This window comes from Panicum virgatum, chromosome 6N (genome assembly GCF_016808335.1).
Source record: "Panicum virgatum strain AP13 chromosome 6N, P.virgatum_v5, whole genome shotgun sequence".
In the NCBI taxonomy this organism is placed as follows: Eukaryota; Viridiplantae; Streptophyta; class Magnoliopsida; order Poales; family Poaceae; genus Panicum; species Panicum virgatum.
In genome coordinates this window covers 7,229,122-7,299,590 of record NC_053150.1, presented here as the reverse complement: position 1 = coordinate 7,299,590, position 70,469 = coordinate 7,229,122, and the positions used below count along the sequence as shown (strand labels likewise).

At 45.9% G+C, this 70,469-nt stretch overlaps 4 protein-coding genes, 1 long non-coding RNA gene and 2 pseudogenes across 16 annotated transcripts; 4 read left to right on the top strand and 3 right to left on the bottom strand.

The window, feature by feature from the left end:
* Positions 1–9,924: 9,924 nt before the first annotated feature.
* Positions 9,925–14,020, bottom strand: LOC120679913 (probable transcription factor KAN2). 2 transcript variants are annotated; one of them, XM_039961570.1, is made up of 6 exons: positions 13,262–14,020; positions 12,987–13,063; positions 12,076–12,121; positions 11,620–11,812; positions 10,756–10,813; positions 9,925–10,629 (listed from the first exon to the last, which is right to left on the bottom strand). In XM_039961570.1, exons 1-6 carry the CDS (start codon positions 13,815–13,817, stop codon positions 10,501–10,503), a joined length of 1,059 nt encoding a protein of 352 aa, XP_039817504.1. In that variant the 5' UTR covers positions 13,818–14,020; the 3' UTR covers positions 9,925–10,500. The 2 variants fall into 2 exon arrangements, with proteins under 2 accessions (XP_039817504.1, XP_039817505.1); XM_039961571.1 differs by having other exon boundaries at positions 11,689–11,812; positions 13,262–14,019.
* An 11,379-nt stretch (positions 14,021–25,399) lies between these two features.
* On the top strand, positions 25,400–30,558 carry LOC120680229 (DEAD-box ATP-dependent RNA helicase 42-like). 11 transcript variants are annotated; one of them, XR_005677554.1, is made up of 6 exons: positions 25,400–28,745; positions 28,976–29,078; positions 29,164–29,232; positions 29,375–29,429; positions 29,527–29,614; positions 30,311–30,538. XR_005677554.1 is itself a non-coding variant. In XM_039961840.1 (2 exons), exon 1 carries the CDS (start codon positions 25,500–25,502, stop codon positions 28,695–28,697), a length of 3,198 nt encoding a protein of 1,065 aa, XP_039817774.1. In that variant the 5' UTR covers positions 25,400–25,499; the 3' UTR covers positions 28,698–28,745; positions 28,976–30,554. The 11 variants fall into 11 exon arrangements, 1 of the variants encoding a protein (XP_039817774.1); XR_005677551.1 differs by having other exon boundaries at positions 28,976–29,232; XR_005677550.1 differs by having other exon boundaries at positions 28,976–29,252.
* A 3,046-nt stretch (positions 30,559–33,604) lies between these two features.
* LOC120679222 lies at positions 33,605–34,280 on the top strand. The gene is made up of 2 exons (XR_005677051.1): positions 33,605–33,913; positions 33,971–34,280. It is a non-coding gene; the product is annotated as an uncharacterized LOC120679222 (long non-coding RNA).
* A 1,772-nt stretch (positions 34,281–36,052) lies between these two features.
* Positions 36,053–39,133, bottom strand: LOC120679220 (annotated as a pseudogene).
* Positions 39,134–41,853: 2,720 nt separating this feature from the next.
* Positions 41,854–43,374, bottom strand: LOC120677866 (annotated as a pseudogene).
* Positions 43,375–43,935: 561 nt separating this feature from the next.
* LOC120679221 (protein mago nashi homolog 2-like) lies at positions 43,936–46,957 on the top strand. The gene is made up of 3 exons (XM_039960761.1): positions 43,936–44,260; positions 44,376–44,552; positions 46,675–46,957. Exons 1-3 carry the CDS (start codon positions 44,030–44,032, stop codon positions 46,738–46,740), a joined length of 474 nt encoding a protein of 157 aa, XP_039816695.1. The 5' UTR covers positions 43,936–44,029; the 3' UTR covers positions 46,741–46,957.
* Positions 46,958–53,141: 6,184 nt separating this feature from the next.
* On the top strand, positions 53,142–56,687 carry LOC120679226 (zinc finger CCCH domain-containing protein 56-like). The gene is made up of 3 exons (XM_039960765.1): positions 53,142–53,347; positions 53,617–54,573; positions 55,849–56,687. Exons 2-3 carry the CDS (start codon positions 53,763–53,765, stop codon positions 56,130–56,132), a joined length of 1,095 nt encoding a protein of 364 aa, XP_039816699.1. The 5' UTR covers positions 53,142–53,347; positions 53,617–53,762; the 3' UTR covers positions 56,133–56,687.
* The last annotated feature ends 13,782 nt before the right edge of the window (positions 56,688–70,469 follow it).

Genomic DNA, 70,469 nt, shown 5'->3' with positions numbered 1-70,469 from the left:
AAGCTCATGGGGGAGAAATTGATATGAAAAAGAAAAGTGTGGCATTCAAAGCTCAAGATAGCAAAAATGAAGAAGAAAGTGGGTGCCAAGAAGAAGAATCGGATGAGGAGATGGCTCTCTTTGTCAAGAGATTCAATAGAATGATGAGCAAGAAGAACTTTGGCAAGAGAGGTCAATCATCAAAAAAAATCCTTTTGTGGACAAGACTTGCTTCCAATGTGGTGAAGTAGGTCATATCATTGTCAATTGTCCAAACAAGAATAAGAAGGACAAGAAAAATGATGAAAAGAAGAAGAAGTTCATCAAGAAGAAGAAGAATGGCCAAGCTTATTTTGTTGAATGGGATTCCGATGCAAGCTCCGATGATGATGATGATGATGATGATGACAAGCCATCCAAAGGAGTTGCCGGAATCGCCATCAAGGAGGCTCCATCACTCTTCTCTACACCACATTGTCTTATGGCAAAGGGTGGTGCAAAGGTACAACAAGATGGTGAACTTGATGAACTTTCATATGATGATCTTGTTGAAATGCTAAATGATGCCGATGAATTCATGACAAAGGAAAATGCTAAGTTAAAGGACTTGAAGTTGAAGTTTACTTCTCTTCAAGATACCTATGAGGAGCTAAAGACTTCTCATGAGAATCTCAAAGAAACTCATGAGAAGCTTGAGGAAGCTCACAATACCTTGCTTAATCATGAAAGAAAAGCAACATTGAGCATTGGTGTTAGTTGTGATTTAATTGATGATAAACCTTGTAGCTCTAGCTCTACTAGTTCTTTTTGCACCAAAATTGATAACCCATCTTGCAATGAATCTCTCATTATGGAAAATGATTTATTAAAGAAAGAGATTACTTGCTTGACTAATGATTTGGGAAAGTGCTATGATAGTAGAGCCAGGTTTAATCATTGTTGGGCAAGCCAAAAGTTCACCTTGAACAAGCAAGGGTTTGGATACATTCCTAAGAAAGGGAAGAAGGCTTTTGTGCAAACCAAAACTACTTTTGTGAAGAGTAGTGGTAAGCCATATTGTAAAAAATGCAAGAAGGTTGGTCATGTTGAGAAGAATTGCACCAACAAGAAAGTCATATCCTTTGATTCAAGTTACATTCTTATGAAAAATTCAAATGGCAATGTTAGTGCAAAATTTGTTGGGATACCTATAAATGGTGCTAAAAAGAATGCCATTTGGGTGCCAAAAGTCTTGGTCACTAACGTGGTCACTAACGTTCAAGGACCCAAGAAAGTTTGGGTACCTAAAAGAGTTACTTCCTCTTTGTAGGTGAATTACAAGTCCGGAGGAAGACATTGGGTGCTTGATAGTGGATGCACTCAACACATGACCGGAGATCCAATGATGTTTTCCTCTCTAGATGAGAATGTGGGTGGCTATAGTGACATCATCTTTGGTGACAATAGCCGGGGCAAAGTCAAAGGAGTTGGTACAATTCCTATCTCAAGTGATCATTCTCTTTCAAAAGTATTGTTGGTTGATTCTCTCAAGTTTAATCTCTTAGCGGTCACTCAACTTTGTGATTTTGGATATAAGTGCAGTTTCACTAAAGATAATGTTGTAGTGAATAGCTTGGTTGGAAAAGATCACATCTTTACGGGATTTAGACATGAGGATGTATATCTTGTGGATTTTGCTACTAAAGAGGCAAACTTGTCCACTTGCTTATTCACTCAATCATCCTTGGGTTGGTTATGGCATAGAAGGCTTGGTCATGTTGGCATGAAGCAACTCAACCGACTTTTGAAGCATGACTTAGTAGTTGGGTTGAAGAATGTGAAGTTTAAAAAAGATAAGTTATGTAGTGCATGTCAAGCCGGAAAGCAAGTTGCAAATACTCATCCCACTAAGAGTGTCATGTCAACCGAGAGACCATTGGAATTATTGCATATGGATTTATTTGGTCCTACAATATATAGAAGTATTGGTGGAAATTGCTATTGTCTTATGGTAGTGGATGATTACTCAAGATATACATGGGTTTTCTTTCTTCATGACAAGGCCGATACATATGACACATTCAAGAAATTCTTTACAAGGGCCGAAAATGAATTTGAGCTCAAGGTGAAGAAAGTGAGGAGTGACAATGGAAGTGAGTTTAGAAACACAAGAGTTGAGGAATGGTGTGATGAGAAAGGAATCAAGCATAAATTCTCAACCAAGTACACTCCGGAACAAAATGGTCTTGTTGAGAGAAAAAATAGAACCTTAATTGATATGGCAAGATCAATGCTCTCCGAATACAATGTTTCGGATAGCTTTTGGGCAGAAGCAATCAACACGGCTTGTCATGCCTCTAATAGATTGTATTGCCATAGATTTCATAACAAGACTCCATATGAGTTGCTCATTGGAAGGAAGCCAAATATCTCATATTTTAGAGTGTTTGGTTGCAAATGCTACATTCTCAAGAAGGGAACTCGGTTATCAAGGTTTCAAAGCAAATGTGATGAGGATTTTCTTCTTGCATATTCATCTTGTAGCAAGGCTTATCGGGTCTACAACAAAACACATGGCATTGTTGAAGAAGCATATGATGTTGAGTTTGATGAATCCAATGGGTCTCATAATGAACAAGAAAATCTTGATGATGTGAGAAGTGATGGTTTCAGAAATTCAATGAAAAATATGTCAATTGGTGATGTTAGACCAAGAGAAGAAGATGAAGATGAAGATGGTCCTTCTATCTCTATTAGAGTTAATCCTTCAACTTCTATCTCAAATGATCAAGCACAACAAATTGTACAAGATTCAAGTAATGATGATTCTCAAGTACAAGATCAAGTTGGTTCATCTAGTGCACCTTCTCCATCAACTCAAGAACCCATTGTTCCTCAAAGAATTCATCATACTCTTGCAAAGGATCATCCGGTGGATCAAATCATGGGTGATATTAGTAAAGGTGTTCAAACTCGATCTCGCATTGCTTCATTTTGTGAACATTATTCTTTTGTATCTTTTCTTGAACCTAACCGTGTACATGAAGCATTGAGAGATCCGGATTGGGTGAATGCTATGCATGAAGAATTAAATAATTTCGCCCGGAATCAAGTTTGGGATCTAGTTGAGAGGCCCAAGAATTATAATGTTATTGGCACTAAATGAGTCTTTAGAAACAAGCAAAATGAAAATAGAATTGTTGTGAGAAACAAGGCAAGATTGGTAGCTCAAGACTTCACTCAAGTCGAAGGTTTGGATTTCGGTGAAACTTTCGCTCCCGTTGCTAGATTAGAAGCTATTAGAATTTTATTAGCTTATGCTTGCTCTCACAACATAAAACTTTTTCAAATGGATGTGAAAAGTGCTTTCTTGAATGGGAAGATTAGTGAACTTGTTTTTGTTGAGCGACCTCCCGGTTTTGAAGATCCCAAGAAGCCAAATCATGTATACAAGCTCTCTAAAGCTCTTTATGGTCTTAAACAAGCTCCACGAGCTTGGTATGAAAGATTGAGGGACTTTCTTATCTCTAAGGGCTTCAAAATTGGTAAGGTTGACACTACCTTGTCCACTAAAGAAATTGGTAAGGATTTGTTTGTTTGTCAAATTTATGTTGATGATATTATCTTTGGTTCAACTAACCCAAGTTTTTGTGAGGAATTTGGTGAAATGATGTCTAGGGAATTTGAGATGTCCATGATTGGTAAATTGAGTTTCTTTCTTGGACTTCAAATCAAGCCACTCAAAGAAGGCACCTTTGTGTGTCAATCAAAATATGTGAAGAATATCTTGAAGAAATTTGGTATGGAAGATGCAAAACCAATCAAGACTCCTATGGCCACCAATGGGCATCTCGACCTAGATGAGGGAGGTAACCCAGTTGACCAAAAGCTTTATCGTTCTATGATTGGTAGTTTGCTTTATTTGACCGCATCTAGGCCCGACATCATGTTTAGTGTTTGCATGTGTGCACGATTTCAAGCCGCACCTAGAGAATGTCATTTGACCGCCATCAAAAGGATCTTGAGATACTTGAAATATTCTCCTAATATTGGTTTATGGTATCACAAGGGTGCTCATTTTGATTTGGTTGGATTCTCGGATTCGGATTATGCGGGGTGCAAGGTTGATAGGAAAAGCACCTCCGGTGGTTGTCAATTTCTTGGAAGATCTCTTGTATCTTGGTCATCAAAGAAGCAAAATTCCGTGGCTCTTTCAACCGTCGAAGCGGAATATATTTCGGCCGGAAGTTGTTGTGCACAATTGTTATGGATGAAGCAAACTCTTCTTGACTATGGTGTGAAATTTGATGAAATTCTCTTGTTGTGTGATAATGAAAGTGCCGTGAAGATTGCTTCTAATCCGGTTCAACTTTCAAGAACCAAGCATATTGATATCCGCCATCATTTTCTTAGAGATCATGTGAACAAGGGTGATATCAAGATTGATGGTATTGGCACGGATGATCAATTAGCCGATATATTTACCAAGCCTTTGGATGAATCTTGGTTTTGCAAGTTAAGAAATGAGTTAAATATCATTGACTTCTCAAATGTGGCTTGAAAACTAGCACATGTAGCATATGGTTCTTCCATGCACTCTTTATTTCGTTTTTCTGAATTTTTGAGGTATTTTTGAGCCATTTATGGGTTTTCAAGATTTTACTCGATTTATTTTTGAATTCTTGTTGTAACTTGCTCATATGAGTCTTTTGAAGATTTTCATGCAAGATTTGAGATTTTTGGATTTTTATATGAGCAATGATCCCAAATTGAAGTTGAAATTGAGAAAATTGGCAGAATTCAAACTTGTCAGATTTTTGGTAGCGCGGACGGTCCGCGGGTAAGAGGCGGACGGTCCGCCGTTCATGAGACTCGTCCACCATAGGCTCTGCAGAGAAGTTTTCAACAAAAAATATATACTGCGGACGGTCCGCCAAAGGACCGCGGACAGTCCGCGACTGGACAGAAAGGTGGGGTCGGCCAGACTTGACTTTATAAGGGGTGTCCCTCTCACAACCCCCCACCAAACCACACACATCATCCAAAAAGGCTCTCTCTCTTTCTCTCTCAAGCACGTGGGGGAGACGACAAGGTCAAGGCTTTTTGGCGTGGTTCCCGGACGGTCCGAGAACATCCCCGGACTCTTCTCAAGTTTGTGCATCATGACCTCCCGGTATTTTGACGAATCCCTAACTCTTGTTCTTGGATTTCTTTATTGGAAAGAGTTAGAGTTAGATGCTCCGATCTGTTTTTGGACCATGGTTTCTTGAAAATACTTGGGGAATCTTGTTCCTAGTGATGAGGAGATGCTATGGTTAAAATTTGGTTGGTGGATTTGAATCGAAACTCAAAATATGGATGAATCAAAGTTAAGGGTGATTTTGTGTTCCTGCGCAGAACAGATGGGTCACGGACAGTCCACCTGCTGGACACGGACGGTCCGTCGTGGTAGTTCATGAACCGCGGACGGCCCGCATTCAGAAGTGCGGACGGTCCGCCAGTATCAGATTTTTCAGATGAATGCTGAATTGACTTATATCATTATGGATTGATCCTATTACTTTAGTAATTGTTCTTATGGTTAAATCTTGATCTCAGGCCACCCCAGAAGATCATCAAGGTCACTGCTTCTAAAATAAAGAAGGCTATGATTTCCAAAAGGCAAAGAGATAGTGATGACTCCGGTGATGTGGACTATGCTCCAAATCTTAGTGAAATGGCTGCAGCATCTTCAGTAGGAGATGTAGGTGATGAATCTTCAGAGGAAGAGACTGAGGGGGTTGAGGATGATGTTACAGATTTGATGGGGCTAGATCTACCTAGCCGACAGTGGACTGCAGAGAGCTATGCCAATGCAAGAGCAGTGGATCAGTTCAGCTTGCCTTGTGACACCAACATTCTCTTCTTCAAAACTGAGGTACAAAAAGATGCTTACTTTGGTCATCAAGTTAGGAAGAATGTATTCAAACATCAGACCATTGACCTAGGCTATATGAGACAACGACAAGTCATGTCTAATCTAGTAGATAGATTTCAGCAAATAGGGTTAGCAAATTTTCTGCAACATAGGTGTGATTGGAATGAAACTGTGATATGTCAGTTCTATGCCACTCTAGAGATCAACATGGTTGAGAAAACATTTAGGTGGACAACTGGCAAAAGAACCTATTATGCTACATTTGCACAGTTTGCTGAGGCAAATCAATTGGATTATAATTTCATCACTAGTGAGCAAAGTATGAATGTTGTGTTAGAAAACCCTCTATATGAGGATGCCTATCCCATGTTCTATGAGTCTGCACATCTTGAAATTGCTAGAACTTTTGGGGGCACTCAGGGTCTGAAGCATCATCCCGCTTTCCGTTCATGTCTAAGAGTGGCAACAAGGACAAGATTAGAGGGCACTATTGGAATGTGATATCTCATGTCATGAACGGAAATAGAGTAAATGTCATTGCTCTTATCATGGATCAGCTTGCAGATTTGAGGCTTAACATGGAGATGAACTTATATTTTGCTCCATACATTATGTCCATCATCAAGGTTAAGTCTAGCTTCAGAGGGATATTTGAAAGCAAGCACACACCATTCAGGCCATTCAAGAATGACAATGCTTTTCTTTTGAGGCCTCTGACTCCTTTCCTTGGAGATGATATGGATGCTGAAGCACAGGGGCAAGATGATAGTGATGATGATGCTCACATGGGAGCAGCTGCAGCTCACATGCCATGCCACCACCGCATCCTCCAGTATAGCAGCAGTGGGCTCCTCCAGCTGGCTACTTTGACCCTTACTTTGCGTCCATGCAGGAGAGCATGTCTTCTCAAATTGCGGGGTTGGCTAGTCAGATGCAGAATCAGATGAACCTCAACTTCCAGAACATGCAGCAGCAGATGTTCCAGCCCATGATGGCTCAGATGCAGGGGGTTCAGGAGAGCTTACACTCAGACATAGCAGCTCTTGACTTACGCTTTGAGGATTTGCCCTCTTCTGAGCAGGTTGAGCAGCTTGAGCAGAGGCAGGAGCAGCTAGAGCAGCGCTTTGATACTTTTAGCACAGCCTTCACCGGGTTTTCTGACCACTTCTACTCAGTATTTCCGGCTCCAGTGCCGCCTCCAGAGTTCTACCCGCACCAGCCGTTCTACCCACCACCACCTCCTCCACCGCCGATGGATTGACTTTCTTGGCAATTGATGCCAAAGGGGGGAGAAGGAGCTTTGGAGTGCTTGGATCTAGGGGGAGCTCAGTGCAGGAGAGAATAGAGAGATCAGAACACCCTGATGAAGCATCGGACAACCACAAATTCGAGTGAGAAAAGAGCCACGATTCACGCGACTAAGGTATAGCTTTTCCTTAAGCAATGCAAGGAAGACACTACCATAGAAGGTACGTACTTAAGAAGCTTGTTGTCGCACATTTTTAGCCGTCAATACAAACATTTGTGTGTAAAACCATGGTCAAATATTAAATAATGAAATCAAATAATCAATCGTTCTGAAACGGATTTTGCCACAATCTGAAGACTATTGTTTAGAGATAGATCGTACCTCATTTTTTATCCCCTCGAACAAATCGAAATGATTGAAGTTTTTCTATTTGGAATCGTCTTAGGCCCAATTCCTATTACTTTAGCGGGATTATTCGTGACTGCGTATTTGCAATACAGGCGTGGGAATCAGTTGGATCTTTGATTGAGTAATATTTCTTTTTTGATTGACCTCCTCTCTTCTCTGGTCTGGAGGAGATCAAATTGGAGTTGCAATAATACAGGCGTATGTGATTCCGACCATCATCGTTTAAAGTTACCACTCCTGAACATTAGCCATGTCTAAAAGTAACCGTCCTTTGTTTTCTAGACATAATGAAGTATACAACTTTGCGCCCCTACACAACTTAATTAGGGGACATATGCATTAAACCAAGGGCGGAGCTGGAGAAGAATAGAGCGGTGTGCGCCACTTCATAACATATCTATAATATTCAATGAAATATGGTGAAAATTCAAAGATGATAAGGGATTATTGATTTTTTCTAGGTGTCGCTGCACCCAGAACTCACAACCTGGCTCTGCCCCTGCATTAAACTAACAAGTTTACAAATAGGTGCGTATCAGGATTTGAACACGTTATGTACCTGTGAGTCCAAAACTAACACTCCTTTTTTCTGACTTGGTAGATCACGTGACTTCTGTTTTTCTAATAAGTCAAAGCTATATTCTCTATAATTAAACTAACCTATCAACCCATGCTCCCGCATAGTCTAATTAGAATTAATATAAAATAAGACTTATAGATAATAATTATAATTATTTATCTCATGCCCTCATTCATCTATTACATATTCTAACACATACTCTAAAATGCATACTCCATGTGTGTTTGATATATTTAATTAAACTATTAGTTTGTGAATTGGTATTTTATATGGTGACACGTCGTGGATAGTATTTTTATATAAATAATAATATAAATAACATACTAATAATGATAGAAATAGTATTTAAATTTTTATATTGGTGTATTTTAATATTTTGTTACAATTATATAATTTACTTCCAGATTTAGGGATTACTTTTGCTTTTTATAATAACATAATTAGATAATTTATATGCAAATTTAGTGGATTATTTATATTATTTTTATAATAACATAGGTGAGTAATTTATTTGAAGATTAGATGGTTACTTTAGTGTATTTTCATAATGACATAAGTGAATAATTAATTAGGAAAGGTAATAGGTCCAATAACTATTGTAATTAAAGTTGTCGAATTGATAGCCGGACGTTTCTAACTTTTGTAGATTAAAGTTGTACGATACAATGCAAGTTGTTGCAATGTATTTGCAGTTTACTTGGTTTTTTCTATGGTTATTACTGGACCAACCTAGCTAAAACTTTTCAAATAAAGTAATCTAAATTTCAAAAATAAAAAATTACAAACAAAATAAACTAAGGCCTTGTTTAGATCCCAAAACACAAAATGCAAATTTTTTGTAAATTGCTTGCATGGTGTACTAAATGTAGTCAACAAATAAATCGCATTACACAAATGAACTGTAAATCACGAGACGAATCTAATGAGCCTAAATATGACGTGATTAGACACTAAATTACTACATTAATACTACAGTAAACACGCTCTAATGATGAATTAATTAGGCTCATTAGATTCTTCTCGTAGTTTACAGACGAGATCTGTAATTAATTTTGTAATTAGTCTACATTTAATACTTCAAATATTAAAGATTCTCTTTCAAATACGTAAAAATGTAAAATACAAAGTGATCTAAACACACGCGAGTGATCCAGAACCACGTGACACATACCGGAGCAGCAGGATCATGCTGTGTTAATGCATGCATAGCTGGATCAACGCCTTCGCGGTTCCCGAAACCAGACCGGCCGGCCGCTTCGATTACGGAGACGAGAATTAAATGAGAATTGAAGGAAAAGGGTGAGGAATTGAATGAAGCATGCACGTTCCTAGCTAGTTTTTCTCTGCAGCGATGGGATAGACTCATAGACGTCTGAACTCTGAAGAGACGACTCACTTTGCTCCCTTGATGATCTTGCTGACAAGAGGAAATGAAATGTAACTCAAGCGCATACCAGCACTTCAAATCGGTTCTAGTGTTAACAGATACTAGTATACGTTTGATGAAAGGAAGAAGATTGAAAATCATCTATTTTCATATAAAAAAGCTCATCTGTTTTTGCATCTGAACTTCTTTTTGGTCAACGCACGTAGCTTAACCGAATCTATATGAAGCACCTGCTTTTTGTGACAATTTCTGGAGCAGTAAGCAAACATTGCAACGGTTATCGGCCGGTGATCATCTTATCTCATCAAACTAAGGCCTTGTTTAGTTCCCAAAAATTTTCAAAATTCCCCGTCACATCAAATTTCTGGACATATGCATGGAATATTAAATATAGTTTAAAAAATAATCAATTGTACAGTTTAGCGGAAAATGATGAAATAAATCTATTGAGCCTAATTAGTCCAAGATTGGACACTAATTACTAAATAAAAACGAAAATGCTACAGTATCCAAACCTAAAAAATTTCACCAACTGAACACACCCTAAAGCCAAGCTCGTCGCAAATTGAGCAAACAGAGCTCATTCATACATTGGCATGTGACTGATGCAGGAGAAAGCAACAGCACAGGTCGGAGGTCGCCCTCTTTTCTCCTTTGGGCTCCCCGGCCCCTAGCGAGAGCTCATGCACGAATTGCTGCTCCAAAAAAGCTACCCCTTTAACAGATTAGATCGTCCTAAACGCTAACAACAACTCCATTACACACAATGCAGAGTGCTAGCTGCTGCTTTCGATCGCGATCAATCTCTACCACCCTAGCTGCTGCTGCTGCTGCTACCTTTAGTTCCCTACTCTTTTTGCTGCTCCCTGTCCAGGGCCTCCTTTTAACAGTGAAAGATGATGCCCCCTCTTTGGGACCATGCATCCATCTTAACATGATCCATGAACAAGCAAAGTGTGCCCCTAGCTAGCTAATCCTTGTCGGCGGCGACGATGATGATCTCAGTTTGGCCGGTTCTGCGGCCGCCCCAGGGTGAACTCGAGGTTGAGCTCGCTGGTGCTGGACGTCGTCTCCGAGACGCAGGAGTTCAAGTCCGAGAGGATCTCCAGGCTCTTGGACTGCATCTGCTCCTGTACAGATCGACAATGCATGCAGTATAAAAGTTGACGTGTTTAGATACATAGCCTCATTCTCACACAAAGTGTATATAGAGGTCTAAATTAGTTCGTTCTGTGTTCTTGTGTGTGCATCTATACCTTGAGAGAATGCATGCTCCCAGTGTTGGACTCGCTTGGGAAGCCGGTCCAGTCCTCCCTGTAGACAGTACAAAGTCACCAACAGGCAGAGCTCGGTTAGTACCGATGCGTCAAAGTAACCCCAACGTACACTGTAACTAGTACAGTGTATAAAAGAGCCTATAAAAACTGTAACACTGTAACTCACTGTAAAACTGTAACCGTAGCGTACAAAGTAGTTGTAAACCTAGGGCACCAGTTAATTATACCATCTCAGTAACAGGAATGAGGTAGCTAGCCAAACAAAAATATAATTAGCAATGTATTTCATTTTCAATACTGCTTGTTGTACCTAGCTTCAAACCAAAACAATTGGATGGAATATTCTATACACTAAATACTAGTAAATAGGAGTATAATGCTGGTACTGCCACTATTCTTTATGATGAACTGCATGCATACTACACGCTATACTGACAAAAAGGCCACAGGCATACATAATGAGGCCATAATTGAGGCAGGCAAGCATACAAGGGCGATCCATGTCAAAAGGCTTGCTTGGTCTCCATGAAGTAGGGCACTTTTCTGAGCTCATCATATTTATTGGGAACTGATTCTTAGGAGAGAGCAGCAAGGGAGATGTAGTGCATGTGGGTAAAAGAGACCTCCCCCTTTTCATGACCTAATAAAGCTACTAAAGCACCCAATCCAAGCTCAAGAGATGATTGACAGTGTATACAAGGTGACATCAGGCAAAAGTTCTTGATCCAAAGTTTAATCCTACTCCTCTGATGCACACAAGTGGTAGTACTATACTTCTTATTATCGTAGGATTAAGCACAAAAGGTATACACAAGCTATAGCTACTAGTGACCGCATATGCACCTTGAGGAGCTATTCCAGAGGGCACCATGAGCACCGGTGCTGCTCCCATGATCGTTACAGGCAGCTAACCTTCCATGCCGGGCCGCGGCCGCCGACTCCAGCCTGCCGCCGCCGCCGCCGTGGCCGTGCAGGTCGAGCGAGTTGTCGTCGCAGATCTCGCCGGCCGACCCGTTCTCGAACCCATCAGCTTGATCTGCAGGACCCATGCAAAATAAAGGAGACGATTAGTAGGCGACAAGCACAAGATTAGCAAAGGTACATACTGATCCTACTTGGGATATGCCAAATGGAACACAAGTAGTGACGGTGAAGATCAGTAGCCGATACATAATTGAGAAGATGGAATAAAAACGGAAGGCTGGAGCTGCATCAGGCTCTCTTATCACTCATGTCATGTTATTTAGCATCGATTCTAAAGCGCGAGCAAAATAAAAGCACAAATCTTGTACTATTCACCTGACGAAGTTGCCGGCCTTTCGGTGTTCTTCACCGTCCTGTACATCTGCAGCGGCAAGGGAGCAACATGGCAAAAGATCAGTTTAGAGGCAGGCAAAGCACATCTACCTATACCTATCTGGCTAGCTATCATCTATGAAGCAACTTGTGCTGCAAATCTAGAACTGGAATCTTTGGCAGATCATAAGATTTGCGTTTTCAGGAACACCTTGCATGGGCTGCAAGATTTGAATTGACAGGTTGATGCAGAAACCACCAACAAGGAAAAAAAAAAGCAGCTTGCTTGAAACCCCATTCACATTGGCAGACAGAGAGACAATGTTAAAGTAACTATCATACATACATGTGTGATTCATGTTTGTGCTTGCCAGTGGTATAAAACGCTAGGTATGGAAAGAGTGTCATAGCTTTGGTGGCCTAGATGTGAAACCTGCACTCCTCTTTTACATGTATGGGACCTAGCTAATGAGCACAGGTTTCCATGGTTTTACAAGTAATACCATGATGTAGCAGTATACGTGGTGGAGGAACCAAGAAAGACACTACAGGGAGTAGTATCGTCTACTGTTTCAGACTATTTAGCCCCATCTGGCCATCCCTCCCTCCCCCTTTGCTGTGTGTGTCTTTCTTCCCCTTTGATGCATCACCTGTTGCATGCACACACACACACACACACTAGAGCATCGAGCAATGTGCACTGTGCAGTAGACTAGTAGTAGAGCTGAGCAACAGGCAGTCTAGCGCTGCTGTGGCAGCAAAACTCCAAGACCCAGGAAGGCGAGAACAGATCCCCATATGTGCATGTGTTTGTGTAACTTGTTTCTACCCCTTCCATTCTTTCACACGCACATGGTTAATAATCCTATCAAGCAAATGAGGTGTAAAGTGCAAGGTGCGGCAGAAAGATTTACCTGCAAGTGAGACTTGACATGAGCCAGGGTGAGATCCTTCACGTCCATGAGCTCAAGAACTGACTTTGGCGTTGCCCCTGGTGGTTCATCATCACAAACATACAAGCAAGGTGTCATGGAGGAAGGAGAAGGAAAGGATCAAGAAGAGACGGCAGTGGAAACACTGACAAAGAGGAGAAGCCATGGAGGAGCACAAGAGAGCTAGAGATGAGGGCAAAATGAGGTTTGAGCGCATGGAGTCATGGAAGACGGGGAGGGAAGAATGGAGAACGTACTGTCGTGGCCGCCGAGGAGCTCGACGGCGTGGACGAAGCGCGCGTGGAGCGTGGACGTCCAGCGCATGCGCGGAGCCCTCGCGGCCCGCTTGGCCGGCGGGAAGCCGGCGACGCGCGCGCCGCCGCCACACCCGGCGCGGCGCCAGGCGCCCGCGGCGACGTGGCAGGGCTCGCAGAAGCACGGCCCCGCCGCTGCCGCCGCGTGCGGCGGGAACGTCGGCGGCACCGCGTGCGTGTGCGGGTGCTGGTACAGCGGCACGCCGCGGATGGGCCGCAGCACGGTGGCGGCGGCGTCGGGGTGGTAGTACAGGCCCGCCGCGCCGGCAGCGGCGGCGCTGGGGGGCATGGGCAGCTGCACCGGCATCGGCAGCGGCACGGGCATGGGCAGCTGCAGCGACGGAGGCATGGCCGCCGGGTTGCCGCCGCCGCCGGCGGCTGCGGCGAAGAACCTGGCGCTGAGGGCGGCGGCGTGGTGGTGGGGGTGGTCGTGGGCCGTGGCGCTGGTGGGGAGGCCGATCTGGAGCGAGAGATCCGGCTGGGAAGGGAAGAGCTCCATCGATCTCACTCTCTGTGGAGCTTGGGGTGCCGGGGTCGTCTCGGCCTTTCCTCCAACACTACACTCGTTGCTGCAGAGTGATAAAGAGCGCTCTCTTTCTCCTTTCCCTCTCGTTTCTTTGTTTGTGCAACTTGTGGAGGCTTGAGCTAGAGGGATGGCCGTGATACTCTCCTTTTCTAGTGAGTGGGGGAGAGAGAAAGAACAAGGGTAAAAATATAAAAGCAGACTGCAGACTGGAGAGAGAGAGGTGTGAATGTGATGGGCAAAGTGTAGTATAACTAACGCCGTGTTTAGTTCCAAAAATCAAAATTCCAAAAAAAAATACGGCACCTGCATGGAGATTTAAATCTAGACGAAATAAAAAACACATCGCGACTGCTGCCTGAAAATCGCGAGACGAATCTAATGAACCCAATCAAGCTGTAATTAGATGTTAAATTACTACAGTAATGCTACAATAAACAATCTCTAATGACGGATTAATTAGGCTCATTAGATTCGTCAAGCGATTTACAGAAGAGTTCTGTAATTATTTTTATGATTAGTCTATGTTTAGTACTTCAAATGTAGAAAGATGTTCTTTCAAAAACTTTACGGGAGGCAACTAAACACGGCCAAAAGAGGGTGGATTGGATGATGAGTTAATGATGGGAGGCAGGGGTAGACCTGAGCAGCAACACCCTGTTGGGCATGGCGACACAGAGGTCAGGTCAGGATTTCTTGAGAGAAGAAGATGACACACTCTCACACACCCATTACTCTCTCTCTCTCTCTAGGACAGAGATAGAAGGAGATGACATGAATGGAAGGGGCAGGCAGATTGCTGGATTTGCTTGCTTAAGGAAGGGGGTAAAGAGATATTCCAATCCCCCACTTTTACACTGCATGGCAGCTTGCATGAGAAAAGGCCTTTTGCATGAGAGCTGATGGAGCTAGTACTAGCTAAATGTTGTGTGTGTCTGTTGGGTTGTTGGCACATGTTTTTCTTGCTAGGGCCCATTCATCTATCTACTCATGCAGACTTCTTTGGGCTAATATGATCAGTACACAAGAGGTGGTATGTGTATGCTTTCATCAAAGCATGGAGCTGGTTGGGGTTTCTGTCACAATGCAAGAAAACTTTTTCCCACTGAACTCCTTGTATCCATGCATATATGGGTGGAGCACAACAAAAACATGACTTTGCTTCAGGCACTAGCTAGAATGTCCAGCTTTTCAGTGTGATGAACTCCAGCTAGGTAGCTCAAAAGTATAGTTGGCCAACTGGGCCGAGCCCGACGGGCTGGCACGGGCCTGGCCCAAAAAAGCACGGCCCGAATCCGGTCCGGCCCGTGACCGACCGGGCCAGTGCCGTGCCCGTGCCAGGCCTCGGGCCGTGCCTGGGCCGCAATCTCGGCCCGTGGCACTAGCACGGGCACGGCCCGGTTAAAGGCCTAGCACGGGAAAAGCCCGTTTAACAGCCTCAGCCCATGTAAATTTGGAAACCCAAACCCTAATCTACTCATCTCCCTCACGCGCAGCCGCCTGCAGCTCCTCTCGGCGCCCATGGCCGCCGCCTACGTCGTCGCCGCCCCGGCGCGCCGTCGTCGCCCGTGGCCGCCGCCCGCGCCGTTGTCCCCCGCGGCCGCCGCCCGCGCCGTCGCCGCCGATGCGTGTCCGCCGTCCCCGTCACCACCCCCGGCCGCCGTCGCGCGTCCGCCGTCTTCGCCCCCGGTCGTCGCCGCCGCTGCCATCTGCTGCCCCTCCGGCCGCCGCTCCGGGCCCGTCGTCCCCCGCGGCCGCCGCCCGCGCCGTCGCCGCCGATGCGTGTCCGCCGTCCCCGTCACCACCCCCGGCCGCCGTCGCGCGTCCGCCGTCTTCGCCCCCGGTCGTCGCCGCCGCTGCCATCTGCTGCCCCTCCGGCCGCCGCTCCGGGCCCGTCGTCCCCCGCGGCCGCCGCCCGCGCCGTCACCGCCGATGCGTGTCCACCGTCCCCGTCGCCACCCCTGGCCGCCGCTCCGGGCCCGTCGTGCTGTCGTGCCCAAGGGCACGGCACGGCAGACCGGTGCCGGCGTCGGGCCGTGCCTGGGCCTGGATGCCGGCACGGCGGCACTACGCGGCACGGCACGGCCGCGCCGCCGTGCCCCGCCGGGCCGTGCCTCGCCGCCGTGCCCCGCCGGGCCGTGCCTCGCCGTGCCGTGCTCCGGCGTGCCCGGGCCCGTGCCGTGCCGTGCGGCCCGGTTGGCCATCTATACTCAAAAGGTTTTGTATACTTGTTCTCTCTCCCTCTTTTGCATCGTGTCCTTGGCAAAGTTGAGCGCCATTTGCTAGCAACCTTTGGCAAAGCTGAGAGTCACTTCGGTTGTTTTCAAAACCTCAAACTTCACTTTAAGATGAATGCTTTTTTTGTTTCTGATAATTGTTCTTTTTTTTTCAAACGTAACCTGAATTTCATTGAAGTGTCGAGACGGGACACGGGTATGCACTCACGTGACATCGGCTCTAGTTGGAGTACATACACCATGACAAGAGATCCCCCTCTTGCATCCCTCAATTGTTAGAGGTTTTGAGGTGTTGTTTGCAGGACACTCAAAACAATTTTGTTGGCGTTCGGCATCCAAATTTTTGGCTTTACATTATTCGGTACCCATGTGCTATTTACACGTTAGGTGTAGCAATTTATTCTACACCAATAGTTAAAATAAGAAGAAAATTTTTAGTAAATTAGTAATTTGTTAAATTTAGTTCAGTATTGTTCAGTAATTTGGTAAATTTAATTCAGTATTTTAACAATTATTTTTGCTAGTAATAGAATGCGGGGGTATAATAACATTCTACACCTATGGTGTGGAACAACATTGCCGTATGTATATATATACATATATAACTATAACTTAGCTTAGCTTAGTGTCGGTATTCCGTATCACCGACAAGTAAATTTGTATGCGCGTCACGGGCTCGACCGGTAATGCAAGTATATGACACAAGATTTATACTGGTTCGGGCCAAATGTCCCTACATCTAGTTCGAGCTCTCGCGCTCTTGCACTGAGTTCGTAGTAGGGGTTACAAACGGGCGTGAGAGGGAACAGGCTCCCAAGTCTCTAGGTTGCGTGCGAGTGGGGGTGTGAGTGGTCTGTCGACTAGTCGATTGGATCGGATCAGGTCGGGTTCCCCTCTCGGGGGCACCCCTCTTCCTTTTATAGCTCAAGGGAGAGAGGGGTTGGATACATAAAACATTAAGGGGTAAAAAGGACAAAACCGAGGGATCGGATGTTACCCAATCCCGCCTCCCCCATTCTTATGTCGTGGCGGGCCCCGCAGTCTTTGCTGACGGCAAGGACGGTCCTTCATCCCCCATTCCCGGCCCTGTGCAGATCGTGGTGGAAGGGAATGGGCATGGCGCACTGTGGATGACGCCCCGTTGATGACGTCGCTGTTCGTAGGGTATGGCCGTCCGGTCTCGTCCTTCGTCCGGACGGTCATCCCGTTCTTGGCGCTGACTTCCGGCGGAGTGGTTGAGCGGTGCTCTCCCCCGGCGTGGTCCTATCGTGTCACCTCCCATCCCGTTTCGTTCCGGGGCATGGGCGATCGGTCACATCCACGCACGTGGGTCTCCTTTTGACCGACAGTGGTTTCTCGTGTTATGGAGTTGGCGGGCCACCACGTGGCGGTACGGGTCCATTACGCGAGGGTCGGGCGAGGCGGAGCCTTCCTGCGAGGGTAGGGCGAGACAGAGCCTTCCCGCGAGGGTCGGGCGAGGTGGGACTCTGTCGCAAACGGGTCGTGGGCCATTCTCCTTGGCTTGGGCCGTAGCTGGCCGGCCGGTTCATCCCCGAGCCATCAGGCCTTGGGCTGGCGCTCGTCGAACTGTGCTAGCTGTGTGGCTAAGCCCCCAGAGGTTTAGCGCTGATGGGCAGGTTCCGCTACTTTTACACCCATCACTTAGCTTCTTCACTCCACTATCTATGGCAAAACACTAAAATTAGGGGGTGCAAATAGATGCCCTAAGGGTATCCGCAGTCCCTCTTTAATTCAAAAGTTTGTACTAATTTTTCAAATTAGAAGCTCATTCTAAGAAACTAGTACAAGTTTTTAAACTAAAGAGGGACGATGGATACCTATGAAGCATTCATTTGCATCTCTAACTTTTTTTTTTGAAATGGAAACATCTCTAACTAAAACGGCGGAAGGATGCAAAGATATGTACGCATAATGCTCGTTCAAAATCATATTTCCACCATTCAAAGACTGCAAAAATTTGTCAAACAATCCATCAGTCGTCGTCGCAGCAGCAGATTTTAAGGCGTTCACTGCATTTGCTGCTGGTCCGGACTATAGAATGCCATGGTATTCAGAAGTGCAACCGCCCGGCCGGCCTGTCAGCAATACTCTAGTCCTACAGCACATTGAATGTTGTACATGTATGACACTTGAATACTCCTACGACGCCACTCTCCTCTGCTGCTCCGAATTCATGGCGGGCATCAGACAAAGCAGCAGGGGCCGGCACCACCCTGTTCTTCATCCTGCATTCTCTCTCTCCCCCCTTCCTCTACCTCTGGTGGATGAGAGAGAGAGGCACTGAAACAGTACGTATACTGGCAGTATGTGTGGCTACTAGTATAGGATCAAGGAGTAGGAGATGATGGATGCATGGATGCAATGGTGCGTCGTTGCCTGTGGATAGGAAAACCCACAGCCTTGAATGCGATGGGAAACTTTTTGGTTGGGCTCGTTGGAATTGCCGCTTGGCAACACTCGCCTGGGCCGCGATTTTTCTGATTTTTTTACAACAACACGATAGCTTCGGCTTCACTGACCACTAGAATTGACAATTTTGACCACTAATTACAGTGTCAAATAAAATCAGTTTACAAAACTAATTTTAAAACCCCGCGCTAGTGAATCTGAAGAATCTAATGAGATCTTTGACTGCGCGATTAGAGGGCGGTTACTGTAGCATCACTATAGCTAATTATCAATTAATTACTGTCATTAAATTCGTCGCGAAAAACTACACCCATTTCTAAAAAAAATTTATAAATAAATTTTATTTAGTACATCATGCATGCGAGATTATCTTCTCAAAAAATGTGTGCGCTAGAATTCATGCACTTCCAACCAAAGCCACTGTTGTTGAGGCTAGACGAGACTGCCCTGACCCTGCTAGCTGCTGCTGCCGTGTGAGGTCACTCGAGGTCACCTCACCTCGGCGCCGCGGAATCGAAATGCCACCCCTACCCCTACGGTCAAAGGAACTTTCCGCTACCCTACACCGTTTACAATGGCACAAGGAAACAAGCACGTACTCCCCCCATTCTCTTCTCCGTGTGGCCGGCCTTCTCCTGCATCCTGCAACACGCACGGCGCTGCCTGCCTGAGTGAGTCTTCAGAAAACAATAGCCATGCACATCAGTGTTTTCTTCACAGGAGCACACTACTGCTCTGCTCGTGTGCAATAATTCTTCACTGACAGATGGATACTGAAACAACATTGTGGCCTCTCTAGAAAGCTGATCAATTTACGGACCACAATACTGCTCTATCGTATCGAGCTCCGTTTTATAAATAAATTTTATTTAATACTTCTAAATAATATTTTTTAATATAATAATGTTAAAGTTTAGTCCTCGGGAGCCAAACATTCATGGTAGTGAAAAAAGAAAACAAAATCATCAACCATGTACGTATTCATGTCACGGAAAACACAGCCCCCAGCAAGCCGGTAAAAGGACACACGGTGTTACCTATCGAGGCGCCTAATCACCAATCCCATCCTTGGAAACACAAGCAGCCCGGAAACGACAGGATGCAGCCGGTCGATGGATGCGCTCAAGTCATCCATCGCATCGCATGCATGGATCGGAGCATGGCATCTCTCTTCTTCTCCCTTCGATCTCCTCCCCCATGCAAGCAAGCCGGGAAGTCTTCCATGGAGTTAATGGCAGCCCGGCCAGCCGCCTCGGGAACCGCGTGCGCGCCCGTCCACGCAGCAGGGCATGACCTCCCTCTCCCTCTCTCCCTGCTCGTCAGCTCTTACTGCGCCTGCAGCAGCAGCAGCTGCTGCTGACCTTCTTCCTCCTTGAACCCGACGTTGACACCGCAACTTCAGGGTCGATTTGTCAGTGCTCCTCGTAAACTAAGCACGCCCCCAAAATAAATCCTAGCTGTAGGGTGTAGTTAGCCATCCACTGACAGTACACGCCTGGGCAAGTAAATTACAGTTGTACTGGTCGTCGGCAGGCCATAGCTAGGGCATGAGACACACAGAGAGAGAGAGAGAGCACGTGAGGGCTCAGGGTTCAGAAGATGATTCGAAATGCTTACTGGATTATAGTAATACTAGTATAGGTGGCCGATGACGATCGATCATTTGTACTCGAGCTTGCTGCAAGTGTGTTTTGTCGATGCTTAGCTTAACTATAGCTCCAACGTACCACTGAGCAGCAGTAGTAGTGCTCCCTCCCGTGTGGTGTGGTGTGGTGCCAGGTCTAGAACAAGGCATATTCTGGCAGTTGTCACCTTTTGACTTCTCGCTTATCAAGGCTGCATCTTATTTAGAATATTTTTGGAGCTAGGGCACTCCAGCTTGATATGCCTGAGATCGTTTTCAGTTTTTACGATCACTGCACGGGTAAAAACTATCAAGTACTTTGGTAAAATTATATCTTAGATTTCTATGATATGGAGAATAGCCTAGAGAAAAGACGAAAAATGCATCACTCATTTTGTTCCTTTTGAAACTGTACATGGAAATATTACCCAGCATCAGAGATCAAAACTACTTAAGTACAAGTAGAAGTAAACTTTGATTGGTAGGAGAACAGTACAGTCTATATCAGAAACGAAAAGAAATGCTGCTAGCAGACCAAGTAATTAACGCCAGAACAAAATACTCGATTCAGTGATTTGGGGAATTGCTCGTTTGGTACTGTAGCCTTTTTCAGGTCATGAGTGACACTTCTACACACTCTCCTGTCTTGTTGTGGTAGTGGTGTGGTAGTATGTGTAAGAGACTAGAGAGGGGCCCCATCCAGCAGCATGACAGGCCCCGGCCTCACACACATCCAATGTTCGCACTGTGGTACCTACGTGGTGCATGGACCAATGTCAACTCCCCAATTCCTAGAAAGGTCCCATCTTCTCTCTCCCCTTCCCTTCCCTTCTCTTCATGTGTGCCTGCTACACTTGCTGCCATCACCATCATCTATGATACTGATTAAGATAATCCAAGTTGATTAATTAGCACTAATACTAGCACACTTTCTGTCCTCTTCCCTGCCCTAGAATACAATGCACAAACATTAACAAAGGCACATAGACATTTCAGCCTAGAAGCAAGGAAGGTTTGGGTAGTAGGGCTGCTTGCACGCTGACCACTGCAGCCAGCAGAGAATGGAGACTTCATTCACTAGTGCGCTTGCGCATGTGTTTGTGTGTGTGTGACAGTGTGATGAGCTTCGCTTTGGCAACCTCGATGAGGAATCTATCGATCTAGGTTTAGATAAGATATGATAAGATACTCCTTCAGATTAAAAAAAAAAAGATGGAGAGGAAGAAGAAATAAGGAAGGATGTCTTATCTTTGACTGCTATGTGGATCCATGACACGAGCGTCGATCAGAGCTCACGTGATGTCGTTATTCAATACGGCCGGCCTCTGGATATTTGTCTCTCATCATCAATGCAACTTGGTTGTCACTAGTAATTAGCTAACAATACCCTGCATGCGTTCTTCGATCTCCTGTACTTGACCGTCCTAACGGCGTGCACAAATGTGCTTAACAGTTTGTAAAAGTCTAATTTTCACTCTCGAACTATCGTAAAAGTCTGATTTTCAACCTTCAACTACGAAACCGGACAACATAGGCTATCAAACTGTCAAAACCGGGCAAATTTGGCCCTTGGCGTGGTTTTGAAGGTGGTTTTGTATTTTCTAAAAAAATTAAATAAATTTAATTAGATTTAAAAAATCAAAACTAATTCACTTTAAATCAGAAAAATATGAAACTAGTGCCAAATTTTTTCTAAAAATGCAACCTATCTATTATTGCTCCATTTGAATCTTAGTTATTAAAAATAATAGGCATAACTGCAAGTAGCCAAATATTATGAACATAAAAAAATTAGATCTGAATAGCTCACAAGTCATGTGACAATAGATAGGTTACATTTTTAGAAAACTTTTGATACCCATTTTATAATTTTTTGACTTAAAATGAATTACTTATAGATTTTTTAGTGTAAAATTGAATATTTTTAATTCTCACAAAATGGAAAACCACCTTCAAAACCACCCCAGGGGCCAAATTTGTCCGGTTTTGACAGTTGGATGGCCTATGTTGTCCGATTTCGTAGTTGAAAGTTGAAAATCGGACTTTTGCGATAGTTGGAGGGCGTAAACCAGACTTTTCCCCTCCATAAGATGTCGTCCATGGACTGCACAGACCACGTAAGGTGTACTTTTTTTTTGTTGGGACGGAGGAAAAGATCAGGAAGCTAAGGAGACATGACATGCCCAAGAATAATAGCTAGACGAAGTAGAACTGTCCATGCTGAATGCAGAGTTGACTTTGGGATTATTATTATCGTTCATTTTTCTGCGCTCGATGCAACAGAGGGTAACACTGGAGAATAACTTACTTGCAGTACTAGATCTAGCTAGAGACGAGCTGCTAGTAATAAAAGTACATTGCTTAATTATTCTACTGTCATGGAAGAAACGGACCAAGCCACAACACTCTTCTGGACTTGTCAAATTAAACTTGTCTTAGTTTGCTCTAGTGTTCACGATTGGAGATGAACAGCATACAAAGTAAAGGACTGTAAACTGCTAGAAAACCATGATGGATGATAAATTGATAACGACACGACTAGAACTCTGACCACCAGTTACAAATTAAGGCCAAATTTGACCTACTTATACACAATTTTAATGCAAACTAACAGCAACAGTTAATCAACGGTGAGGAGTGATCACCTACGCAAACCACTGTTATGTGACCTTATGCATCTATGATGTCTGGAGAGAACAGTGCAGTCTGGACCTGGACACAGTGCAGCGTGGGGCGGTTTTAGTTCTACTTCTACTATATTTCGATTGGGCTCAATTCAATAATAATGAACGGAGGCCCAGTGGTAATGTGAAATGGAAGCCCAATTCTTCTACCACAACACACGTTGCCGTTTCTTAATTTGCTGTAAACTCAAAGCCCAACGGCCAAAGCTCGTCCACCAGGCCCAGATATTGTGTTGCTGCTTCTCAGCAGCAGGCCAGCCCAAAGGCCCAACATTTCCTTGCCCTTAAATAATATTTTGTAGTTGAAAAAAGGACTACTTGATGTATAGCTTAAGTTTTGTATCTTGGTTTATAACCAAATATTTGGCTCTATTATTAGCAATGCTCTTATGCAGCTTATGAGAGTTCCCATGTCCCAACATGAGCGATTCAAAATCAAGTTACTAATTCCAATGGAGCTGAAAATAAATTCTGCCATCAAATTTTGAAGCTAACACGCTGGTTCTCCATATCAATAGTCATTTGCAACAGTATTACTCTTTTTTTTTGGAACACGTAACAAGGCTTGCACGTTTAGTAACGGAGGAGAAGTATTTTACCCGGCCTACTTAAAGAGGTTTTCCCCAATTTTCTATAAGGCTTTGACCCAAAATTAGTCCCTCAATCTTACATTCATCCGGTTCAAAAGATAACAATATGTAAGGAGGTATTTTATAATATGAATCTAATAACATCAAATTTATGTCACAAGTATCATGTATTAGTAGTGGAATAATGAACTAATGGTTGGCCAAAAACGACAGAAATGTCACAAGTGTATATGACAGAAATTTATGCTACTTATTTGTACTTTAAAATTTCAAAGTTGATATAGGGGCCATAACAATTAGTTTTTTGCAGCATCATGAAGATGAAAGTTTATAAGAGGGAATATATAAAGACATATATCCACATTTCCTCAAATATCAGAGTTCTATAACGCAACCTAAGTCAATATGCACACATGTAAAAAAGTTATCAAAATCTAAACCTTAGGATTGATCAAACCTAATATTAACGTAATATGAAGGGTGAAAATGTACGTTGACGCGAAAGGACCTGTAGCCTAGTTGTTACAAAAGACTCGGTAGCATTTTAGGTTCTAAGTTCGATATCCATGGTAGTAGATAGGCAAAATAGACATCCTGGTTCCTCAACTTTCCACCAAGGGTCAAGTTAGTCACTCAACTTTAAAATCGGCCAATCCAGTCCTTCAATTTTTGTTTTTATGTCAAATTCGTCCCTTAACTTTCAAAATAGTTAATCTAGTCCCTCAAGTTTTATTTTTGGATCAGGTCCATCCCTCGGGAGCTTATTTTGTAAATATCTAAATATGTTTAACATCTTCCGCATACTTTTATGTGTATGTTTGTTACAAAGATCGACTGCTACTTCTTTTTAACTATATGGTAAGTCTAGAGTAAGCATTCATATTAAGTTTGCCAAAAATAGTTAGCTTGCGGAAGTGCGGATAAGCATGCAAATTACCGAGTTTGAACTTAATTGGAAATATATTTCTTAAAAAATAATTGGTCTAACCAGATAAGTAAAGTGGACAATTGAGCAAAAAAAAGTTAGTGACTTACCGTGCGCATAAATAGATTGATTAAGCACATAACCCAAAATAGATACAATAGATATAAAGCATTAATATAAGCTGCCCATAAATTATGGTGCTTCAAAATAGTGAAACGAATATAAAAAAAGAATTTGAGGGATTACTTTGGCCAAAAAATAAAACTTGAAGGACTAAATTGGCCTATTTAAAAGTTAAGGGATGAATATGACCTAAAAACGAAATTTTAGGGGCTAGATTGGCCAATTTAGAAGTTGAGGGACCAACTTGACCCTTGGTGGAAAGTTGGGGGATGAATTTGCCTAGTTGATATTCTAGGATTTAACACATTGTGCTTTTAGTGGTATGGGGCATTCTCACTGACAACGAGACGACTATAGTGACTTTATAAATCTCGAGGATTTGCTAATTTAGTTTTCAAAAATATTCATAAAAATAGTTTTTACGTACGGGTAGAGTTTCGGCACAAGCTGGAGCTGAAGGCATGCCAAACAACTCTTATTCTACCTCACTTTGACAGACTCCAGACCGAACTCGGCGTGCTAAACGAACACGACGCCGGCTTCCACGACCGAATTAAGAGCATTTTCAAGAGTTTGCCATATTTTACTTGGCATATCTTGTGTTTTGCCAACTTCTAAAAAGATATGCCAAGTAAAAAAAGAGCTTATCTCCAACAGTTTGGCATAATTCACTTGCCAAATCCAGATCTAACTTACATCAGGAACCCTGAGAGAGAAATAAAATTATATTTATGCCCTTCCACCTCTTGAAAATTATATTTACGCGCTGGAGGCTGGTTTTTCCCAAGTTGCCAAAAATTGCCAAGTCTTTTGCCAAACTGTTGGAGGAGTATTTTTAACTTTTTTGCCAAAAATCAAAAATGTCAACTCGATTTGCCAAACTGTTGGAGATGCTATAATATCGCTAAAATAAATCGTTTTAAGCAAAATTCCAGGTCCGTCCTTGACAAGTGGGAAAAAAATAGCACACGAAACGAAGCTCGCCACCACCAAATCCGGGTCTAGGGTTTCCGCCTCCCGAACCTTGCGCTCGCCGACCGCCGCCATGGGCTCCGGCGACGACGAGCGCTCCAGCTCCAAGCACCACCACCGCGACAAGGACAAGGACCGGGAGCGCGAGCGCTCCTCCTCCCGTCACCACCGCGACAAGGACCGGGACCGGGAGCGCGAGCGCTCGTCCTCGCGGCACCACCGAGAGGACGGCGACCGGGACCGCGAGCGCAACCGCCACCGGGAGAAGGACCGGGATCGCGAGGAGCGAAAGGAGCGGGAGCGGGAGGAGCGCAAGGCGCGGGAGCGGGAGGAGCGGGAGAAGGAGCGGGCGCGGGAGGAGAAGGAGAAGGAGCGGGCGCGGCGGCGCGAGGAGAGAGACCGCGAGGAGCGGGACCGGTCGTCCAGGCGGCGCGGGGACGCAGACGGCGAGGACGAGGAGGACCGCGACCGCGACCGCAAGCGCCGCCGCCGGTCCTCGCACCACCACCACCGCGATGCGGAGCCGGAGGCCGCGCCGCCCCGGGAGGAGGAGGCGGTGGACGACGAGGAGGCGGAGCGGCGGCGGCAGCGGAAGAAGGAGGAGGACATGGAGGCCGAGCAGCAGCGGCTGGATGACGAGATGGAGCGCCGCCGCCGGCGCGTCAAGGAGTGGCAGGAGAAGCGCCGCGAGCAGCAGCAGCAGGAGCAGGACGGGGGTGGCGCTGGCGGTGCATCCGCCGCGGCGACGGCTGAGGCCGATGGCGCCAAGGAGGGCAAGAAGTGGACCTTGGATGGGGAGGAGTCTGATGAGGAAGGGGATAATGAGGGTGGCAAGAAGGCAGTGGAGAATGGAGGATCTGGTGACATGGATGTGGATTTGCCGAATGGGGGTGGCGATGCCAATGGCGGTGCTGGTATGGAGGAGGATGAGATTGATCCGCTCGATGCCTTCATGAACTCCATGGTGCTGCCGGAGGTTGCGAAGCTGGAGAGTGCTGCGGCAGTAGTGGATACCGCTCCTGCTGCAGGTGTGGATGATAAGAATGGTAAGAGCGCAAAGGATGCTGTTAGTAACGGGGATAAAAAGGGGCCAAGGAGAGCGGTGGGGAGAATTATGCAAGGGGATGATTCAGAGTCGGATTATGATGATGGTGACGATGAGGGGGCCGGAGAGGAGGATGAGGATGATGAGGAGTTCATAAAGCGTGTCAAGAAGACAAAGGCAGAGAAGCTAGCAATTGTTGACCATTCGAAGATTGACTACCAACCATTCAGGAAGAATTTCTATATTGAGGTGAAGGACATTACGAGGATGACATCTGAGGAAGTGGTGGCCTACAGGAAGGAGTTGGAGCTCAAGGTGCATGGGAAAGATGTGCCCAAGCCAATAAAGACATGGGTGCAGAGTGGGATGACAAGCAAGCTCCTTGACACCATCAAGAAGCTTGGTTTCGAAAAACCAATGCCTATCCAAGCACAAGCGCTGCCGATCATAATGAGTGGACGTGATTGTATAGGAATTGCAAAGACTGGATCTGGCAAGACTCTAGCGTTTGTTCTCCCGATGCTGAGGCATGTCAAGGACCAGCCGCCTGTTGTTCCTGGAGATGGCCCTATCGGGCTTATTATGGCTCCCACCAGAGAGCTTGTAGTGCAGATACATTCAGACATTAAGAAGTTCTCTAAGGTGCTCGGCATCAACTGTGTTGCAATCTATGGAGGTTCAGGGGTTGCACAGCAGATTAGCGAATTGAAGAGGGGTGCTGAAATTGTTGTTTGTACACCGGGAAGGATGATTGATATCCTTTGCACTAGCAGCGGAAAAATAACCAACCTTCGCCGAGTTACCTTCTTGGTGATGGATGAAGCTGATAGAATGTTTGATATGGGTTTTGAGCCTCAGATTACTCGGATTGTTCAGAACACTCGGCCAGATAGGCAGACAGTACTTTTCTCTGCCACATTTCCACGGCAGGTGGAGATACTGGCACGCAAGGTGCTAACTAAGCCCGTTGAAATTCAGGTGGGTGGGAGGAGTGTCGTGAACAAAGATATCACACAACTGGTTGAGGTACGACCAGACAATGAGAGGTTCTTCAGGCTGTTAGAGTTGCTTGGTGAATGGTATGATAAGGGGAAAATTCTTGTTTTTGTTCACTCACAAGATAAATGTGATTCTCTCCTCAAAGACCTATTCCAGCATGGGTATCCATGTCTGTCTCTTCATGGCGGTAAAGATCAAACTGACCGTGAATCAACTATTGCTGATTTCAAGAGCAATGTCTGCAGCTTGCTTATTGCTACTAGTGTTGCAGCTAGGGGTTTAGATGTGAAAGAACTTGAGCTGGTTGTCAATTATGATGTCCCTAACCATTATGAGGACTATGTTCATCGTGTTGGGCGAACTGGGCGTGCTGGAAGAAAGGGCTTTGCTGTGACTTTTATTTCTGAGGAAGAGGAGCGGTATGCCCCAGACCTTGTTAAGGCCCTGGAGCTCTCGCAGCAAGCTGTTCCGGAAGATCTGAAAGCCCTAGCTGATCGGTTTATGGTGAAGGTGAAGCAGGGCACAGAGCAGGCCCATGGCACAGGTTACGGTGGTAGTGGTTTTAAGTTTAATGAGGAAGAGGATGAAGCCAGAAAGACTGCAAAGAAGGCTCAGGCAAGGGAATATGGATACGAAGAAGACAAGTCTGATTCAGATTCTGATGAGGAAGGCGGGGTGCGTAAGGCGGGAGGTGACCTGGCAGCACAAGCTATTGCCAATGCTCATGCTGCTGCTGCTTTGGTTGCAAACAAAGCTGCTAGTAATGCTAACCAGCAAGTACCAGGAACTGCGTCAGTCCCCTTGATTCCTTTACTTGCTGCAACTAACCAACAAAATGATGAAGCCACAGCTCGTGCACTTCAGGCTGCAATGAACTTGCAACAAAATCTGGCAAGGATACAGGCTCATGCAGTTCCAGAACACTATGAGGCTGAACTTGAGATTAACGATTTCCCACAGAATGCTCGCTGGAAGATCACTCACAAAGAGACATTGACTCCTATTCAGGACTGGACTGGTGCTGCTATCACTACAAGGGGAACATATATTCCTCAAGGAAAAATTGTTGGTGCAAATGAGCGCAAGCTGTACCTGTTTATTGAGGGCCCGACAGAGTCATCTGTGAAGAAGGCGAAGGCAGAATTGAAACGTGTTCTTGAGGATTGTGCCAACCAAGCTCTGAATCTTCCTGGATCTGCTCAAACTGGAAAGTATTCTGTTATTTGAGTTACGGAGTGGCTAATGGAAAGGCTATGTAGGGTTTTTCTTGATAAGGTATGCATGATATTGATACATATTTTCCATAGGTTGAATATTTAGCTGCTGTTATGCGGGCACTATATACAAATATTCATTTTGTTACTTCAAGCCGATCTCTCTTGGAACACTTATGTTATCTAACACTTGTCTTGTATTGAATTGACATTATTCTGTTTAGTGCTATTTTTACATCTGTACTTTATGCACTGACGGTTTTTCTGTATTATTATTTTTTTTCTTTGCAGCTTATAATGGCGCACCAAAGCCGTAGATGGATTGCTACTTCCAAGTGTTCGAGTTGTCTCCAGCATATATTTTTTTGCTAACTTTTTTATAAGGCAGCTAGTGGTTGGTTGCTATCACATGATTATTATGAAATTGTTTGGGGGTGTTTCGGCAAAATCTACTGACAGGTTTGGTTACCTTTGGACAGAAGGCTTAGAACACTGGTGGTGGCTGGCCTGCTAGTGCCATAACGCCAAGGAAGGCGCTCAGCTTTATGGTGCGGTTTTGAAAGAGATGGTTGTTATGGATACTGTTCTTATTGTTCCACTTGAAAACTGATCTGCTTGCTTATGGATATTGTTCCCCCTTTTTATGAGAGACAATACAAAGATTGTGTGACTGTGGTCTAATTAATCCAGGTTTCCGTATTCATTTGCCTGTCTGGAAGCTGAGAAGCTATAGTTTTCTCTGTTGGTTTGGCTCTGTTTACTCTTATTATTTGTGCGGTCCGACTAGTGTTTTCTATTTTGTGTTTAAAAAGGTGCCGTGATGTTCTTGTTTTGGTCTTCAGATGCCCTGCTGTTTGTTGCAAGTGGAGGACCAGGTATGTTCTGCTGCTGGTCGTGGTGGCGGCTGACACGCTGGACTGCAGGCTCATAGTATGGTTCCATTACCATAACATGCTTGTCCTTGAATATTATGTTATGACGAGGGATGCTGCTTATGAAAAACAGATGAAACGGTAAAATTTGGCTTGGTTTGGTTTCCAGAATGAGTTATGGATGGTATGGAGCCAAGTTTACTGTTTTTGTGATGTCATATATCTGCTTGTGTTCGAGTAAGAATGTGAATGATATGCCTGAATGCATGGTTTGTATAGCACAGGATGTAGCTGATGGGTCTGGCTGGGATTTATGGGGTTGTATTGTACCTTTGGTGCCTACCTCCATGGCAACATGTGGTTTTGCTCTTTAGGCCATGTTTAGTTCCCAAAAATTTTCAAGATTATCTGTCACATTGAATTTTTGGAACATGCATGGAGTATTAAATATAGTTTAAAAATAACTAATTGCACAGTTTAGCTGTAAATGATGAGACGAATCTTTTAAGCCTAATTAGTCCATGATTGGACATTAGTTGTCAAATAATAGCGAAAGTGCTACAGTTCCAAAATACAAAAATTTTCACCAACTAAATAGGGCCTTAGAGTATGATGAAATGGCATGCTTAAATTATGATGAGTCATGAATCACGTTTGACATGACTCTGATGTGGCACACGACGTTGACTATGCTTTGCCTTTTCTTTTTTGAAAATACACGTCTAACTTTGCTTCAAACTATTTTGCTGGGCAGATGTTCCCTCGCGTGAATATAGGCCTCCAGCCTAGAGAGACACCAACCGGTCCCCAAAAAGCCCTCTTGGAGTCTTGGTGTTATAAGATGTTTATGGTTTATGAAGTAAACGATACTGGAACATGTGGTTTTTTTCATATATCATACTCTGATTTGAACTATTGTTTCGTAAATTATTTTTCGGTCATTTATGATTGGAGCTTGGAAATGTATGCTACGCTTTTCTTATGCTACTGATTTTCTAGAGAGATCTATTGGGCCTATGAAATACTCCCTCCGTATCTGAAAAGAACGCCGTTCTAGCCGTTGCCGCGATTGCGAAAAGAACGACGTTTTACCCACGCATGCGTGATTTTGGACGCCAATGCCCTTCCTTAACTGCAGTCGTCCACGTTTTCCGTCCTCGCCTCAGTTCCTGTCCGTCTGCTGCGGGCGTGCGTCCGCAGCATTTCCCATCTGCTCCCATTCAAAACGCCCCCCCCCCCACTTGCACCTACTCGAGCCGGTCACAACATGAGCCAACCTGCTACTCGTCCTCGCCTCGGTTCCCGTCCGCCGTGTGCGTGCGTCTGCAGCATTTCCCATCTGCTCCCATTCAAAACGCCCCCCCCCTCCACTTGCACCTACTCGAGCCGGTCACAACACGAGCCAACCTGCTACTCGATCTCTAAGGAGTTCATGCATGGCGGCGTCGACGCAAGAGATGCAGGAGCTGGTCTCGCCAGACTCGGAGGAGCTGCTCGTCGCACCGGACTCGGAAGAGCTCGTCGCGCCGGAGCTGCTCGCGAGCTACTCGTCCTCCTCCGACGAGGCAGCCGCCGCGGCCAAGGGGAAGAGCACCGGCAAGCCGGCCATGGAGTTCACGCCGGAGTCGGAGCTCAACGTGCTGGAGCTCGACGACGCGCCTGAGTCGGAGGAGCTCCTCGCGCTGGACTCCTTGCCGCCGGGCGCTTTCCTATGTCCTCGCTGCCATCTTGTTCATGAAGACCGTGAGTCATGTAATCGTGCGCACTCGTTGTGGAAAACGAGGCCGGTTCTCTCATTACCTCTTTGAGCCGGTTCTTAAGTAACTAGTGGAAAACAACCAATCTTGCCATCAAAAATACACTCTCCATCCCTAAACCTTGGCCGAGTACAAACACACAAAAACATGATCCTAGGGATGTAATTTTTGTTCTTACAAGTGCGATGGGGTTCATCTTCTTCGGGTAGCAAGTAATAATTCTCTGATTTTTTAGAGAGGTAAAACCATTTTTCATCAATGAACACAATGTCAAACAAATCCCTAAATCTTGGGTCATCAAGGATGTCCTTGTCAATCATATCAACACACCACTTCAACCGAGCCTTTTTGTTAGCATCAGTGAGGTATGGCTTTATGCTACTAGAATGGCGCCTAATAAATCCTTTTTTCAGTAACCTTTGAATCTTCCATTTACTCATGTGAAGTTGGCTACACACATCTTCTATTGTCATTCTATCCTTGAGAGGAATGTTGTGCAATGCTTCCAAATTAACAGGGATTGCCTTACGACCACATCTACCCTTCTTTCTACTGCTAACCTCAACCGGAATGAAATTTGCAAGTTGTGTTTTACCTCTCTTCCACAAACATTGGACGATCTGAATGTGTACCCCAAAATGCTCGGCAACAATTCTTGTATCTTTCTTGCCTAGATGCCCATTCTTGCTTCTAGCTAATAAAGCTTGGTAAACTTGCTTTCTAAGCTCATCTGACATGTCTAGATTTCTTCGGTTTGCTTGAACTGGAGCTTGCACGGCTTGTTCTACATGAACAAAAACACTAAAGTTACTTGCAGCACTAAAGATACTTGCACGGCTTGTTACATGCAGCACATTATTATTACTTGCAAAATGAAAAAAAGACATTGAGTTACTTGCAGCACTAAAGTTACTTGCATGCACGGCTTGTTTTACTTACCAAGATTGTTTTGAACGAAATCAAAATCCAACGCGCCGAACTCATCTAGTGGAAGGTTTAGATCAAACACGTTCTGGTCGAGGCCGTCTTCAACGTCCTCCACTACAGGGGCGTCTTCACCATCTTCCAGCACAGGGGCGTTGACGTCGAGGGCGTCTTCAGCGTCCTCCAGTACAAGGTCGTCTTCACCATCTTGCATTACAGGGGCGCCAAATCCTATAGAAAAACAATGACATGAGAAAGGAAACCAAAACAAATCAAATGCAAAAAGGAAACTAATAAGAGAATGGATTACCATTGACGTCTTCACCATCTTCCAGTATGGGAATGTTGAGATCAAATCTACCATTGCTGTTTTCTTGTTCCTCTAAAGGAATGTTGAGATCCATGTGTGTACACTGGAATGTGTTGTTCGTGCTGGATGGTAAGCTCAAGTCTCGGTGGTGGTCTGTTAAATAGCGCAGGCATCCGAGCGGCCGGCTCCGCGGGAAAAATGTCGCAGAGAGAAAATGCCGGCGCGCGCACAAACAAAACGGCGCAAAAAACATTGCCCCAGCGCGCGCATGAACAAAACACGAGCCCCAGCGCGCGAACGAGCAAAAAAAAAACGATCACCAGCGTGCACGAGCACCATGTAGCGAACGAGAAAAAAAAAGACCCCCAGCACGCGCACGAGCACCATGCACAGCGAACAAGCAAAAAATAAAAAAACCCAGCGCGTGCACGAGCACCATCCAGCGAAAGAGCAAAAAAACGGACCCCCAGCAAAAAACAAGCCGCTAGAAGTCGATCCCGCGACCTCTTGCGTTGAGCACCTTATGCCAACCAGTTTGAAGCCGGACTTGCTTGTGGTCTAGGAGTTCCCGCGACCCTATTTAATAGGGGTAAACAGGGAAAACTCTACCCTAATTAATCACTCCTTGGTATGCGTACTCCTGTCCTAAACGGATTTCTTTTCAGATACGGAGGGAGTATTTAGGGTTTATTAATAACTGGACCGAACCCGAACTGACGGAAATTGAAGTTTTTCGGTCACAATTTCGATCTTGAATCTCTAATGACCAGTTAATGTCGGTTTATTCGGTTTTAAGTGTTGGTAACTGAAATAATTGGGGATACCGAATTCTATTGCAGATAGGTCTAATTTCTACCTCAATTTCAGCCCAAGACGGCCCAATCTAGCCCATAACACCCTAACATATGCTAAGGCCGTGTTTAGATCCAAAATAATTTACACAAAAAATATTACATCACATGTTTGGACACATGCGATGTTAATTATTTAGATTCTTATAGTATAGATTCATAAATATAAAAATAAATATAATTTCTTCAAGACGAATCCTGGCTGGAAAAACGTGCCTGAAATTCACTACCGTCCCATCTTACATCAAGCGCGGTAAAAACTAAAACTAGAACCTATGAGCGGGCATCATCTCGGGCAGATTCGCGACTTTTCGCGCCAGCGTTTTTCTCCGCGCTGTCCTACCCAGGCCAACCCGCCGTCTTCAACATCACCATCACTGCCAACTCTCCGTGCAAGCCTTCGGTGATGCAGTCCCCAACGCTGACTGAGCCACCCGCTAACCGCGCGGAGGTGCTGCTGCTTATCGCTGCCTACCTCTCCACTGTCGTGCTAGCATCATTCAACCCAAACCCAGGTATATCCTCACTCTCTGATTTACCAACTTGATTAGGTTCCACCTCTATGTATCCAGCACGATCTCCCGCTGGTGGAAAAGGTCAGTCACTAACCACGTTGCGCTAGCCAACATTCCGGGCTGGTAACAAATTGGGAGATGCACTCGACATACCAGAGATGACCACAGGGGAATCGGGGAGATCGTCTTGCTGGTGCTCACTTGTGATTCTTGGGATGCATGCAGTCTGTCTGTTTGACTAAATGCTTCATAGCCTTGTTTATTTCACTTATGCATAAAACATATTGATTAGATTTTAATCCTGTAAATTACATAAATTCCTTCTTCTATATGTGATTAATAAATCATCTTGGTTCTTAAATGAGAATCAACAACTCATGCAATGAACACACATAATATAAATTAAATCAGAAGTACACATACACTTGCAATTCTATACGATGTTTACTTCAATATACTTTCGGAGCAATTTAGATATTCTGTTCAAACACTTTATTGTGAAATAAAAAAATAGCAATAAGTCATAGTTCAGAACTCGAGATATCTTCTTGGAATTCTGGTTTATAATCTTGGTATCCGGAATAAATGTTGCGATCCATTCAAAGATAATTACTTCAACAATCCAAAAGGGAAAACAAATCACCAAGTCGATTTTCAAATTCTATGTGTTTTGGATTATCACCAGGTATGAGCTAATAGTTACAAAGATTTATATTTAAAACCAACTGATTTATGGGTACATTCCTCAATGCAAGAGATAGACTACACATTTTAATGCCCAATTTTACCTGCGTCAACGAGCTGATGGCAGCAGCAACTGCAAATGGAGAATAGGGACAACTGGTGACTATCAGGTGACTTCCGACGTCAACTTTGTGAATTTAGTTGAACTGAATTTTTTAACCTACCATGTCACGTAAACTTATCTTGCACAACTCAAAAGAAAATTGCCAATATCTACAAACTAACCTGAGGCTTTAACTTAATGTTATTTTCTTCAGGCTGTTATTAACATGAAGACAGTACATATCAAATCCTGATGATAGACAATTTGTCCAAGAATGCCAGTATAACATGAATCTCAAGTAAAAGCTAGCAAACAACTCCACATGTTCCCACAATTGATATACTACTACCATATGATACAGGCAAGTATAACAATATTTGTTTCAAAATACTCAGTGGTCAACAAGCTGAACAGACACCTAGGCTATCCATATTTGTATGCCACTATATATGCCCTGTCGGCTGCACTGCCTCTCAGTTGGCCATCCAATCAGCCACCGCTCCACTTCCCCATTAAACCTTGGCAGAACCTAGGCCACAGAACACATGGAGATCAAGCCAACGTATACAGATGGGCGAGTCATGAGTCAAGATATAGATAGTACCAAATCTGATTTTTTTTCCCATTTCCAACTCTTTAAACTACGTATTTAATTAGACTGCAGTCTGATGGAAGATTATATTTGTATAAAATTTTTGAATTGCAAATGCTTATGGCAAAAACATAATGTTGTATGCGTCAATTTTCAGATTTTAGCTTGTGTACACAGGAATAACTTTATTGAAGTATAATTTTGTCCTATTAGTATTGTCCATGTTCTATTGAATGCTAGGTTTAAAGTATTTAATTATAACGTTACACGAACTATGCACAGTTTTTGTGATGTTGAGCTGCATATAATAATTGCATGAACCAGAACTTCTGCATCATACAAATGAATATTAGTATTGACATGATATATGTTTAGAAGGCAATGAATGAAGTTGCTTTTTATGATTTGTAACTCCATTCCGGCCCATCTTTATGCCAGAGTGGATACACTGGGATAACCATTCCAAATTTGTCCTTCCTAAATAGAAATATTAACTCAACTATTTATACTTGATATTTGTTTCTTAACCATATATTTCGTATTTCATATACTCATTAGGGAAACTTAATCATCATATTTACAGCTAATTTACCAAGAACAGACATAGACTCAGGATAATGATCCTACCACAAGCTGGTAGCGAGGGCGCGCACCAAAGGTGCGCCAATTTTCTAGTCTTCAATCGAAACAGTGGAAGGGAAGGACAACTGCAATGGTCGTTTAGAACAATATAGTAAATTGATCAAAATTTGACAATGCATTCACTCAAGCATAACTTTATTTCAGGATTGTAGCTTCATCACGATAATACGCTAAACATCGTGTAAACAAATTTTCGTCAACTTCTCATGTGGCACTCAAGAGACCTCCTCCCTACTCAGAAGCTACCAATTCGGGCCTTCGCCTATTTCCGCGGCCGCAGATTGTACCTCCGGCCGGCCGACGTCGTGATGGAGTTCTCACCGACCTCCTCCGGCAACACGACCTCGCTCCACCGCCGGGGCGCCCGCACCGGCGGCAACGCGTAGCTCGGGTCCACCTTGCTGTCCGCCTCGTCCGCTAGCTCGTCGAAGACCCACGAGTAGTCCGTCAGGCTCCCCTCGCTCCCCGTCTCGTACGGCAGCGCCCACCCACCGGCGTTCTCCTCCAGCGCCCGGACCTTCTCCACCAGCGTCTAGAGCAGCCGGTGGTTTAGTGCTTCATAGTCCCTGAAAGGTGATCGGCAAGTTAAAAATTGAAGCAGCGCGGGTTTTGGGCCAGGGCCACTGAAATTCTCAATATGCAGACTTGTAATGTGGCAGCAGACTAGCACTAGCAGAGGGCTGTATCAGTCACATACCTGTAGGTGAATATGGAGTGAAGGATCTGGACAGTGGCGACGCCGAGGAACACCATCCTAACCAGGAACACCTTGGACATGACCCATGTGACAGCCCGTGGCCAGTTGGGTCGGGCTGAATTCTAGTTACTGTAGCACATCTACTGTAATGCAAAAATACTGTAGCTCCGGCACAGTATTCCCAATTTAGTCGGTAACGAGCCAGACCAGTTTAAAAGACCGGTTACGAGAAGGTAAATAATTCCGGCTGCAGCTTTTTGCGCGAAGCGAGGACGAAAACACAAGAGAGTTATTTAGCAGGTGTGGTTTACTCAAAATGTAGAGTAGATCTTAGCCGTTATCCCAGACCGGTCGTTACAACCCAGAACTCTGCTTGTCGAAGTCGTCGGCGCCGGCCTTGATCAGCCCAATCTCCAGCACAAGTGTGATGCACAGACCTACAGGAGCAAACATGCCAGCAAAATGGGCATTCACCTGATGTAGAATTTTTACTTCTACCATAGAAGTTGTAAATTACAGGGTTGAGAATTTAGATCGTACCAAAGTAGAGTTGGCCCCTGATGCTGAACGTTTGCTTTGCGCTGGTGAGCATGTAGATGAGGAACACGATGCAGCAGTAGAAGAAGAATGCCTTGATGAAGCGGGACTCGGCTAGGATGGCGTTGTGCAGGATGTACAGTTTGTCCAAAGCAGCAAAAATGTTGGCCTGCTTTGCTCTGAACTCTTCCTGCAGGTGAAAATTTTCATTAAGTATAAGAGAGATTGGAAGACTCAAATGCGAAAAGTTTATGCAGAGAGAAATGGATTGGAACCTGTGCTTCCAGTATGGAGTGCGAGTTTTGGATGAGATGATCATTGGCTTGTCGGAGTTGTTCTTGACGGGCCAATAACTCTTCCTGCTGCCGCTGGCCAAACTGCGCAATTTTCTGAATTATTTCCCTGCAAATGTTCATTTAATCAGAATCTTCTTTTTCTTTCAGATGTAAATCAAGCACTTATCTAAGAACAATAGTAAAATATGAGCAGTACACAAAAATATACTACCTGCTTTCTTCAAGAGCTTGTTCTTGGAAGCTGTGGAGATTATTCAATCCTTCCATGGCCCGGCTCGCCTTGTTTTGCAAATCTTTCATCTTCGAAGACATTGAATCCCCAACACTTTTTATTTCCCTATGAATGTACCCAGTATTGCCAAGGCCAGTTTCCTCTTTCAGTTTATCCATCCCATTGCCAAGGCCCTCATCTCTGTCTGCCTGTCTGCCCTTCTTTCAGGTCAACCTGAGCAGCGGCGCTCTTCGACGAATGGTCCGTTGTTTCTCGATCGATGACAGCGTGTCCCGGACTTTGCTGGACTCCGTGATAATCTGGTCTGACCTCTCCTCGATCACCTCAAGCTTCTCCTCAGCAGACTTGGATCTCCTTGTCAGGTCATTTCCAGTCTGTGGGACTAAAGGAATACTGTGCCGCGTGCTGGGTTCGACGTCCTCGTCGAACCAAGCTTCTCCTCAGCAGACTTGGATCTCCTTGTCAGGTCATTTCAGGATCCCCTCTCTTGGAGAGAATGTGCCATGTCCGTGGGTTCACTCTTCTGCCCGTACGTGGCGTGAACCGCGAGAGTATGGCTCTGATACCCCTGTAACGACCCGAGAGTATGGCTCTGATACCCCTGTAACGATCCCATGTGCCATGTCCGTGGGTTCACTCTTCTGCCCGTACGTGGCGTGAACCGCGAGAGTATGGCTCTGATACCCCTGTAACGACCCGAGAGTATGGCTCTGATACCCCTGTAACGACCCGGTCCAGGATAACGGCTAAGATCTACTCTACACGTTAAGTACACCATACTTGCTAAATAACTCTCTTGCGCTTTCGTCCTCACTTCACGCAAAAGGTTCGAACCGGAGTTACTAGCTTCCAGGGACCGGCTATTTAAATCAGTCCAACTCCCTTTCCGTTTCCAGTCTGGCGCTAAAGAAATACTGTGCCGCGTGCTATAGTAGCCGTGCACTACCGTAACCGCGAGGCCCAGTCGGCCCGTGGGCCGTGACAGAACTCAAGGAACACCTTGCCCTCGGATTCACTAAGTGGCTTGAGGCAATGGACCATCTTGGAGCCCTCGGCGCAGGATGGGAAGGGTGGCCTCCCTGAGTCCTGGAAGCAGCTGCTGAGGTGCCACGCCAGGCGCTGCTGCATCTCCTTATCCGCCATGATTTCGCCGCAGCTGGCAAACAGCTTCTGGTACGCCTCCTGCCAGCAGTTCCTCGGCCCGGCGAGCTTGTTCCGCGCATTCTCCAGCAGCTTCGGCCCTCGTGGGTTGTTGACGCCGTCCATGGAGAAGTCGGCCACCGCGCCCTCTAGCTCCATCACCGGGGCGCGCTGATTAGCCGTGGCCGGCGAGCCCGACGACGAGGAGAAGATGTTCCATGAGAATCCATTGGTCCTCGGAGGGCATGTCCATAAGCAGATCAAAATCAACAGCACGGACCACGCGTTTCTTGTCATGATTGAACAGGTAACTGAACTTAGCACTGGCAACAAGTGATATTGAATTCTTGATCCTGGGAGGTCAAGATCAGGGGCTAATAATCGCAGTCCCAGCTGCCATAAACGGAAAGGGAAGCATCAAAACCCAGTTCACCGGACACAGATCGTATATACTCTGAATTAAAGAACTAAACCCAAACATATCATCATCATTATCAGGAGTTTTTTTTGTCATCAGTTACTATTTCGGACGAAAAAATGAAACGCAGATCGATGCTAGTAGCAACCTAAAGCGATTGCGATTGGCTGCAAGGACCCAAGAACAAGCAAGGCAATGGCGGCGCAACTGACTGCTTCCTAACTCGGGCCCTGTGGCGTGAATGGCTTCCTGTTAAGGCCATGTTTGGATCCCAACTTTTTTCAGAAGTCTCTATCACATCAAAAGAAATCTTACTATTTTATAATATTAAATAAAATTTGTTTATAAATGTTTTTTGACAGCTGAGTGCTTTTTCGCGAGACGAATCTAATGAGCCTAATTAATTCATAATTTGCTATAGTGACGCTACAGTAACCATTCGCTAATCATGAATTAAGATATCTCATTAGATTCGTCTCGCAATTTAGCCCCAGGATTCTGCAGTTAGTTTTATAATTAATATTTATTTAATACTTCTAAATACTAAAAAGTCTCTGGGACTTTTTTAAATCCGTATTCCAACACCCCCTAAGTAGTCGCGGTCACAGCTCCGTTCCGTCTCCGGTAAGGCAAGCACAAGAGAGGAAGCTGTCACATCACATGCAGGGGATATATCATAAAGAATAAAAATGTTTCCAAGAAAAACATAGTCCGTTGGGACTTTTGACACCACAGCCACAGGTGAAAGAGACAAAGGGTGTGTTTAGTTGGTGAAATTTGGAGTGTGTTAGTGCCAAATAACACACATGTTTGGCTCTCAAGTGTTATTTGGAGATTATTTGGGGTGTGTTACTAAGGCCCTGTTTAGTTTTTTTTACATGTAAACCCAAAATTTTTTTGCGTGGGAATCTTGCCAATTTGAAGTACTAAATGAAGTCTATTTACAAAACTTTTTGCACAAATGAGTTGTAAATCGCGAGACGAATCTAATGATGCTAATTAATCCATGATTAACTAATAATTAGCGGATGATTACGGTAGCATCACTGTTGCAAAATCATGGATTAAGTAGGCTCATTAGATTCGTCTCGCGATTTACAGCCCAACCATGCAAAAAATTTTGTAAATAGATTTCATTTAGTACTTCAAATTAGCAAAATTTCTTTTCACTTTTTTGCGTTTACGGCTTTTTTGCGTTTACGGGGTGGGAACTAAACAGGGCCTAAATAACACAGGGATCCAAACAGGGCCATTGGACATCAGGCAGGAGTTCAGTAAGGACTTGAAGGTTGAGCAATGAACCACTGCCAACATTTCAAGATTCAAAGGGAATATATATATAGAGAGAGAGATTCAAAGGGAACTCAACCGAATGAAACCAAACTGTAGCATGAAAACTGTCTGCTTGGCTGATGATGCCACAATGCAGTGAATAGATGTTTCAGAGAACGAACTAACAGAAGAAACTTGGCAAAATTCAGTCGCCGAGAGAAAAGGGGGCCTTGGAGCGAGGAATCAAGAAACTCACCGGTTTGGTTGCGGATCGCAGCACGGGTCCCCATCCTCGACGTTGGGGCTGCGACGACGGCGCCAAGATGATGAGACGAAGCCGCAGGAATTGGGACGGCATTATATGTAGAGGCGGCACGGCTGGCCGTGGTTGAGTGGCAAAAAGATCGCGGTGAAAAGATGCGCTGGTTCACACGAAGGAGCGCCACCTCCCCTTCGTTGGTGGGAAACGCTCGAACAGCCGGAGCTGAAGAGGCATCCGTTCGGGGGTTCGGTTCGCTTCGTGTTTTCTGTTCATATCGGGTTCCAAATTTGGTCGCTTGTAATGCTCGTTAAGTGGATGCATAAATATAGGCCAAAATAGTTCTGCTGCGGTTCCACACGGGCAGATATGTCACAATTTTATGACCAAATGCAAAAGTTACCGTACTTGTCGGTTCACATTCCTCCCTATTGTATTATTATTATTATTATTATTATTATTATTATTATTATTATTATTATTATTATTATTTTGGGCCAACAAACGGAGCCTCCACGTTCGCTCTCAAGGTCTAGAAATTTCCACGTTAATCGGAGAAAAATAGAAAAATAAAAAATTATCCGTCACTGCCATTATAATAAAAATTAGCCTAAAATACCCTTATGCCTAATTAAAAATCACCCATCAATGCCATTATGAAAAATTAAATATAAAATATCATTTAGCTATATATCAGTTATACTATTAATAAAAACTAATGTTAAACACAATCAATCAAAATAAGAATAATTATATGCATAATATTATTAAATCTCAACAAATTAAATTGTTATTATAGGTAGATCATATTTGAATTGTTTTAACCAACAATAAGACATAATTTACGCTAATGAACAGGGTGATATATGGTAAAAAATAGTATAATCTTTAAGTGAGAATACAATAACATGCAATTTTTTGAATTTTCAATACTACCCGCGCAAATGCGCGGGCTATACGCCTAGTTAAAAATAATTGGGCAAACAATCTCACATAATTATGATACCTAGTTTTTCAAACAAAAATAAAGGAACCACTAGAAAAACAATGCAGAGGAGCTCAAACCAATTGAACATAATTCAGAGATATGACCATGATGATATATAATCTGCATATGGTACATTATTATATGATAAAAATGTCCGGGCTGTAATCTGCATATGGTACCATGTTTAATGGCAATTTCACCTCGATAGAATAGCATGGACACGTATGAGTAGTTTGGAGCCCCAACTGACAATCTACGTACACAACCATACGGGAGAGACGTACAGTACAAGCAGGGGCTAATTCATTCCCTTCACGATGATATATTCACAACACAGGGTATTTGTATAACCCATCACCATGCTCAGGCTAGACATGAATTATAGACGCCAAGCAAATAAAGCACGGAACAATCCGTGTGGGCCTCATGCCGCGACAACAGGGTAGGATGCACAAGTAGCAACACCTGCAACATTTCGAGTCAGGTCAATATCGAAGGGCACCACATTCTGAAGACCACGTTCTCTGTTTTTGTAGTGAGGATAGGGAAGAGTATGTGGAATACTTACCGCACATGTTCTTGCCCATTTCCATCTTGAAGTAACCCTCGTCACCCCAGTCAGCGCCCCATGAGTTCGTGATGAGCCAGTAGGGGACACCATTTTCAACACCATAGCCAACAGCCAGAACAGCATGGTTCACATCCTAATTGACAAAAGAATTCATAATTTGAGGCCATAATAACTGGATAACCAGAAGTCTAACGTTATTGGATAGGAGCAATTGAAAGACAAACTCTAGATAAGCAAATCAAATGTTAACGTAGGTTGATGACACAAGGATATTGTAACTATACCATAGGAGTAGTTCCACAGTGGTCACTAGTGTAAACTCCGCTCTTGTACAGCCGGAAACCGTTGATCACCTCAAAGGCAACGCTAACAGGGCGAACCAGACCAACGGCATCCTTCAGTTCATCCTCAGCACCCTTACCACAACAACAGAAATAAGTATAAACTATTTGTTGATAACACTCGATTGAATTTATAGTGAGGCTAGGTTCTCCTCACCAGGGTTATGTTAACTGACTCCAAAACTTTGACTCCAACATTTGAAGCCTTGAAATGGCAGAGTCCATTTACACCCTTGTAAGGGTAAGATTCCTCAGTGTCAAGGCCACCATTGTATTTGATGTATTCAAAGGCCTGGGACGGAAGGCCTCCGTTGCATCCGAAATTGTTGTATGCACCAGCTGTTGCTCAGAAAGAGAGACGGGCTTGCCAGTTGCCTGGGTGTATGCAGCCTCAAGTGCACCAGTAGTGCTGGCAGAATAAGCATCAGAGGAATTTAATATTTTGTCTGCACAACCCCCTTTTCCTACTTTCAGAAAACATGCTAAGATGGGCAATTCTATGCCCGGCACAGAAGATAAGAAACGTGCATAAAGAATATGCAATAGAAAATGTAACAATGGCTAATGATAACTCGACCTGTGGAGGGGTAAGACAGCCCTCGGGCATTTGCTAAGAGAAGAGCTTCTTGCGCAAGTCGAGAAAACCCCTCAATGCTTAAGAAGTTTATCTTGTTTTCTAACTGCAGCATGACCATTCAAAAACGTCACCAAAAGCTAGCAATATAAATCCGCCATTGTGGTATCTCCTTGCAATATTGTTTTTTTTTGTAGTTTATAAGTAGACACTATAGTGTCTCAACATTCTATGAATTTTTTTTCCTACATAAGTTTTCTTTTTGCCTCTTTGTTTGTGAGGCATATATCTGATAAACAATGAGGCAAAAAGAAAACGATTGTAGGATTAGTGTATAAGTGCTAACACACACTTTCTTGGGATGGATACCTTTTCACCACGAAGCTGTGGTCCAATATCATTTATCATTGACTACTGTTTGGAACTGGATGTCAGTAAGAAAATCCAATGGCAAAAATGATATTTATTCAGCTTTAGAAATAGCAGAAGGGAAATAGAGACCACAATCAATCACAAAAAATACAAATTAACTCTATGAATAAAATACTTTATGTCATTCATAATCATATAGACCTCCAGCCTGAATTTGTTGTCACATAAATTGAACAAAGGAGGAATCAAACAAAGTAACCTTGGAAGTTTACAGAATAAATATAGAAATACGGGCAGGATTTGTTTTAATTTTTTTTCCGTCAGTTTTCAACCTTGCTCCACCAGGCCACCCCGCCCGCCCGCCTCCCCTCAACTGGCCACCGCCGCTGCCGAAATCAATGGCGACGGGCGGCGGCGGCGCTGCGGGCGACGGCGAGTTCTACCTTCGGTACTATGTGGGGCACAAGGGCAAGTTCGGGCACGAGTTCCTCGAGTTCGAGTTCCGCCCCGACGGCAAGCTCCGCTACGCCAACAACTCCAACTACAAGAACGACACCATGATCCGCAAGGAGGTCTTCGTCTCCCCCTCCGTCCTCCGCGAGGCCAGGAGGATCATCCAGGAGTCCGATGTGAGCCCTCACCTCTCTTGTTATCCTATCCTTGGGTACGATTCACCATCCCGTTCGGAATCTGTAGAGGAAAACCTAGCTAGGGTTTGCAGATTTGACTTGATTGCTTCCGCAGATTATGAAGGAGGACGACAGCAACTGGCCGGAGCCCGATCGCATCGGCAGGCAGGAGCTCGAGATCGTCATGGGCAACGAGCACATCTCCTTCACCACCTCCAAGATCGGCTCCCTCGTCGATGTCCAGTCCAGCAAGGACCCTGAGGGCCTCCGGATCTTCTACTACCTCGTCCAGGTTTGCCCTCAGCCCCCACATTTCTCCCACAGCTACCTACATTGTTTGTTCGGTGCGGCCCTCCACAATTTTGATGACTAACTGGCAATACTCACGCAAATTTGTTTGCTCCGAGATAAATTCTTGTGTACCTTCAACTATTGATAACTTGCAGAATTAGGACCTTTGTAGCATTGTAGCTTAGCCCAGCATTAGTGTTCATATTTGGCACAGTACAGACTTGGGAACCTTGTTATGGGCATTGGCATAGTGGTATTCCTTAATTGAACTGATTAGTTTCTGACCAACTAAGGTTAATTGCATGCTATTGGTATCAGGGTAAGCTCACATTTTGTTTTAATAATTAGTGACTTGTGAGCACAAAAAGAGCGCTTAAATCAAGTTTCAATAATTTTAGATACGCAATGAGTCCAACACTGTTATTTCTTTGGAGAAAAATGTTGTACCTTAAAGTCCTGATATAATAGAGTCTTGTACTAATGGAAGAAATCTCTGTAGAATGTAAATGTTGAACAAGAACAGAGTACTCCATCGCTATACAGCTCAGCAAGCTGTGCTCACTGCCTGAGAAAATATATCTACTATGCGAAGAGCCTTAGTTTTTCTTTTTACTCTCATGTTTCTTTTTGGAGTTTTAGGAGCAAATATGCCCTTTTTATCTTTCAGAATTTGTTGGTTTCAGGAAACTGAGTTGTTTGGACGACCTACAATGTTTCAAATGCTGTGTACCTCAGTGTCACTGTTTTGGTTGTTTTGTCAACATTTATTTTTTTCTGAGCTGGGGTGGGGGGCATGACTTGCCCATGCTCTATGATTGGTACTTTGATTCGTTGGTAGCATTGAGACAACTGTCATTATTGAGAAGCAATCTATCTGCTCTTTATTAAAATAAGCTGGATAATATCCCCCCAGTTTCACTACGTTGAATCGTAATGTCGTATAAGTTTGATGCAGGGGAAAAGATAGACACTGGTTTCATGCTTTTTCTAGTACCTATTGTCCTTCAGAAACTTAACCACTTCACCATTCCTGGCCTAACAATCCACTTAGATGTCTGAGCAAAATTATTGTGTCTGTAGAGTAGATACATGATTTCTTGTTCTTTGAAGTTTACTCGAGATACTCTGATTTTGATACTCTAGACTTGTTGAGCTATTACAGTCGAGCATTGTTTGCATTTCAGTACTATCTTCAGGAAATAGTTCTAGGTTGGGTATACAGCAACTGGGTTTGTTTGCTTTTTATCTGAATTTTTCCTGTGAGTTAGGTAGCGATTTTTTTTAAAAATAATTATGTCTCTGTTGATGGTTGTGCTATGTTCTTCACCGGTCGTGCGCATGTGTTTTATATTTCAATTTAACGCCTCCTTAGGAAATGATGTGATGCCCCTCTGTTGCAACTGTGATTATGTGAGTGCAACCTTAAACTTTTTGTGATTTTTTTAGTGAGCAATTTCATGGTTGACTGCATGATAATTTCTGGATCATAGTTGTCAGTTCACATCATTGTAGAGCTGATGTATATGCCGTTTTGTTGAAATTCAGTCAGATGCTATTATTTTTACACTGCAGACCTGTCTGAACTCATAATAGCTGAAGCATTATTTGCATTTCAATACTTGTTTTTGGAGTAATTAGGTTGGATAAACAGACAGTTACTTGGTTTGTTGTATCTGAAATTGGTGGTAAGCGTTTGTTTTAAAAAAAATTGGTGGTAAGCCAGTAAGATATGTAACTGACTTTAGAACTTTGAGATGGGTACAAAGATGAATATTTTTTATGTCTATGTTGGTCATGGTATGTTGCTCACTGTTGTGTGCATTTTTAATTTCACTACTCCTATGGTGTAGATTTGATTATCCTTAAACTTTTGTTGGGTTAGCTTAGTGAATCATTTTCATGTTTGACTACATTATAAGTTCTGGATCATCACCATCGGCTTGTAGTCTTAATGTTGTCCAGAGCATGCAATGTTCTGGATATGTTAGCTACTCCTGACTGTTTGGTTTAAATTTATATGAAAACTTGGTAGTTCTTCAAGAAAAAAATGCCTTGTTATTTTGTTGTGCTCTGTAAATGAGATGTATTCCTAACTTGTTCCCTCCCAATGTTTTTGGCTGCAGGATCTGAAGTGTTTTGTGTTTTCGCTCATCAACCTCCACTTCAAGATCAAACCAATTCAGTCCTAAGCTCCATTCCATGCTGTTCCGTAACTGTGTTATGAAACTGCGAGTGTTTAAGAGAGAACCCTGTACCATGCAAGATCCTATTTAGTTTGTGATGATGCACTCGGGTTGTGTGGAGCATTGGGTGGAAGTGGAACTTTGAGTTTGCCTGAGATTGCTGTTTGGATGTGCAAACTGCGACTGCGAGTAATGATATTTATGCTTCTTTCCTTGTTTCCTATTCGGTGGAGTTTTATTTTTTTTAGATTAAGATGGAGTTTTACGGTTAGCCCGTCAATGTTAAGGTCGTTTGGCACACTAGTCTTTTCTGTCGTTTGTGCTGAACCTCCTTTTGACATATATATTATCAGTGCTCTGCCGAAGTTGGCACCAGCACAGTAACTGGTTCCCTGTGGTGATCCAAGTGCAGCCAATTGCCATCACAGGGTAACTGGATTCATCAGCGATAGTGCAAGTAACCTTTGGTTTTGTAAAGCAGCTGAAGTGTGTGTGTGTGGCTCTGGACCTGTCAATCTGATGCGCCTTGTCTGCTTACCATGGGTGGCATCTCTTCCCCTTCCTCTTCCCAGGAGTAGTACAGCGCACTGTTTAGGTAGCCTGCTTGCTTTGTTTCTTATTATAAGCGTGCGTTCGCTGCTACAGGACCTCGGAAGCGCACACGAAAATCAGCTGATTCCCTCTTTTCCTTGCTCTGGCATCCTTGGTATTCACTTCCCCCGTTACGTGCTTGTTCTACTGCATATGAATGCTTGGTCTACTCCCTTGCTCTACTATCATTTCCTCTTATTTTCCTCTTTTAGGACAGCGGTGTGCGAGGAAAATACAGAAGGAGAAGGGTTTGCTTTCACACATACATATGAAAGCAAAAGTTAGTGTTTTTTATACGTTGAACAAAAAGTTAAAATGAAAGATAAAGAAAAAAAACTATGATATTGAGAAAAAACAAAAACTTATGGAAGGGAAGAAGCATGGGCGATGGAATATGGAAGGGAAGCAGCTGCCGGAAGAGATGGGCCGCAGCTAAGGGTGGTAATGGACCATGGTTCTAACATTTTCTTCACAATCCAACTTGATTTTTAATATTTTTAGCTCAAAATTGTATATGATTAGAGTCCAATCCTTTTAAAGCTCTTAGATTATCTATGAAAAAAAGTTAAATCCCTTTTATCACCTCTAGCTGCAACTGCAATCCTGAGGAAGTGACAGGACCTATCAAACATAGCTCATATTGCAGGTGGGTCGGGTTCTAAAACGAGCACACCAACCCGCCCCGCAAAAACAGCTATTGTGGCTGATGCGGCCCAGCTGCAAAATTTTTGTGACCCAATGTTGAACAGTCTGATGAAGCCCGTGGACAAAAGAATAAAGCCCGCAAGGCCCGCAAAGAACCCGCAGCCACATAACCTAGCTAGCCACCGCCGCCGCACCCGCAAAGGCTCCTGCTCCTCTCATGCCTCGCGTAACCTAGCCCACCGCCGCCGCCCGCCCGCGCCGCAATCCCATCGCAGACCCACGCTCCTCTGTCGCGGCACCGCTCCTCCACGGCCCCTTCGCCGCCGCGCCTCTCCCAGTGTGTGGGCGTGGCAATGTGGCATCCTCGAACAAGAAGCTCGGCAGCTCGCCCTCGGATCTAGGGAAGGGCGAAGGTGCTGCTCGCGCTCGACGGCTTGAGCGCCGGAGTGCTACACCAAGAAAGCCTAGCTGCACGCTGTGTGGGCGTGGCCGGGGGCCGTCGGGTGAAGCTCGCACCGGCCACTTCTCCAATGCCGTCAAGTTGCGCCAGATGGAGGCGGTAGATGGAGCCGACCTGTTCAGCTGGCATTCCTCCACGGTGGTGCTGGAGGATAGGGAGGAGGAGGAGGGCCCCTTCGACGAATTGGACCATGCTGTTCGACCGGGTGGTGCTGGATTGGATTAGCAACTGGGATCGCAAATAGGAGGGCGAGTTCACCCAACTCAGATTCCACTTCAGCCAACTCGACCTCACCAAGAAGTCTAAGCAGTTCCTTAAATTTTTAGCTGCATAAATCCTTTGCTGTTTTCCCTGACGATTAGTCAATGTTTAGTTGATTACTTCTTGCAATATTACTTCTTGCACAATATTAATTTTTGGGAATTGTGCTTCGGGCTGTAGGATAGAAATGCTTGTACTCACCATAGAGATGTTTACAGGTTCTGAAGAAACAATCTTGTCTTAGGTGCACGTGTGATTTTGGATAATCAGGTCTTACCTTTGCTTCTTGATACAATTATGAAAGAGAGGATAACACCTGGATTCAGGGTGCTGTGGGTTGAATCCTACTACATAAAATATTTTTGTTGTTATCAATAATTCAGAATGCTGGATCTGGATGTTTGATTCCAGCTCTACTTGAGATACTATATAGCAGATTACCAATTGTTCTCATGGAGTCCTAGTTGATGTTTAGTGTTCATGATTGCTTTAACATTTCTAGTTTATGCTTGTTCTGCTAGTACTGTTGAGATACTTGCATGTGTCAGCAACATCGTGCTTTTCTGTTATTAGTTTTGTCACTGTTGGGTTTAGATCTTGATCATTGGTAGCCTGATTGAAAATGCTAGACTACATGAGGCTGTGCCAAGAGAGCGGGATCCTTTAACTGTAGCAGTAAGCAGCGTGTCAAGAATACAGTCATTGTTGAGACGAAATCCCCCAGTAAGGAAGCAGATTGTGATCACACCATTACTGAAAAGGCGGCTATTGTCACCGAGGGTGGGCCACTATGGAGCAAAGTACTTGAGGTCCCCTCCTGCAATCAGTGAGGGATCAGTACCACTCGATGATGCAGAAATATTGACTACTGGTGTTCTTTAGCAATCAGGTCAGATTTGACTTCAGATGTGTTACTTTTTAGATGTTTGTTATCTTATATAATTTCAGATGTGTTACTTTTCTGAGTATGTTTGCTTCATGGTGTCCTGATTAGTACTTGCATATTTTTGGTGTAGATGCACCTAGATCAACTAGAAAGCGCAAACTTAGATCTTCTGTTTGGAAAGAGTTTGAGCCAATTTATCAAGGAAATTTAATTGTGCAAGCTAAATGCATTCACTGCTTGGATATATTTGTTGCTAATAGAGAGAATGGTAGAAGCGCTTGTCGTAGGCACTTGGAAGTATGCAAGGAGCGAGCTAAAATGAATCAAATGGTTGAGACTTTGAGGATAGATTCTTTGTCCCCCGATGCACGTGCTTTGAAAAACCGGAAGTTTGAATAAGAAGTGTCACGGGAAGCAATGGTTAATTTTATAGTATTGCAGGAGTTACCTTTCAGCTTAGTTGAGCATGCATCGTTTCAGAGATTCATTGCTACTTTAAACCCATGGTTTACCATTGTTTCTAGAACAACGGTCGTTGAGGATGTCATAAAGTCATATGAGAATCGAAGGTCATCACTTAGGGAGACTATCAGGGACTCAGATTCAAGGGTTTGCTTTACAGCTGATCTATGGACTTCGAAACAAAACCTTCGCTACCTTTGTGTTACTTGCCACTTTATTAACAAGGATTGGAAACTACAAAAAAGAATAATTAGTTTCAATCTTGTAGCTTCACCTCATGATGGTCTTACAATGTTTACTGCATTGTTGAAGTGTTTAAAGGATTGGCATTTGGAACATAAGGTTTTCAGTATTACTTTGGACAATGCAAAGAACAATAATAAGATGGTTGGTTATTTGAGGACAAATATTTCAGAAAGGCATTTGCTTCTTGGAAATGGAGGTCTGCTTCACATGCGTTGCGGAGCCCATGTTTTGAACCTCATTGTCAAAGAAGGATTCAAGATAATTGATACCGCTACTACTCACATTAGAGAGAGTGTCAAGTACATTCGTAGTTCTCAAGCTCGTAGGCAAAGAAGGCCCCTGTTGTTCTAGATCCTAGATTCAAGTTCAACTTTATAGCCTTTCGCTTGGAGGCAGGATTTGGCAACAAAGGTCCCTCATACGTTGCAAAAGTGAAGTCAACATTGGAGGATTTATTTGTTGCATATTCATCACAAACACCTGATTCAAAGCAACAACTTTCAGCCACAATCAAATGATGAGGTTATTGATGAAAATGACCCCTGGGCAGACTGGGAGCAACACCTTACAACACAAAAAAGAGTGCAGAGAAAAATGAGCTAGAAATATATTTGCAAGATGATCTTTTTCCTCGGCAAAAGGACTTGGACATTCTGCAATGGTGGATGATGCACTCTACTAAATACCCTATACTTTCGCGTATGGCAAGAGATTTATTTGCAGCACCTGCATCATCAATAGCGTCAGAGTCTGCATTCTCTACTAGTGGGAGAGTTATTAGCGACTATAGAAGCCGGTTGACAAGCAAGAATGTAGAAGCATTAATTTGCCTTCAGGACTGGTTGAGAGCAGAAGGTAACCTTTTGCTAACTGTTTTTATAACATGCTTGATCAAGACTGCAATTCTAAAATATATGTTCAAGATTGTTCACCTCTTCGTCTTATTTCAGGCCATACCAACTTCAAGATTGCAGAAGATGATATCAGTGATGATGGGGTCAGTTAGATTAAAAGCTAACATGTATTTTTCTTCCTGAATCATACTCTTGTCATTTACTTTTTCTTTCAAGAAGCATTACAGATTTACTTATGATTACTCTTAGGAATAGAATCAGCTGATTAGTACTCCATATGGACAATGATGGGAACACTGTGCATGCAGCTTAAAAGTTTTCATGCTACCAGCTGATTCTAGCTCAAGATAGCATCTCAATTTTCTACTATCTTTGTTCTGATGCATTTCCTACATGCTTGTAGATAACAGTAGGAGCTCTGAACTCTGATAAGAGCTTGTTTATAATGTCTATTCTTCCATTTTTGTTCACTATTTTTTTTTTAAAACAGAGCTCTGAACTCTGAATAACAATGCAGTTGTAATCAGACTTTTGCTTTTTCCTTTTTAACTTACCAGATTTGAAGAAAGAATGGAGGAGAGCTTGGAGTATGAAGATTCATAATTTTACTTGTTGCCATTGTTAGTGTCGAAAGAATCAGATTATAAGCTTTTATCAAGATCATTATCCCGGATTTGATTAGTATTCAGAAAGTCTATGACATATAAGTGTTGAGCTGTTGGTGTTTATCTCAGTCACTATAATCTATATATGTTTGGTATTATGCTATTGGTGAGCCATTGATCGATTCGTCTCAGCACTGCAGTGGTCTCTATTCACAGTATTACTATCGTTTTTATTGTATTTGTTTTAACCACCGTGCTATACAAGTGCTTGCTTATAGCAGCATGCAAGCGTCCTGCTTGCCTGCAGCAGCATGCAAGCAAGCGCCGTGCTTGCCTCTAGCAGCATGCGAGAAGGGATGCGTGTGGAACGCGGGCTTTGCGGGTCTGCTGCAAAGCCCACAAATTTTTGTTGTCCACTAAATATGAGTTTGCGGTCAGCCGCATAACTGCAAAATTAATTAGCGACACAGCATGTGGGTTTGCGGCTACCCACAACCCGCCCCGCCTGCACTTTGAAACATAGCCCATGCTGCTGGCAGCGGGAATGGATTGTTTTCACGAGGAAGAGACAATTCACGAGGAAAAGACAAGGCCCATAGGAATATAGGCCTAACTTAAGACGGGGAACCATCGAATTGTGTTGCTACAAAAGCAGGATGACCGACTTTACCCCCATCTTCTTTATCATTGAGCAGTTATTTAGGGACCTTAATTGGTGATCCGGGTTGTTTCCTCTTGACGATGAAGTTTAACCTTCATTGTCTTATTGGCCGATCTTGACCTCTGTTTGGGTCATATCTAGTATTTAGAGTATGCCCCAACTTGATACTGCAGGCGCAACCCACATCGAAACAGTGTTTTACCTCTATATGTTCAGTCAACTGCTACACCTCAACGCATTTCATAAAGAACCAGCTAGCTCTGAGTTCGGTCGGTATTTCGCCCCTAACTCCAATTCATCCGCTCATGAAAAGCTCGGCTAACTCTCATGTCTCATAGTTGTTGGTGCACCGACCCGACCGGCTAGCAAGCCGGCGCCGGCGCACAGCCACGGGGTAAGGGTTCGTCGAAGAATTTTTTTTTGAAAAGCTGGGCTTCGAAGAAATGGCCCAACAAGCGAACCCTAAGCCCAGTTCCGGCTCCTAGGAGATCTTGCCTGCCCCCCAAGTCCCCAACCCGTCCCCCGACCGACCCTGACGGCCGCGCCTGCTCCTGCCCGCCTCTCCCCGCCGGCCGCACGGCTCCGCCTCCGCCATCAGCCCGTCGCCCGCGCGCCCGCCGCCGCCCTGCGCTCCGCTCCCTCCGGCCGGCCGCCGCCCTGCGCGCCGCTGCCTCCCGTGCCTGCGCCTTGCGCGGCCGGCGGCTCCACCCGCCGCCCTGCGCTCCGCTCCCTCCGGCCGGCCGCCGCCCTGCGCGCCGCTGCCTCCCGTGCCTGCGCCTTGCGCGGCCGGCGGCTCCACCCGCCGCCCTGCGCGCCGCGCGGCTACGGCTTGCGGCCTGCGGGCGCGTCTGTTAGCTTGGTCCAGCCTGCGCCTTGCTGCTGCCGCCCGTCACCTCCCGCCGTCGTCGCCCACTGCAGCTCTCCGCCCATCGCTACTGATTGGTAGTGCTACTCTTTCTCTTTGCTCCAATTGCAATCAGTGGACTAGGGGAATTAGTGATTATTTGATGAGTTGGTGTGTGTTGCGTGAAAGTTTAGTTATGAGCTTTTCCGGAATCATGAAGCCAAGGCAAAGAAGACCTTTTTAATTATTTTATTGAATTGAACTCTGTTTTAGTCATGATTAATATGCTTTAATTATTGTAATCATGAAGAACGGAAACATTGCTCTGTTACAAAACTAATATTTTGAAATTTGAATTTTTGGCTAGGCCTACCCTAGTTTCAATTCCTGGGTCCACCATCCTCCGCCGATCCATGGTCCGACTAGGTTCTTCTCCGCCCTTTCCAAGTGGACGTGCGTGAGTCGAAGGGTAGAGTTTGGGCCCCAAAGTTTGGAGGGACGACAGTTGCTGGGATGGATTACACCAACGCCATCCACATCATCCCGGATGCTGCAGGCCCCGACGCCTGGGCCAACGCGGCGCCGTCGGCTGGTGGGGACTCCGCCATCTGGGCTACCGAGGACGACTACCGCCAGTGGAGCAATGACCCCAGCTACAGTGACCGTAACCCCTCCTCGCGGGCGGGGAGCGAGCAGCCACCGCCAGGCAAGAAGTCGCGGGGTGGGGCCGGGGCTGGGGGCGGTGGCGGAGGAGGAGGCGGCGATGGCGGGGGCAGCATCAGCACAAGCAAGTCCCGTGCCATCGGCAAGGTGTTCTTCAAGACCAAGCTCTGCTGCAAGTTCCGAGCCGGGACCTGCCCCTACATCACCAACTGCAACTTCGCGCACGGCATGGAGGAGCTCCGCAAGCCGCCGCCAAACTGGCAGGAGATCGTTGCTGTGCATGAGGAGGCCACGGAGCAGCGGGAGGAGCACCAGATCCCCATCATGACCTCCGGCAGCGTCGTGGTTGGGGACGGTGGTGGAAGTGGCTCGCAGGGGGGCAGGGCATACAAGGGCCGCCACTGCAAGAAGTTCTACACTGAGGAGGGTTGCCCCTATGGCGACGCTTGCACATTCCTGCATGATGAGCAGTCCAAGGCGCGGGAGAGCATGGCCATCAGTCTCTCGCCCACGGTTGGCAGTGGGGGATACAATGCTACCTCTGCCACTGGGGGAATGGTGCCGAAGCCGTCCAATTGGAAGACGAGGATCTGTAACAAGTGGGAGATGACTGGATACTGCCCTTTCGGGAGCAAGTGCCACTTTGCTCATGGAGCAGCTGGTGAGTCTCGGGTTTCATTTTCATATGCGCCTTTAATAGTTTGTTATACTTCCTGCTTCATCCATATAGGGTCTAATGTATTCAGTTATGATTCAACCTGTGCCAAAACTGAATATGCCCACTCTTTGTATCTTTCAAGCAGTTTGTGAATGATGCATCGTTATATACTTATATTCTTGTTGGAATTTGAAACATTGGAGTCTATAATGTTAGCCATCTCCATTTCATCCATAACCCTGTTTAGGATCCTAGGTTTGATAGGTTGCAATGTTAGCCATCTCCATTTCATGATTAGCAACAATATACAGTAGTACAACTTTGAAATTTGTTTTATCGGAATATTTTTCTGTCTTGTGTCATGGGAAGTTCATGGTTTGGTTTTCAATACAATTGTAAGTTACTAGAAGAAATCTTTTGGTGTTATAAGATATTTATAGTTTATGAAGTAAACGATGCTGGCACATGTGGTTTTTTATAGATCATACTCTGATTTGAACTACTTTTTCTCAGCCATTTATGATTGGAACATGGAAATGTAGCTACGCTTTTCATATGCTAGTGAATTTCTAGAAGAAATCTATTGGGCCTATGAGATGTTTAGGATTTATTAGTAAACCTTTCTGGTAGGTGTAGACAAGTAGTGTCTTCTCCAGTTCCGATGAGGTTTGAAATGTTTTCAAGCTTTGTGATTCCTTATTGAGGCTTATCATTCTTCAGAATATAGCTCTCTACTTTTGTCTCTTCAAATAATGAGTTACATTATGTTGAGTTGGGTGCTAGCATGGAAAAAAAAAACTTTCCAATGAAGCTTTTTACTACTCGAAATAGCGTGACTTGGTATTTCAAGTTGTAATTTAACATGACCATTTCATATATCGTGCCAAGTTTTCATCTTAGATTCAGTCAATGAGCAGTTGGGTGTTGTTCAGAGAATGTTACGTGCCCGCATACCTCTGTTTTTGATGGTTTGTGTTTGTGCTGCCTGAGGATCAGCTACAGACATCTGAATTTCTGTTGCAGTCTTTATCTTGCACTACCTTAGGATCAGCTATGGATATCTGATATTTCTGTTGCAGTCATTATCTTGCATAACATTTCCATTTAATGTATATGGCTGAGGTGACCATTTGTTAGAAAGAGACTATTGTTTATTGCAATAATGAAATTACAGTCAGGTGCCTGACTGGTGCTTGGATCATGTGCTTACTCTCTTATTTGTATACCCCCAAGTTCTTGATGTAATTTTCTTTTAACATGCTGCGTCTATAATTGCAGAACTTCACAAGTATGGTGGGGGACTTGTCGACATAGACAGCAGGGATGCCGCGTCCACTCCCGACTCAAAGCAAGCTGGTGCTTCTGCAAAAGCTCCTGCAGATTCTGCTGCTGCATCCACCGCGATGCCCCCTCACGCAGACGTGTACCATCTAGGCATCCAGTCGCAGCGTTCCACCATCGTCAGCCAGAGGTCTGGGCACGTGCAAAGGCCCATTCAGAAGTGGAAGGGTCCTGACAAGATCAGCAGGATCTATGGTGATTGGATAGACGAGAATGAGTAGGAAGGCAAGCCCTCGCTTAGTACCTGGCTGCCTTCACCTCGGCTGGTGCAAGCCGCTTACAAGTTGTAGATGGCACTGCAAAACCTGGTCCCAGAAGGACGTGCGGTGTTGGTATGATTGTTATGTTGCTGCAGGTCCTGTTGTCTCTGTTGTATGCATGCTTAAGAGAAGATCAACTCTAAGACCCATATTGGGAAGGAAAACTGCAAGAACATAGCATGGTTACTGGTTGTGTTGTTTTCTTAGTTGAACTCAGAAGTCTCATTCCTATGCTTGTGCAATCTGTGTGCTGGAAGTCATGGACTCATGGATGGTGCATCCTGGAAGTTACTGGTTCATATTATTGGGCTGCCAGCGCCTAACTCTTTGGGCTATTGGTCTGAGTTTCAAGATCCAGCAGCACATCCAGGTTTTGCTGCAAGATGACTTGGATGCTGGCTGATGCTTCATGATAAACCCAAGATACTTTCCTAAAAAGATGTACCATAAACTAGAGATAATCTTTTTGTACATATGACGTCTTAGTTAAGTGTTGCCCATATCTACAAAACATAATCGATGATCTGTTCGGTCGGAGGAATGTTGCAAACATTTTTCCTTTGCGTATTAGAATCTTTCACTATTATAGAACATGCTTTGATCACGTCTTTTGTCCCGGCTGCTTTGTCCCGGGCCCAACGGCTAGCCGGGCCAGCGTGGGGGGCAGGGGAGGCCCCCCTTTTGTTCCGGTTGGTGGCTTCAATCGGGACAAAAGGCCCCGCGACCCTTTTGTCCCGGATGGATCCACCAACCGGGACAAAAAAGAGGCCTTTGGCCTTGGTGGTTTCAACTGGGACAAAACTCCTTGGCTCCCTTATCCCCTTCCCTCTCCCTCCATCCCAGCCATTCAGCTCACTTGTTCTTGCTGTGCTAGGCTCGGGAGAGTGGAGTTCTTGCTCATTTCTTCACCACATTTGTGAAGATCGTTGATTCCTCCGTCCATCCATCGGCGCTAAAGGTTTGGGGCTTGTTTCTCTCTTCTTCCATTGCTTGTGTAGCTTATTTCATACTTTAGAAATAGAGAAAATATATATCTCATTTCTTGGATATTTAGATTGTATATGTAGGTGTGATTTACTTATTTTAATTGATCCAAAGGAGTGTAGTATACTTATTTTAGTTGATCCAAAGTGTTGATGTGATTTTACTCGTATAAATGGCTATATATTATAAATGAGTGTAGTATATTTTCTTTTAGATTTAAATGAGTATGTGGATAGTAGAAATTTTTAGAATGAGTGTAGACACTTCATGTGATTTACCTGTATATATGACCATATTGTGGATAGTTGATTTTTGTATTAATGAATGAATTAAATAGAATTTTTTGTATTATGAATGGATTATTTTGACATTCTAGTGATGTATTTATTCAGACTCACATTGAAACTATCTAGAAGCTTAAAAATCTTTATTTCGAAACAAGTATACGTCGTTAATCTCTATCCAACGGTGTTGGCACTATATTTCGGTGATATACGATGCGCTATAAGGACGTCGCCAATGGACTGGCCGCAACACCAGCACTTTCGTTTGATACGCACGCAGCATTTGGCGCAGTTAGCGTGGCCGTTGTTGCACTGAGAGCATATCAACGAGCATGCTGCCTGTGCCAAGTGCTGCGTTCCTATCAACCGTAAATATTGGTGTTGCGACTGGCCTATTGGTGACATCCTTGTACCGCATTGTGTCCCCCCCGAAAGACAGTGTCATCACCGCAGGGTCGAGGTTACCGACATATACATTTTTCGAAATAATTTTTTTTTTCTTCTAGATGGTTTTTGGATATTGAAAAGAGTGATCGCCTGAATCTGAAGGGTGTCAAGTTATAGAGATTTATTTCAAATAATTTATTCAAGTTATTCTGAATGAGAGTTAATGTGATTTTGCAAGTGTGAAATGTAAATGACATGGTTACTTTGTTAGTTAAGCAATGTTTTTTTACATGTATATTTGTTATCACCAAATGTGAACTGTAAACGAATTAGTGTTGTTATTGGGTCATTAGTCACATCGTGTCTGCAATGTCGCAACTTTTTCTAGACCCTTCATTATGTAGATAGGGTGAGGCCCAGATCGATGAAGAATAAGGGTTTAGGCAGAGCCGCGACATTGCACGGGACACAATGATGACTAATGACTCAATAGCAAATCTAATTTATTTACATTTCAGACTTGGTAGTACCAAGTATACACTTTAATTGTAACTGTGAGAGCAATTATTGTTTTATTGTAATTGTAACTGTTAGAGTAATTAATGATGTATATGTTTTCATGGTAATTGTAAGAGTATATTTTCTTGTTAATGAGGATCTAATGAGCTTTAAGTAATATTTACTTTTTAGAAATGACTTTGTAACATGATGTCTTTGAGCGTCGTGGGTCCGCTTGGGCGGCAGTACGCAATCAATTGAAGCGCATTGGATATTCCCTTAAGTTCCGTCCTGAAGAGCGTGTTGGTCTTGTGAGCGTTCGTATTCGTCGTTGGATTAAGAAAGCGTTTTACTACTTTACAATTTCAAAAGCAGATTGTAAATTTCAGCGTGAGTTTAATGTCGAGTTGCACGGTACGGATGATGATCACGAGTTGATGGCTCGATATAATGCTAGACGTGAAGAGTCAGGGTTGGCAGAATTTGACCGTAACGTATCGAGACTTCGGGAGGCGCTTAAGAAGACACTGGTTGATAGGTCCCCTGAGTAGAATGTATCATCCTGTATTTTAATTTGTACTATTTACTTTGTCAAGTTCTGTAATGGATTAGTATTTTTTTTAAATAATCATGATTTATGGTGAAGTAATTATCTACATTGTATGATGGATATTGCAGATTTTTTATTATTCATGTTTTGTTGCATTTAATTTAATTTATTCAATATGTGTAAAGAATTCAAATCGATTCCTTTAAAATGCAGATGGACCGGCAATGGATGTACAATGCTGACCGACGTTCTAACGAATTCATTGAAGGCCTGTATTATTTTTTGGCTATGGCTGAGGCAAACAAGCAGAATGGTTTTATGTGCTGCTCGTGCATTAATTGCAAGAATAACAAGGATTACTCCTCTTCAAGAATCCTACACAGCCACATTTTCGCAAATGGTTTCATGGAGAAGTATGTTTGTTGGACGAAGCACGGAGAGAAGGGGGTTACCATGGAAGACAATGAAGAAGAAGATTTTGACGACCACTTTTCCGGGAATGCTGGATTCGGTACACTTGATGATGATATTCCGATGGAAGAGCCCGAAGCAGATGTAGCAGAAGATGATCCCGGCAACGATCTGGGGCAGGCACTGCACAATGTGCGGGCAGACTGTGAGAGTGAAAAGGAGAGATTGAAGTTCCAGAAGATGTTAGAGGACCACCGGAAGTTGTTGTACTCAGGCTACAAAGATGGATTGAAGAAGCTTGGCACCACCCTGGAGTTGCTGCAATGGAAGGCGACAAATGGTGTATCCGACAAGGGATTTGGTGAATTACTGAAACTTGTTAAAAAAAATGCTTCCTAAGGACAACGAATTGCCTACCACAACGTATGAAGCAAACAATTTGTTTGCCCTCTAGGATTGAAAGTGCAGAAGATACATGCATGCCCCAACGACTGCATCCTCTACCGAGGCAAGTACGAGAATTTGGATGCATGCCCCGTATGCAGTGCATTGCGTTACAAGATCAGAAAAGATGATCCTGGCGATGTCGAGGGGGAGCGTCCCCGGAAGAGAGTTCCTGCCAAGGTCATGTGGTACTCGCCTATATTACCACGGTTGAAGCGTCTGTTTAGGAATAAAGATAGTACTAAGTTGATGCGATGGCACAAAGAGGAACACAAGCAAGACTCTATGTTGAGACACCCCGCTGATGGGTCATAGTGGAGAAAAATAGATAGAACCTACCCTAAATTTGAAGTGGATGCGAGAAATATAAGGTTCGGTTTGAGTACGGATGGTATGAATCCTTTTGGTGAGATGAGCAGTGGTCAAAGCACTTGGCCTGTGACTCTTTACATGTACAATCTTCCACCTTGGCTCTGCATGAAATGAAAGTTCATCATAATGTCAGTGCTTATCCCGGGCCCAAAGCTGCCCGGAAATGACATTGATGTGTACCTAAGACCATTGGTCGAAGAACTATTATTGCTCTAGCGCGATGAAAGTGTACAGATGTGGGATGAACACAAACAGGAAGACTTCAACCTACGAGTATTGCTGTTCGTAGCGATCAATGACTGGCCTGCTCTTAGTAACTTGTCAGGACATTCGAACAAGGGATATAGAGTATGCACACACTGTTTAGATGATACCGATAATATATGGTTGACTCACTGTAAGAAGGTTGTATACATGGGTCATCGTCGGTTTCTTCTCATCAGGCATCCGGTTCGAAAGAAGGGCAAGCATTTCAAAGGACAAGCGGACCACCGAACAAAGCCGATGCACCGTAGTGGCAAGGACGTCTTTGACATGGAAAAAGATCTAGAAGTTGTTTTTGGAAAGGGACCTGGTAGCCAACCTGTTCCGAACGAAAACGGAATTGCGCCTATGTGGAAGAAGAAGTCTATTTTTTGGGAGCTACCATATTGGGAAGTCTTAAATGTTCGTCATGCAATTGACGTGATGCACCTCACGAAGAATCTTTGCATCAACCTGATAGCATTCTTGGGAGTTTACGGAAAGACAAAAGATACACTAGAAGCATGTCAAGAATTGCAACGTATGGAAGAACAAGATGCCTTATATCCACAACAGCGAGATAATGGACGAGATTACTTAAGTCCTACCAGCTATACTCTTAGCAAAGAAGAGAAGGAAAGCATGTTTGACTGCTTGAGCAGTATCAAGGTTCCATCTGGATACTCGTCCAATATAAAAGGAATCCTAAATTTGGCAGAGAAGAAATTAACAAACCTAAAGTCCCATGACTGCCACGTGCTTATGACTGAACTTCTTCCGGTTGTGCTATGGGGGATTCTGTCTGATAATATCCGATTAACCATCATGAAACTATGTGCCTTCCTCAACGCAGTTTCTCAGTAGATAATTGACCCGGACAAATTGATAAAGCTGTAAAACGATGTGGTGCAATGCCTTGTTGTCTTTGAGCTGATATTTTCACCATCTTTCTTCAACATCATGACACATCTTCTAGTGCACCTTGTGAAAGAGATTGATATCCTCGGACCACTATTTCTACACAATATGTTCCCCTTCGAAAGGTTCATGGGGGTACTCAAAAAATGTGTTCGTAATCGAGCTCGTCCAAAAGGAAGCATCGCCAGTGCCTACGGAACTGTGGAGGTCATTGACTGTCGGTACCCCGGGACCGGGGTACCCCCTCCTACTGCGTCTAGGCAAGGACTCGCGTAGTTATCCTAAACTACGCATTGAGGAGTAGAGCAGCCGGACCCCTGCGGTCCGGAGTCCACCTCGCCGGGCCAGCGGCCCCGGACCTGCTCTTTGCTCGGGGGAGGGTCCGGTGACGCCACGTGTCCCAGAGAAGGCAGCGCCCGGCACAGACAGCCGGGGGTCCCCAGACCCCCCATGCCATCCGGACCCCCCGGTGCGCGGGGAACCAGCATTTCACCCAGGAGGGGTCCGGAGCCGCCACGTGTCCGCGGGCGCGGGCAAGAGTCTTCCGCCGGAAGACTCGCCCACCTACCACATTTAATGCGGGAGGCTGAGGCGTGCTCTGTCGCCACAGAGCACGGAGCAGCCTTTGCCAGACTCCACTATTGGTTGCGTGTTACCAAAGTGCACAGTGCAGCCGCAGGCGCCGCGCGCGCGGTGCACGTTAGTCTGCCGCATTAAATGGATGCGACGGCACGGCCCTTTCCATCATGCCGCCTACGCCGCAAGCTATGCGGCATGAACAGCATGCGTGGCGCAGCCTACCCGGCTAGCTGCACGCGCCGTACCAACATGACAGGGCAAGACCACGCCGGTCGGAGGGTCTGCGCCGGTCAGTACATCCATGCGGATGAAGCAGCAAAATCCCGTAATAAGATCTTCCCCAGTCGTAGCACCATAATAGCGCTAGGCGTTATGTTATTTAAATACATCCACGTTGGGCCCACCTGTCGGGGTCCCAACGGCTATGTACGTGCCTCCCTTTGACTATGAAAGGGGAGCACACGCTAGTCTCTGGACAGGTGGACTCACTCTCTCTCCCTCACACTCTCAGCTCACCAGCTAGAACCACTCTCGAGCAATCTCTTGTGAGCACATGCAATACAACACACAGTGGATGTAGGGTATGATGCTCAGGCGGCCCGAACCACTCTAAACCTTCTGTGTTCAACGTGTTCTTGCATCTAGATTGGACTAATCCTAGCTACCCCCGAGTTCATTCTCCCTCAGGGCTTAGGCGGGTGCATTCTGCCACCCGGCTGGGTTTACCACCTGACATTTTGGCGCGCCAGGTAGGGGAAAGGCTAGCTAGTTTTAGTTCATCTTTTGCTCGTCTCCATGGTTCGGGTGGTTGAGCACCCCCACCGAGACGACGATGTGGAGATGGTGGAGGGTGTGGTGTCATCCTACACCAGGGGCAACCGTGCCCGTGGAGCAGCCACCGATGGCAGCGGCGCATGTTGCACGCCAGCAAGAATCAGGGCGCCTGTCAAAGGATCCCTCACAAGCTGCAAGCAGCGGGGCGCTGGCGGCAGCTAAGGAGTTGCATCACAACTCTCCTGCTGCTGCAGCTTCGCCAGATGCCCTGAGGCAGTGGCGGGACGACGTTGACCGTCTCCTCCATCTGGCTCAGGCCTCCCCCAGTTCCACAAGGACTGGGCAACGACCTCCGCCTGGCAATGCGGTGGTACCCTACCACCGGCGCTAGGGCGGCGCGTCGGCATCCGTGCGCTCCCCCACGATGAGGGGTGCGTGAACAGAAGACCTGCGGGCGGAGCTCAACTGCCGGCGCGTGGGTGAGGACGCTCGCATCTCCGTGGAAAGGGCGCGAGAGCGCCGCCTCAACATCGAGGGCCGCAATCTCAACGGCGACTTGGATGCAGCGGCACCCAAGCTCCCGAGAAACGCCCGGGCACTAGCGGCTGCCCCGGTTGCTGGGGTGGGCTGTGCCGCGCTCGCAGATCATCTCCGCGCGGTGGCCTGGCCGTCCAAGTTTCATCCACAACTGCCGGAGAAGTACGATGGTACCACTAATCCATCGGAATTCCTGCAGGTGTACGTCACCGTCATCACAGCAGCTAGTGGCAACGACGCTATCATAGTGAGCTACTTTCATGTAGCCTTGACTGGGCCAGCCCGGACTTGGCTCATGAACCTCACTCCTGGGACGATTCAGTCCTGGGAGGGGCTTTGCGCCAGATTTATGGCGAACTTTGCCAGTGCTTATCAGCAGCATAGTGTGGAGGCTCACCTCCACGCCGTGAGGCAGAAACCTAGAGAGATGCTCCGGGCATTCATCTCGCGCTTCACCAAGGTATGAGGTACTATTCCTCATATCTCTGACGCATCTATCATTATTGCTTTCTGTCAGGGAGTACATGATGAGAAGATGCTCGAGAAACTGGCGACGCACGAGGTGGAAGGTGTCACCACGCTTTTCTCCCTGGCCGACAAGTGTGCCAGGGCCTCTGAGTGCCGCGCATGGCACTCAGCCCCCCAAGATGGAGTCGCCGAGGCTGGTGGCTCCGGAGCTACCATCTAGTGCGGTGGCAAGAAAAAGAAGAACAAGAACCGCGGTCACGGGGGGCCCCAGGCTGGAGCCCCAGTTGCTGCGACAGCAGCACCAGCAGCAGCAGCAGCAGCTGGGGGCCAGAATGCGAACGGCAAGCGCCCGCGCCCACAGGGTGGCAATGGTGGTTCATGCCCAATTCATCCCACCGCTCGCCACAGCGCCGCTGACTGCCGTGAGATCCAGAAACTCGCGAAGCGGGTCAGTGGGCGGCGTGAGCAGGCCTCCAAGGACGGCTCACCCCCTCCTCGCCAGCGTCCTGGCTTGGAGAAAGCCTCCGAAAGTGAGGCCGCTGCCATGGAGAAGGGGCTGGGGTACCAATCCCCTGCTCGAGAACTAAAAGGCGTCTATAGCCATGGTGACACCGCCTCTGGCGAGGACGAGCGCCGCAAGAAGCTGTATGTGATGTACGGCGAAAGCTCGGAACTCGTCTCCTAGAGAGATGTCAAGACCCTTCGTCGAGAGGTTCTCTCGGTGAAGCCGGGGGTCCCGAGGGCGGTGCCTCACCACAGGTGGAGGACCACCACCATCTCCTTCGGGCCATCTGACTGCCCGGAGAACATGGCCGGGGCTGGTGTACTACCTCTAGTCACCGTCCCTGTCATAGCCAACATCAGGCTCTATCACGTGCTGATCGACGGCGGGACTGGCCTCAACGTCATCAGCTTTGCAGCGTTCAAGCAGCTGCAGATCCCGGAGTCCAAGCTGGCTCCCTCTCGCCCATTCTCAGGAGTGGGCCCACACCCGGTGTTCCCTCTGGGGAGCATCACTCTACCGGTCACGTTCGGGACTGAGGAGAACTTCTGCACGGAGAACGTCCAGTTCGATGCCGCGGAGGTAAACCTCCCGTTCAATGCCATCATTGGCAGGCCGGCGCTCTACCGCTTCATGGCCATTGCCCACTACTGGTACTTGGTCTTGAAGATGCCTTCCCCTGCCGGTGTACTCACCGTGCGGGGTGACCGCACCGCTGCCGTCGCGGCAGTTGAGAAACTGCATGCTCTGGCGGCGGAGGCTGCACACTCCGAGAAGGATACCTCCTCCACCTTGCGAGCTAGGGCGCCCGCAAGGGCACCTAAGGTTCAGCCGTCTGATCCAGATAATGTACCCGTGAAGACCGTGCAGGTCGGAGTGGACTCCTCCAGGACCACCCGCATAGCGGGAAACCTGGAGGACAAATAGGAAGACGTGCTCATCACTTTCCTCCGGGCAAATGAGGACGTGTTCGCCTGGGAACCGTCACAGATGCCCGGGATCCCCAGGGAAGTGATCGAGCACAATCTGAGGATCTACCCCGACGCCAAACCGGCACGCCAGAAACCTCGTAAGCAGTCCGTGGAGTGGTAGAACTTCATCTGTGAAGAAGTCTGCAAGCTGCTACACGTCGGCTTCATCGAGGAGGTCCACCACCCTGAGTGGTTGGCCAATCCGGTCGTCGTCCCAAAGGCCAACGGGAAGCTTCAGATGTGCATCGACTACACCAGCCTCAACAAGGCATGTCCCAGAGACCCCTATCCTCTTCCATGCATCGATCAGATTGTGGACTCCACCTCCGGGTGTGATCTTTTGTCTTTTTTAGATGCTTACTCTGGTTTCCACCAGATACAGATGTCTAGGGAGGATAGGAAACATACTGCTTTTGTAACAGTGGATGGAGTTTATTGCTATATTGTCATGCCATATGGTCTGCGGAATGCCTTACCCACGTTTGTGCGAGCTATGAACAAAACTTTCTGTAATTTAATTAGAGATATAGTTGAGGTATATGTCGATGACATCGTAATCAAAACTAAGCTAGGGTCAACCCTAGTCGAGGACCTATCCCTCGTCTTCGACCGACTGCGTGCCACACGCACTAAGCTGAATCCTGAAAAGTGCATTTTCGGCGTCTCGGCAGGGAAGCTGTTGGGTTTCTTGATCTCACATCGAGGCATCGAGGCAAACCCAGCCAAGATCATGGCAATCGAGGCGATGAGGCCACCTAGCGGCATCAAGGACATACAGAAGCTGACCGAGTCCTTGGCTGCTCTTAGCCGCTTCATTTCAAGGCTGGCAGAGAGGGCTCTCCCCTTCTTCAAGCTGTTGAGGTCCGGTCCATTCTCTTGTACAGAAGAGGCTGAACAAGCCTTCCAAGAACTGAAGCAACACCTCACCTCACTGCCAGTATTGGTGGCTCCAGAGCCAGGTGAGATGTTGTTTTTGTATCTTGCTGCGTCTGCAGAGGCGGTCAGCATGGTGCTAGAGGCCGAGAGGACTGAGCAAGCCCGCCAGGGGGACACCGGGGTCCCCCCGGCCATGGATGATGGGCCGGACCACGGACATGGGGGGTCCGGCGGCCAAACCTCTGTCTGAAGGTCCGAACAGCGGACATGGGGGTTCGGAGGAGCCTCAGCCCAGAGGGAACCCAGAACCGCTGGGGGCCCAAGGACCTGACGTGGTGGACAAGGGCGAGCCGGACCCGGTGGCCAGGGTCCGGACCATCCAGAAGCCAGTCTACTATGTCAGCGAAGTCCTCCACGAGGCAAAGGCCAGGTATCTTGAGAAGCATAAGCTTATCTATGCCATACTTATTGTGTCCAGGAAACTGCGCCATTATTTCCAGGCGCACAGAGTTGTTGTAGTAACCTCTTATCCACTGAGAGCGATCCTACACAACTCTAATGCCATGGGCAACATCGCCAAGTGGGCAGTAGAGTTGGCTGAGTTCCAGCTGGACTTCCAGCCCCGCCACGCAGTCAAAAAGCCAAATCTTGGCTGATTTCATAGCAGAATGGACTCCTTCCCCAAGCAATTCTGGGGGTCCGGACCTTAATGCCGGACCCCCAGAGCCAGAAGTCCGGACACCAGTCTTCACCAAGCCCCACTGGACACTCTTCTTCGACGGGTCCATCGCAAGCAGTGGGCTGGAGCTGGTGTGGTCCTCATCGACCCAAACGGAGATCAACTGAAGTACATGGTGCACCTTGAGTTCAAGGCCACCAACAACATGGCAGAGTACGAGGCTTTGATCTTTGGCCTGACAGAAGCCTTGTCTATGGGGGTCCGACAGCTCCTGGTGAAGGGAGATTCTCAGCTAATCATTAAGCAGGTCCGAGGGGAGTGCAGTTGCAACAATCCCCGGCTCGCAGCATACCTCATACATGTGATTATGCTCGAGAAGGACTTCGACGCCTTGGAACTGCAACATGTTTCCCGCGAATTCAACTCAACAGCAGATGACCTCTCCACGGGAGCATCTACCTGGGCACCCGTGCCCGAGGGTGTCTTCGAAAGATGGCTGCTAAAACCTACCACCCAGCCTGCCGAACTGGGTGAAGGGGATCGATCTAGCACCTCGAAGCTAGCGATCCCGGCGACAATCCATCCGTGGAGCCCGCCAAGGGTCGTGTGCGCTACCGAGGATCCCGGAGACCTCATAGGGCCACCCCCAATTACTCAGGGAAGTCCCAATCTTTGGATCTCCGAGATCCGGGACTACTTGAAAGGCAACATCCTTCCTGAAGATGATGTAGCCGCTGAGCGCATAGTACGATTGGCTAAACGCTACGCGGTGGTAGAAGGGGATCTCTACCACCGTGGCGCCAATGGTATCCTCATGCGGTGCATTTCCCGTGAAGAGGGCCGCGGGTTACTCGCGGAGATCCATGGAGGCGAGTGTGGAAGTCATTCCTCATCTCGCACGCTGTTGGTAAGGCCTTTCAGCATGGCTTCTACTGGCCGACAGCACTCCAGGATGCAGCTGAGCTGGTAAGGTCTTGCAAAGCATGCTAGTTCCATGCAAAGCAAATACACACACCAGCTCAGGCTCTCCAAATGATCCCGCCCTCATGGCCGTTCGCCGTATGGGGCGTGGATATCCTGTGGAAGTTCCCCCGGGCCGTCGGCGGGTACCGGTTCCTCTATGTCGCCATTGACAAATTCACAAAGTGGCCGGAGGTTACCCCTGTGGTGAACATCACCAAAAGATCGGCATTCACATTCCTCAAGTCCATTGTGTGCAGATTTGGCGTCCCAAACCGCATCATCGCGGACAACGGGACCCAATTCAAAAGCAGACTCTTCCAAGAGTGCTGCGAGGACATCGGCATCCAGCTATGCTTTGTGTCCGTAGCACATCCCCGCAGCAATGGACAGGTCGAGAGGGCAAATGCAGAGGTCCTCAGGGGACTCAAGGCCCGCACCTACAACTGCTTGAAGAAGCATGGTGCAAGATGGGTTGATGAGCTTCCGTGCGTGCTGTGGGGCAACCGGACCACACCCAGCCGAGCCACCGGGGAGACACAATTCTTCCTGGTCTACGGGGCCGAAGCATGCCTTCCCCCGGAAATCCACCTGGGCTCACCACGGGCCCAGGCCTTTGATGAAACTATGCAGGAACAACTGCGATGTGACGACGTAGACTTCGTGGACGAACGAAGATGGCGAGCAGCAATCCGAAATGCACGCTACAACCAGGCGCTCAGGTGCTATCATCAACGGTTCATGCACAGTAGGGAGCTCCGGGCTGGGGACCTGGTCCTAAGGCGAATCCCGAACCGAGTAAGGCTCCACAAACTCTCCCCCAGCTGGGAGGGTCCCTTCAAGGTGACAGAAGTATGCCGGCCCGATGCGTCCGCCTTGCCACAGAAGAAGGAGTGCCGCTGCCCAACCCGTGGAACATAGAGCATCTGCGTAAGTTCTACGCTTAGATAGAGCAGGAAATGAACTTTTCCTTTGTAACAAGATAGAATCAGCGTGCGGTCTAGAGCGGTGGGGGTCCGTCCTCGTAAACCCGGCCTCTGGCGTTCATCGTACCACCAGCTAGCATTAACGCGCGGTCCAGAGCGGTAGAGGTCTGCCCTCATAAACCCGGCCTCTGGCATCCATCGCGCAAGCCATGTATATCAAGTTGCAAAGGAAAGATTTGCTCCCAGTCCTGTCTTTGTGTAAAATTTTATTTCGCATTTCGATTCACGAACTTTTCCCTTTCTATACCTCGCGCGGACTTCCACCCCTGTCGTTACAACTAAGATCCGAATTGAGTTGCCGGACTGCCGTATAGGTCTGGACCCCCTTTCTGCCGGAAGAAGGGTCTGGACCCCTAGGGACCCACTCTGGAGAGGGGGTGCTCGTTTCCTGGGGTGTTCCGGAGTTCTGTGTAGCCGCTTGGCTTGGTTCCGTACCCTAAGCCTACACACTCCACCACCCTGTAATGAGTGCTCTAGTACCCAGAGCTGGGTAATTAGGGGCCCAGACCTCGTTCTAGCTCAAGGGTTGGTTTCCTAACTTCTACACGACAAGTCCGGTTGCATATCTCAAAGGATCGAGTAGGACAGACTGACCTCCCCCACTGCTAGGAGGGGTCCGGAACATCGGGAACCAGGTCCGGAGAAGAGGTGCTTGTTTCCTGGAGTGGTCCGGAGTCCTGTGTATCCGCTTAAGCTTGGTTCCGTAACCCTAAGCCTACGCACTCCACCACTCTGTAACAAGCATCCTACTGCCTAGACCCGCGTACCCGAACGTCCGGACCTCATACAAGCTTGGGGGCTGGCTCAGAGTAGGTTCCGCGGACCCGCTACTAAGCTTTGACTTTGAGTGGTATGCAGGATAAGCCTTAACTAGTGGTAGCTAGCCTCAAACCATTGAGCCTGCCTACCAGGGGGTCTGGAGTGTCTGTTTTCAACTCCATGCAGACCAAAGGTCCGGCTCAGATGGCAGATAATTTCCAACAATCAAACCTATCTACCAGGGGGCTAGGGCGCCGCTGTGCTGCGTACGGCAAACCAGAGCGAATGAGCAAGCAGTTAAGTTGAAAATTTTTCTACTAAACTTCAATGATTACTGTATTTTTACATACACAAAAAAAGAAGGTTCTACTACTACGATGGTTCAGCGGTCGCCTATCATTTTGCAGGTACGCCGCTCAGGAATATGCAGGCTCCCACTTGAAATAAGCAGCAACAAAGTCGACGACCTCCTGCACGCTCTCCCGAGCGGAGGATTCTGTCTCTGCCACTGGACCATCAACGACAGGGGCTAGTGAGATGGCAGGGTTGTGGCTCCGGAGGCAGGTCAAAATGTACTCCGCCACCATCCGGCACAGTTCACGGCCCTCGGCTTCGAGGTGGCCAATGAGGATCTGGTCCAGGCGCCCGAGTCTCTCTGAAACCGAGTCCAGCACCGGGAGAGCATCAGCAATTGAAGCTGGCGGCTCCGCCACTTGTATTGGACCCATTCCAAGTGGCACCAGAGTTGAGCTTGCTTCACCCGCCCAGTCAATGATTTGCTGGGCCCCCATGTGCTGGTCCTCCTACAGCTTCCGGACTGCCTCCTGGACCGCCTCCTGCACCCGGGCATCCAGTGCCGCCTGAGCCGCCTCCAGCTGGCGGGTTTTCTCCTGGAGGGAGGCCTCCTTCGTCGCCGCTTTCTCACGGAGGGCCTTAAGAGACTCGCGCTGGCGCTCAAGGGAGCGCTCCATGCTGGTGGTGAGAGATTCCCGCCGTGCAAGGGACTTTCTCTACTCCTCGAGGTCCATCTCGGCAGCAGTCTGCTAGATGGCGGTCTCCTGCAGTTCCAGGCGCCATCGATGCAAAGACTCGGAGAGTTCATTGAGCTCCTGCCTG

What these genes read in the sequence shown, in the direction of transcription:
- LOC120679221 (XM_039960761.1), top strand. Translation starts at nt 44,030, where the DNA reads ATGGCGACGGGCGGCGGCGGCGCTGCGGGCGACGGCGAGTTCTACCTT. An exon ending in GGATCATCCAGGAGTCCGAT is followed by an intron (nt 44,261 to 44,375) that starts GTGAGCCCTCAC and finishes TTGCTTCCGCAG; the next exon opens with ATTATGAAGGAGGACGACAG. An exon ending in TCTTCTACTACCTCGTCCAG is followed by an intron (nt 44,553 to 46,674) that starts GTTTGCCCTCAG and finishes TTTTGGCTGCAG; the next exon opens with GATCTGAAGTGTTTTGTGTT.
- LOC120679226 (XM_039960765.1), top strand. Translation starts at nt 53,763, where the DNA reads ATGGATTACACCAACGCCATCCACATCATCCCGGATGCTGCAGGCCCC. An exon ending in CTTTGCTCATGGAGCAGCTG is followed by an intron (nt 54,574 to 55,848) that starts GTGAGTCTCGGG and finishes CTATAATTGCAG; the next exon opens with AACTTCACAAGTATGGTGGG.
- LOC120680229 (XM_039961840.1), top strand. Translation starts at nt 25,500, where the DNA reads ATGGGCTCCGGCGACGACGAGCGCTCCAGCTCCAAGCACCACCACCGC.
- LOC120679913 (XM_039961570.1), bottom strand. Translation starts at nt 13,817, where the DNA reads ATGGAGCTCTTCCCTTCCCAGCCGGATCTCTCGCTCCAGATCGGCCTC. An exon ending in GCTCCTCGGCGGCCACGACA is followed by an intron (nt 13,064 to 13,261) that starts GTACGTTCTCCA and finishes ATGAACCACCAG; the next exon opens with GGGCAACGCCAAAGTCAGTT. An exon ending in GGAGCATGCATTCTCTCAAG is followed by an intron (nt 10,630 to 10,755) that starts GTATAGATGCAC and finishes CGATCTGTACAG; the next exon opens with GAGCAGATGCAGTCCAAGAG.